The sequence below is a fragment of the Papaver somniferum genome, chromosome 6 (genome assembly GCF_003573695.1).
Source record: "Papaver somniferum cultivar HN1 chromosome 6, ASM357369v1, whole genome shotgun sequence".
Lineage (NCBI taxonomy): Eukaryota > Viridiplantae > Streptophyta > Magnoliopsida > Ranunculales > Papaveraceae > Papaver > Papaver somniferum.
Window position 1 is genome coordinate 3,635,310 of NC_039363.1, and position 72,089 is coordinate 3,707,398.

The window sequence follows — 72,089 nt, forward strand, 5'->3', positions numbered from 1 at the left end:
TATTTTTCTCTGTGCATGTTAAAAAGTTAAATACAATGATAACAAATCGAAATTACGGCCTTTCATTACAGTTAACTCATCGGTCAACATCTTCTCCACCTAATGTTCGCATACTAAGATTAATGACAATGCATATACTCATTGATACAATCAAGAGAGGGAAATTTTTTTATACTTGAACGAACTAAACAAAATGGTTTTTCTAGATAACTGGACAACCATTCAGATACTTTAGCTCCATCATCCAAGGCAGAACCATTCAGTTGTCATACCATACCATGATATCATCAATTACATCAAAAAGTTTGGTCAGAGAAACCTTAAGTTCTTTTATTCAGGGGTCCTTAATATTGCATCAGTTAGATTCAAAGTTAATTAAGAATATGAGGACATGAACTTGTGGTGCCGTAAATGACGCATTTGAAGTTGGTAATGATGGATGCATTTGAACAACTTAGAGATTAATGAGAACAGGTGAATGAAGGACTAAACTAAAAATCAATGAAGGTAAAAAAATACCCAAATACGGAGAATTTGTTGGTTCCCATCCTTCTTCGAATGCATCCGCTGGTAGATGTCCAACTAACAAAATCTAACATTGATTACTGCTTTAAGATCACCCACTCTGATTTAGAAAGACCACCCTACATATCTCAAAAGTAGATAGGATTGGTCCACATCTGGACAATGTTTTTGGTCCACTATTAGATGCGTCGGCGACCCTAAGGAAGTGTTGAGTCGAAAGATATCTCATTTAAGCAATTTTTCTTTTTTTGAAAAGAAGTTACATTATAAACTTAATTTGAATTTTACATAAAAGGTGTATTTTTTGAGATCTCCAATTTTCTAATCGGAGATAAAAGGATTATTTCATGAGATCTTCAAACTCTTTAGCGGAGACTCGATCGGCTGACCTCCAATTTGATAATCAAACTCCCGATCAATTGGGCTAATCCTTGATGGCTATGAGAACTCCAAACTCAAGATCAAAGAGATTCGATCTGCGAATCACAAATATAAAAGTCGTTACCCTGGGCAAACTGGGCTTGCCCCTATTAGACATTCACGCATCCGAGCATGTGAATTTTCATTATTAGATTTTTTTAGAACGATTTTTTAGGGTCTATGATTTTTTTGAGGGGACCATGATTTTATTAGGACATCTTCCCTATAGTGATAAGAGGTGTCCTAAAACGTTGAAATGACTAACCTACTCTTAACCTAATTTAATTTAAAACCAACCTAATAACCACCTATATATAACCACCACCACCGCCCACCATCGCCGATTACCACCACCACCAACTACCGATTACCACCACCACCGCCCACCACCGTCGATTACCACCACCACCACCTCCGATTATCACCATCACCAACCACCGATTATCACCACCAGCTCCTCCCACCACCACCGCCACCGCCTATTTAAGAAATGTAACAACATCAATGCAATCACAATTAAGTTCGGTATAATAATTTTATCGAGTATAAAAGACGCCAGTCGCGACCTAATTCTGCCATGGGACCATTCTTGAGGTATTTTCCAACAAACCCTTCACTTTAATTTGATTTTATTGCTTCAATCGAATAGAAATCATCAAAATAGGGTTTTAATAGGAGTTAAAGAGCCATGTTCGGTTAGGTCGATTTTCCAAAAAACCCTAGTTTACTAACCGAACTTCTTGAAAATGAAGAACACGAAGAACAATTCGGTTCTATTGGATTTAAAACTAAGTCACCAAACTCTCTTTTCGGTTGTTTCGCAAAAAAATTTAAAACTCCAAAGTAACCGAACTCCACCCTTAGAACCGAAAAAAAACAAATCCAGTCTAACCGAACTGTGTTGTTGTGGCCACTATGTTGAGTTCCAAAATAACCGAACTTATCCAATAGAGTTCGGTTTATTCGCAAAAACTTGTAAAACTACAAAGTAACCGAACTTAACCAATAGACGCTGGAACTTCACTTTTTTTTTTGTATGTTAAGTTCGGTAACTTCAAAATTTTATCGCAGAAACCGAACTCAAGATTCGGTTGGTTAACTGTTAGGTTCAAGTTTGCGAAAGAACCGAACTTTGTAAACGTATATACTCTTATATTACGTAAAGTTCGGTTAGATCAAAAGTGCATGCAGTTTGCGAACCAACCGAACTTTGTACACCAAAGTTCGGTTAGTTGAGAACCAACCGAACATAACGATGTAACTCCTAGAAATTCTATTATTTGAGAGTTTGTAACCTGCGTGTTTGGAACAAGTAACCGAACTACACTTTTAGATGAGTTCGTTTACTTGTTCATCTCACGGGGCAACCGAACTACAACTTCAGATGAGTTCGGTTACTTGTTCTTCATATTAAGTAACCGAACTGTTCAAAATCCAGTTCAAATCCGGATCATTTTGAAGATTAACAATTATTCTAGGAGAGGATGAAGATGAAGAATCAGATGAGTTTTCACCATTTGAATACTCAACTTAGTGAATTGGAAAAAAAATTATTTTTCATGTTTTTCTCCTTCATCTTCTCTAACTCTACTCTCTCAATAATTCTACTCAACTAATAATAAACTCATCTTTTAATTTAATCTCATTAATTGCTTTTAACTAAATCATTCACTAATTATAACCTAAAATTAATTAAGAAGGTAGATTAGGTATTAAATAAATAACTAGCTATGGGGTGACCTAAAATTACTTCTAATGCCTTTACCCAAAATAAAATCATGATCCCAAAAAAAACCATGGTCCCAAAAGATAGTTTTTTTTTTTAGCTCAAAGTCTCAGACTGTCAAAGTGAAAACTTCACACACTACAGGGGCCTACTCTCCAAGCATTTATAGGGCCCATGTTTTGTGTCTCACCCGTAACATATTGCGTTGCATTTTCCATGGTGAATGTAGAGTTTTTGATTTTGAAATTAAAGCAGAAAATTCTTGAATCTTGAAAGACTGGATACACATACATGATAAATCACTTATCAACAAATCAACTTGGATGGTAAATTGCATATTCTTTCAGTCCAATGTATATTCAAATAAAACTAAAATGTAAAACGTAAAAACTTCACTGATATAAATATTACTAATGATTTTCATACTGGTTGTATTATTTCTCATTCTATTTGAGCTGCTTGTGCGCTCTAATCTCCAACAAATAATATCTGAAACCACGATCTTAATGCCAGATATTATGTACTTGATGTATTTGGATATTCCGTGCTAAACAAGCTAAGGACTCAATATATTGATGAAGTTTAACATTATGCCTAAAGTTTGTATAAACTGATAGGTCACCGATTTTCTCGAAGCTCATATCTTTTAAATCGTAGGAAACAACCCAACTCTCTTTTGTTAGCAGCACAACCTTTGTAGACTCTTTTTTTTCTCCTCCCACGACAATGAATATGATGCTATATGGATGTAAACTCGCATCAACCTGACCTTTCATAATCCAACTAGAGTTATCAGCATCCTTCTGGAATATGCTGAAATGACTACCAATATCATGATTTGGCTCAGTACAATAGAAATGCCCCCCATACTCAGCAATGTCGACAGTCATTGTACCATCATATTTTTGAGCAGGACTTGGCATCGGCGTTACCCCCACTAACTCTCGATCAATATCAAAATAAAGCATAGACCCTTCTCGGTACCACCAGTGCAGTGAACCATTCCAAAAGATACCAGATTTCCTGCTTGGTATACTTTTAGATTGAGGGGTACAAGAATAAAATTCAGACAACTTCCAAGAGGATGTTTCAGAATCATAGACTTCAATTCGATATCGATAACAACTTTTCCTGGTAGTTGTCCAGAAAGCTACAACTTTATAATATGGGGATGTCAATGGATCAAACGCTAAACTAATGCTATAAATAAACATGTGATTATTGCTGAATAGTTGAGACTGAGGTAAGATTTTGTACTTGTTTGTGGAAGGATTGAAAATGTAGTAAGTAAAATCACGTAAGTTGTTGGTTAAACTTCAACATTAAGCCTAAGATAATCTCTAACAAGTTTGTTAGGATAAGAAAAGGCGATTGATGTAATCCTAAGGGAATTAGAAGTCATCTAGTTCTAAGAAAAGGAAAGACATGTAATAAGGTAATAGGACTAGGAAAAGGAATTCATAGTTCTATATATATATGATCACCAAAGTTGTGGTTGATCATATGAGCAAGATTAGAGCTTGTGTTTAGTTTTGAGAGATTTTCTAAACATCAATAAAGAGAGTTGTCTTTATATAATCTAAGATTGAACTTGCAGTTGTCGTTAATTGGTATCAGAGCTTGTTTCTGAGCCATGGAAAACGAAACCACCATTGTGGGTGCAAAATAGTTCACGCCACCATCAATACAAGTTCCAATCCTCAACGCCACAAACTACACATTATGGGCCATGAGAATGAAGGTACTGATGAAAATCTACAAAGTTTGGGAAACAATTGATCCTGGTACATTGGACCCAGACAAAAACAATGTTGCCATTGGATTACTCTTTCAAGCAATACCAGAATATCTTGTTCTACAAGTTGGTGAACAGGAAACTTCAAAAAAAAATTGGGATGCAATAAAGGCACGTAATCTCGGAGCTGATCGAGTTAAAGAAGCCCGTCTGCAAACCTTAATGTCTGAATTTGAAAGAGTGAAGATGAAAGAAACAGATACCATTGATACTCTTGCTGGAAAGATATCAGAGATAGCCTCAAAAGCTGCGTCACTTGGACAATCCATTGATGAAGATAAACTGGTAAAGAAGTTTCTCAATAGATTACCAAGATCAAAGTATATTCATATCATAGCTTCTCTCGAACAAGTCTTAGATTTAAAGAAGACTAGCTATGAAGATATAATTGGAAGATTGAAAGCATATGAAGAGAGAATCCTTGATGAAGAAAACAATGGAGAAACTCAAGGAAAACTCTTGTACACAAACTCTTACCAACAAATCTCTGCGACAAGAGGAAGAGGTCGTGGAAGAGGTGGTAGAGTAAACAGAGGCCGAGGAAGGGGAGGAATGTTTAACTCACAAGATAGAACAACAAGTCAGAATGATTAAAACCAAGGGAAAGAAAAGAAGGATAGATCAAACATTATTTGTTACAGATGTGATAAACCAGGACACTTCTCCTCTGTATGCCCTGAAAGAATACAAAAGATGGAAGAAGCATACAAGAATAAAACAAGGGAAGCAGATACAGCTATTTTCATGCACGAAGTTGTATTCTTAAACGAAGGGAAACTAATACCAAAGAACTACGAATCAAAGGATGGAGAAGAAGGAATCTGGTATTTAGATAACGGAGCCAGCAACCACATGACTGGCAAGAGACACTATTTCTCTGAACTCAACGAGAAAATCAAAGGAAAAGTGAAATTTGAAGATGGTTCTTATGTAGAGATTAAAGGGAAAGGATCAATCCTATTTCAAAGCAAGAACGGAGAACAGAAGCTCGTCACAAACATCTACTACATTCCGAACTTAAAGAGAAACATCCTGAGTCTGGGACAAGCTACAGAAGTTGGATGTGATGTTAGAATGCGACAAGACTATCTAACAGTTCATGATCCAAGTGGAAGACTTTTGGTTAGAGTCTCGCGATCACAGAATAGACTCTACAAGATAAGTTTCATGATTGGAAGGCCAATGTGCCTGAATATAAGACTGGAAAATCAGACATGGAAGTGGCACGCAAGGTTAGGACACATGAGTTTCAGAACCTTAAAAACTATGTATCAGAACAAGATGGTTCGAGGGATACCACAGATAAACGATGAATCAAGGATCTGTGAATCATGTTTAGTTAGGAAACAAACGCGTCAAGGTTTTCCAAAAGCAACAAAATTCAGAGCCTCAAAGCCATTAGAGCTTCTTCATGCTGATTTATGTGGTCCTATTACACCATAAACCCTTGCAAATAACAAATACATATTTGTTATTATAGATGACTTCTCAAGATATATGTGGTTTATTCTTATGAAAGAAAAGAGTGAAGCATTTGACAGAGTCAAAGCTTTCATAAATCTGATAGAAAAAGAGTTAAAAGAGGAGGTCAAAATGCTTAGAACAGACAGGGGAGGAGAATTAACATCAGTAGAGTTCAACAAATATTGTGAGTTAAATGGAATCAAAAGGAAACTCACAGCACCATATACACCACAACAAAACGGAGTGGCGGAGAGGAGAAACAGGACTTTAATGGAAATGACAAGAAGTTTATTAAAAGCTATGAAGGTACCTAATTATCTATAGGGAGAAGTTGTACGACACTCCATATACCTAATAAACAGGATACCTACGAAAGCTCTGAAAGACATGACTCCATATGAAAGTTTGCGAAAGATAAAACCAAACATAGATCATTTAAGAGTGTTTGGTTGCAAAGCATACGCAAAAGTTGATTCTGCAACTCTTAAGAAACTAGATGATCGATCTCAGACTATTGTGCATCTAGGAATTTAGACTGGATCCAAAGCTTACAGATTATTCAATCCAACAACGAAAAGAGTAATAGTGAGTCGAGATGTGGTATTCGATGAAAAAGCAAACTGGAACTGGAAAGAAACTAATGATGGACCAAGTAGGGATCCAGGAATGTTTCACATGAGGTGGGGTCAAGTAATTGATGAAGGCGAAGGACCCATAATCATCAATACCAATGGAAACAATGATGTTAATCAAGAAGAAGAAGAGAATAATAAAAACACTGAGAATAACGAATAAGTAGAAGAAGAAGAAGAAGAAGAAGAAGAAGAAGAAGAATAAGAAGAGGAAGAGATCGATGAAATAACTCAACCCATTCCACTGCGAAAATCAACAAGACAGATACAAAAGCCACAGTATCTGGAGGATTGTGTTCTTCAAGGTGCAGAAGAATGTGAGATTATGCTACTTTCTGTTAATGATGAACCAAGGAATTTTCAGGAAGCAAAGGTCTCGACTAAATGGACACAAGCATGTAGAGAAGAAATTATTTCAATCAACAGAAACAAGACTTGGTTTGTAGTTGATAAGCTGGTGGGGTAAAAGTGATTGGCCTCAAGTGGATCTTGAAGGTTAAAAGAAATGCTGATGGAACTATTAACAAATATAAGGCAAGACTTGTAGCTAAGGGATACGTTCAAGAATCAAACATAGACTTTGATGAAGTTTTCGCACCAGTTGCTAGACTAGAGACAATTCGTCTCTTAATAGAAGAAGCTGCATCAAACTCATGGGAAATTCACCACTTAGACGTTAAGACAACATTCTTACATGGTGAATTGCGAGAAGACGTGTATGTTGAACAACCAGAAGGTTTTGAAGTAAAAGGACAAGAGCATAAGGTTTATAAGTTATCAAAAGCTCTATATGGTCTAAGACAAGCTCCTCGAGCCTGGAATACAAAGTTAGATCAAATCTTAAGAGAAATCAGATTTGTTAAGTGCTCTAAAGAAACATCAGTATACAGAAGAGAAGAAAAGGGAACGCTTCTTGTGATTGCAGTCTATGTAGATGATCTATTTTTGACTGGCAATTCTCTTAAGGTGATCAATGAGTTCAAGAGAGAAATGTCATCAAAGATTGAGATGTCATACCTCGGAAAACTCACTTATTACCTTGGCATAGAAGTCCATCAAGGAGTAGATGTGATTTATATTAAACAAGAAGCTTATGCAAGGAGAATTCTGAAAGAAGCATGACTTGAAACTTGTAATCCAACTAAGATACAAATGGAGTTTGTACTTAAAGTTTCAAAGGCACAAGAAGAAGCTGAGATTAATCCAACGAGTTATAGAAGAAATGTTGGATGCCTAAGATACTTATTACACACAAGACCAGATTTGGCTTTCTCTGTGGGAGTAGCAAGCCGTTATATGCAGAGTCCATGCAAGTCTCATGGTGATGTAATAAAGCATATATTGAGATATCTAAGAGGAACAATCAGCTGTGGATTGAAGTATGGTCGAGGAGGATCAAAAGGAATTGTTGGGTATAGTGACAGCAGTCATAATATTGACCAAGATGATGGAAAAGGTACGACAGGTCATATCTTTTACCTAGGAGATGCACCTATCACATGGTGCTCATAGAAGCAAGACACAGTAGCTCTGTCATCATGCGAAGCTGAGTTTATGGCCGCAACAGAAGCAGCTAAACAATCAATATGGCTTCAAGAACTGTTGGGTGAAATCAAAGGAAGAGAACCTGAAAAAGTTCTCATCAAGATTGATAATAAGTCTGCAATTGCACTCACTAAAAATCCAGTGTTTCATGGGAAGACGAAACACATTCACAAAAGGTATCATTTCATACGAGAATGCATCGAGAAGGAGGTCATTAACGTAGAACACATACCTGGAACTGAGCAGAAGGCAGATATATTAACAAAGGCATTAGCTCGGATCAAGTTTGAAGAAATGAGACAACTGAGTGGAGTACAAGATATGTCACGAGTAAGGTTGAAGCTTAACGGGGAGAATGTTGGTTAAACTTCAACATTAAGCCTAAGATAATTTCTAACAAGTTGGTTAGGATAAGAAAAGGCAATTGATGTAATCTTAAGGGAATTAGAAGTCACCAAAGTTGTGGTTGATCATATGAGCAAGATTAGAGCTTGTGTTTAGTTTTGAGAGATTTTCTAAACATCAATAAAGAGAGTTGTCTTTATATAAGCTAAGATTGATCTTGCAGTTGCCGCTATAAGCTAAGTGAGCAACTTTTACATAAGAGTAAGCCATTGCAAGATTTCACAATCTTTATACCATATTTATCTTCTATAAAAGTGAGGGTTTCAAAAGGGACATAGCTATTGGTATTTCCATCGAGAGAGATGTAATAATATGTGGGAGTGAGTGAATCATCGCCACAGAAGAGTCTTGGGGTTGAAATTCTAGAATTCTGAATGAAATATTCGTGAACAAATAGGGGGTCGGTGATTATAGAAAACCACTGTTTGGATACAGATTTACAAACAAGTAGAGATTTCGATGGTAATTGAATTAGAATGAGCGTTAAGATATCAATATTACTATCTATAAGAGATGCTGATGCTGATGAATTATTACTAGAAATCTCACCTTTTCTTAGCTTTGTTAAAGAAGACATCTTTCCTTTAAAGCTAAGCAAGCCATTTAGAATGCGTGTCAAGATATCATCAAAAGTCTTACCTTTTCTTTTTTTCCCTTCTCTTCTTTGCTCTGGTGAAGAAGACATACTTTGGGAAATTCACGCACAATTCTGTATCTTCAGGAAACCCCTATTCATTGATTATGTAAATGAAAATCCTAAGCAAGAGAAATGAAGAGATTTGAGATTTATTCCATGGAGAAGTTCAATTTGTAAAGGTAACCCATATATTAATCTCAACCACGCATTTGTTGGACCACAATGCATATTTGGGTAGCAAAATAGATTTTTCAAACATTTAATGTCACATGGGTGGATTTTGGATTTATGAATAATCAACACAATTTTTGTGACCATACAAGGTTGGACTTCGTCGGGTATGGTCACCCACTCACCATACATATTTCGGAGAATTGGAAAAATGCCCCAAAACTGGTGCAATGTTGGAAATCTGCCCCAACATTTAAAAAATTGGAAAAATGCCCCATTTCGTTAGAAATCCAGTTAAGTCACATGTGTGAGCTTATACATGCGAAAAAAAGCCAAATATATCCTTCAGAATTCAGGGTTTGGGGTTCAAAATTCAGGATTCAAGGTTTAGAGTTCAAGGTTTAAGGTTCGGGTGGTGGTGGCGGCGGTTTAGTGGTGGTTCTGGTGGTGATGGTTGTCATACACATGTGACTTAACTGGGTTGGATGGAATTTTAACGGAATGGGGCATTTTTCCAACTATTTTTGACGTTGGGGCAGATTTCCAACATTGCACCCCATATTGGGGCATTTTCTCAATTTTCCCTACATATTTTCTTTTACCTTAGTAGATTTTGGATTACGGTCCGCGAGTTATAACCCCAAAGGTGTCGCTATCCATCCACAAAAAACTCATTAAAATAAAAGTAACACAAAAACTCCATCAAAACAAAATTAACACAAAAATCCTAAAAAAAATTGATGAAACCAACATAAAATTTGATGAAACAAAAATTTGAAAATTAGGGTTTTTGTATCAATTTTGTTTTGATAGGATTTTTGTATCGATTTTGTTTAAGTGGAGTTTTAATGGTTCCCAACATTTGAGTGGGATTTTTGTATCACAAGTTTGGTCACCTTAATTTTTTATCACTAGTTTTGCTTGGATTATGCAAACACTTATTTGCCCAAAGAAAAATTTAGGGTGACAAAAAAAATTGGTTCATGAGCCAAGTTACGGGGAATTTTGTTTCACAGTAGAATTTGGGTGAACGGTAAAATTGTATGTCCATATGATAAGATTTAGGCCACGGCAGTAGATTTGCTATGTTGTGCTAGGCGCTCGTGGAAAATTTTTATTGAAAAAGTACACATAGTGGGGCCTAGAGCTCTTTGTTTCCTAGGCGCCACTTGGGCGACTCGTGCGCCTAGGCCAGTGCTTAGGGCGCCTTTCACAACATAGTCTCAAGGAATTTCCAAACTGTGAATGCATAATTTTAAGTGGCACTATTTGGTGTTGCAGGAAACTAGTGGTAGTGGCAAAGTAAACTGTGAGACAGTTGACTCTCCCAAGAGCTCAGCAAAGCAGGCATTAAGGAGGTTAGGGAGAAGCGTACAGAGGCGAAAGTATTAACCGGAGACTCCCTCTCCTTGAAAATAAATTAGATTAGACAGAGATACATGCATGATAATTACCTGTCATCGAAGTAAATTAGATTCTAAGCCAAATTCCTTCAGATTCAAGGTACATTCAAATGAAAATAAAAAATAGAAAACAAAACTAGACGTACTCATAATATAGATTGAGATATTAGTATATTACCCAAGTGTCTTCATGATTTTCATTCCATTTATTCCTCGTTCTACTTGGCCTGCATGCTCCGACCAATAAATTCTAGAATGGCTCTCAAAGCAAGAGATGCTGCAGTTGATGTATCCTAGAATGGCTCTCAAAGCAAGAGATTCTGCAGTTGATGTATCCGGGCTAAACACAAGCTAAGGACTCGATATATTGATGAAATTTGACACCAGGCCGAAATTTTGAACATGTTGATAGGTCAAAATTTTTCTCAAAGCTCAAATCTTTTAGATCATAAGAGACAACCATACTCTCTTTTGTTAGGAGGACAATCTTTGTTGACTCTTTTTCTTCTCCTTTCTCCGTAATGAACAGAATTTTATCCAAGAAAGACAGAAATGTTGAACCAGAAGGAGACCTATATGGATTTAAACTCACATTGACTCGGCCTATCACATTCCAAATAGAGTTAGTAGCATCCCTTTCGAATATTCTGAAATGACAATGAGGATCTTTCTCACAAAGATAGAAATGGCCCCCATACACAGCAATGTCGAAAGCCTTTCTACTATTGTATTCTTGAGCAGGGTTTCGAAGTACCCTTATTAAACCTTGATTGATAACAAAGTAAACCAAAGACCGTCTTCGTGGCACCAGTTTTAAATAGTACCACATCGCCTAGGGAAACCTAGGATCCATGCTTAATAAGCCACGGGCAACCTGATGTAGTGCAAGATATGGCAGAATCCTACTTGGAAGGAAGGGATCGACGAAAGAATATCCGTTAGCCATGTATGAATATTTTCCTATTTGTTATTTTGTTAGGAAATAAGAGATATCTTGCAAGTATTGGCATGATATTATATTTAGTAGGATTTCCTCTTTATTAGCATTAATCATAAGAGATATTGACATATTCCATAAGGCCTATATATGGCCACGTCTGTAAGGAAGAAAGGGAAGATTTTGAACAAAAGAAAACTCTTCCTTTAAGAAGTTTTATACATTGTGTGATTTCTAGTACTAACATTCTACACCATTTGGTATTCAGAAACTGGGTATCGATCCTTCCAACATGGTTCGTGGTAGAGGTCAGGGTGGTCCTCGCGAAGCTATGGTTGATGAGGTGATGGATAGAACGAGATACGATGAACTATCACGCATGGTTGAGCAGCTCGCCGGTCAGGTAGCAACCCTGTTACAACGACATGAGCGCCGTCATCCTCCTACTGATGAGTCCAACTCATCTGATGAAGATGACGATAATGATACTTATAACCCTTTTGTTGGGCGTGAGTGTGAATCTAGGAGTTGGGAATCATCATTCCGCATCGAAATTCCTGAGTTTCATGGTAGCGGGTTGACACCAGAGGATTGTATCGACTGGTTTTCTACTGTGGAGGAAGTTCTGGAATTTAAGAGGGTTCCTGATGATCGAGTGGTTCCGCTTGTGGCTACACGCTTTCGGGGTAGGGCTGCTGTTTGGTGGCGTCAACTGAAAGCTTCCCGGATTCAAAAAGGTAAAACTCATATTTCTTCCTGGGCAAGGCTTGAAAAGTGTATGCGTTCAGCCTTTTTGCCATTTAACTATACCAGAGAACTGTATATTCGCTTACAAAATCTTCGTCAGGGTTTTCGATCCATTGATGAATATACGAAAGAGTTCTATGATTTGGTCACTCGGTCAGGTATTACAGACACCGATGATCAGCTTGTCTCCCGCTATATAGGTGGTCGGCGTGAGACTTTCCAGGACACACTAAATATGTTTGATTATTTTTCTGTGTCTGAGGTTCACCAACGAGCTCTGCGTTTGGAAAAACAATTATCCCGTAAGTCAATTAGAGCAGCTGTTGGCCGTCCTACTATTACTCCTTCACAGATTGCTTCCGCTCAACAGAATGTTAGTACGTCTCAAGGCCTGGTCCTAAATGCTACCGATGTGGTGATCCTGGTCACTTGGCAAACGATTGTCGTAAGGCTGGTCGACCTGGCAAAGCTTTACTTGTAGAGACTACTGCTGCTGATGCTGAGGAGACATCAACTGAGTTCGATGAAGTATTTCTGCCAGGGGACCAAGGTGACTGCTTGATGATTTCTCGACCATCGTTCCTGACGCCGAAGGTTGACACTGACGAGTCATGGCTCAGAAAGAACATCTTCCAGACAACGTGCACCATAGAAGGAAAAGTCTGTCGAATGATCATTGACTCAGGCAGCTGTGAGAACGTGGTGTCTGAAGAGCTGTGAGAAAAACTCAAGTTATCAACAGAGAAACATCCTAGTCCGTACTCTCTTCACTGGCTGAGTAAAGGTTCGGAGGTAACTATTTCCAAACGTTGTCTTGTGAAGTTTTCCATTGGTTCTGTATACGAGATGCTTTGTGGTGTGATGTCGTGGTTATGGATGCTTGTCATCTGCTATTGGGACGACCTTGGCAATACGACAGGGAGGTAATTCACGATGGTAAACTAAACACATATTCATTCTTGTTCAAATCGACTCGCATCACGTTAGTACCTGCCAAGGAGACTGTGCACAAACCACTCTCTAATCTGGCTTCCAATTTTCTGTCTTGGCGTACGTTTGAGACCGAGATGATAGATGAGGGTATTGTGTTCATCTTGTGTGGTCTTTCTCTTGCATCTGCGACGGCTGGGGTTCCGTCATGTATCCAGGGAGTATTATCGGACTTTGCAGACATTTTTCCTGTTGACCTTCCGGAGGGGTTGCCTCCATCTCGAGCTATTCAGCACCGGATAGACTTAGTACCAGGATCGGTTCTCCTAATCGAGCTCATTACCGTATGAGCCCAAGAGAACACGAGGAACTACAACGTCAGGTAGGGGAGTTATTAGCCAAGGGTCTCATCAGGGAGAGTCTTAGTCCTTGTGCAGTTCCGGCGTTGCTCATTCCTAAGAAGGACGGTTCATGGCGCATGTGTGTGGACAGTCGTGCTATTAATAAGATTACGGTGAAGTATCGTTTTCCCATCCCTCGTCTGGATGATATCCTGGACCAGCTTCATGGTGCTACGATTTTTAGCAAATTGGATTTGCGTAGTGGCTACCATCAGATTCGTATACGGCCTGGAGATGAGTGGAAGACCGCTTTTAAAACTAGGGAAGGACTTTATGAATGGTTGGTGATGCCGTTTGGTCTCTCCAATGCTCCAAGTACGTTTATGCGTGTCATGAATGAAGTATTAAAACCATTTTTGGGTAAGTTTGTGGTCGTTTATTTCGATGACATTTTGGTTTATAGTACTAACTTGGATATGCACTTGCGTCATATTCGTGAGGTCTTAGTAGTCTTACGCCAGCAAAATTTCTTTGCCGCTACAAAGAAGTGTGTCTTCGGTACAGATCGCATTTTGTTTCTTGGATACGTCATATCCAAGGATGGTATTTCCGTGGATAAATCGAAGGTTGATGCTGTGCGTCCTTGGCCTTGTCCGCAAACAATCCATGAGGCCAGGATTTTTCATGGGTTCGCGTCCTTTTATAGAAGGTTTATTCCCCACTTTAGCACTATTGCAGCAGCAATCATCGACTACATGAAGAATGGCAAGTTTGCTTGGACAGACGCAGCTACAGCAAGCTTCATCTTCCTGAAGGAGAAGCTTTGTTCTGCCCCTATATTGTCTTTACCAAATTTTTCTTTACCATTTGAGGTTCATACAGATGCCTCTAAGGTTGGTATAGGTGCAGTCCTCAGCCAAACCAGTAAACCGATCGCATTTTTTAGTGAGAAATTAAATGGAGCTAAGCGAAATTACAGCACGTATGAACTAGAGTTTTATGCCATCATCCAAACCCTAAAGCACTGGCGTCATTATTTGATTCATTCTGAATTTGTATTGTTTACTGACCATGATGCTCTCAAGCACATAGGCAATCAAGACAAGATGAATGCACGACAAGTTAAATGGGCTAATTATCTGCAGGATTTCACATTTGTCCTCAAACACAAGGCTGTCACTCAGAACCGTGTGGCTGATGGTCTTAGTCGTCGACGAAGTCTGCTAACGTCACTACGGACGGAGGTCTTAGGTTTGGAGTCGTTTGCTGATTTGTACAAGACTGACCCCTATTTTGGCTCAATTCTGGACGCTGTGCATGCTGGCAACAGTGCCCAGTTCACGCTGTTGGATGGTTTTGTCTTCAAGGGAACTCGGCTTTGCTCCTGACTGTAGCTGGCGTTTACGTATCATTCAAGAACTGCATAACGAGGGTCACTTTGGTCGTGACAAGACCTTCCAGTTGGTTTCAGCATCATACTTTTGGCCGCGCTTGTTTAAAGAGGTACAACGTTTCGTTTCTCATTGTCATATCTGTCAGGTATCTAAAGGTTCTTCGACAAATGCTGGTCTTTATATTCCATTACCAATTCCGTCTAAGCCTTGGACTGATATTAGTATGGACTTTGTTGTGGGTTTGCCTCGCACTCAACATGGAATGGATTCTGTTTTTGTCGTAGTTGACAGATTTTCCAAAATGGCGCACTTTATAGCTTGCAAAAAAACTACGGATGCGGTTCATGTGGCATTTTTGTTTTTCCAACACGTGTATCGTCTTCATGGTCTCCCAGAATCCATTGTATCGGACCGTGATTCTAAATTTCTTAGTCATTTCTGGCGGTGTCTTTGGAAATTATTGCGTACGGAGTTGAAATTCAGCAGTGCTTATCACCCTCAAACGGATGGGCAGACAGAGGTTGTTAACCGATCTCTTGGGAATATACTTCGCAGCCTCGTGGGTTCTCACACTAAACAATGGGACAGGCATTTGTTTCAAGCAGAATTTTCCTTCAACAGAGCCATTCATAAGAGCACCGGGTTTATCCCTTTCCAAGTGGTCTGTGGATTTAATCCACGTTCACCCCTTGATCTTGCGCCTGTGCCAGATTTACAACGCGTGCATGCCACTGCTGATGAGTTGGTGCATCACTTACAGCAGATACATGCCGATGCTGCTCAAAACTTGGTGGCGTCCTCTACGAAGTACAAAACGGCCGCCGATAAGCATCGTCGTCACATTGAATTTGAGGTAGGTGATTTCGTTTGGGCTGTACTTATTAAGGAACGTTTCTCTACGGGTATATACAACAAATTGGGTCCTCGCAAGATTGGTCCTTTTGAAATTATTGAGAAGATCAATCCTAATGCTTACCGTCTGCGACTTCCCAATCATATTCATACTGCTGATGTGTTCAATGTACGTCATCTCATTCCCTACCACGGTGACTTGTCTGATGATGATTTTTCTAACCTGCCTAATTCGAGGGCGAATTTCCTCTTTCCTGGGGAGAATGATGTAGTGCAAGATATGGCAGAATCCTACTTGGAAGGAAGGGATCGACGAAAGAATATCCGTTAGCCATGTATGAATATTTTCCTATTTGTTATTTTGTTAGGAAATAAGAGATATCTTGCAAGTATTGGCATGATATTATATTTAGTAGGATTTCCTCTTTATTAGCATTAATCATAAGAGATATTGACATATTCCATAAGGCCTATATATGGCCACGTCTGTAAGGAAGAAAGGGCAGATTTTGAACAAAAGAAAACTCTTCCTTTGAGAAGTTTTATACATTGTGTGATTTCTAGTACTAACATTCTACACCACAACCCTAACCTTGCAAGCCGGTTTTCGATGTTAGTTAGGCCCGGGGATTCCTAACATGGTATCAGAGCCAGGCCCCTCTCAGCCTACCCATGTCCATCCGTGTGTCCGTGGTTTCCGTATCACCCATCAATGTAGCCCAGTCAGCGGCTTTCGTATCATACCCGTCAGTGTAGCCCAGTCAGCGGCTATCATACCCATCAGTTCAGTGTAGCCCTAGTCGTTGAGGGGGGGTGTTAAATAATACCACATCACCTAGGGCAACCTAGAATCCATGCTTAATAAGCCATGGACAACCCTAACCTTGCAAGCCGGTTTTCGAGGTTAGTTAGGCCCGGGGATTTCTAACACGACGAACCATTCCAGAAAATGCCAGAACTCCATGGTATACCATCATGTAGGGAAGTACATGACAACCTTCAAGATGATGTTTCAGAATTGTAGATTTCAGTTCTATACTTATAACCAAAATTTTCGTCCAAAATTTTCCAGAAAGCAATAACTTTGTAATAAGGGGACTTGAATGGATCAAACGCTAAACTAAAGCTTTTATCAAAATTCGGACACAAACTCAAAGTTTGAAACTGAATTATGGTTTTGTATTTTTTTGTGAAGGGATTGAAAATGTAATAAGTAAAATCACAATTCTCGAGTGAGCAACTTTTACATAAGAGTAAACCATTATAAGATTGCACAATCTTTGTACCAATTTTTTTCTCTGTAAAAGTAAGGGTTTGAAAAAGGACAACCCTATTGGAGTTTCCATCAAGAGAGATGTATCCATACGTGGGTTTTCTCCGAGCATGAAAATCATCGCCCCAAAAGAGTCCTTGGATTAAAAATTTAGGGTTTTTAAGTAAATGTTTGTGCACAAATTTGGGGTCAGTGATTATAGATAACCACTGTTTTGACACAGATTCGAATACAGGTAGAGATTTTGATGGTTTCCAAGTTAAGATGAGTATTAAGAGTATTACTACCTATAATAGATGTTGATGATGAATAATTACTTTTACACAAAATTGGTTAAAAAGATCAAAATTAACAATGGACAAAAATGTAAAAATAATCGGGATGTAACAGTTTCATTTTGCCCATTTTAAAATACTTTTTGGCGTCCATTGCATCCATAATAATTTTTACTCGTTCATTTAAACCATGTTTTAAAAATATTTGGACAAATGACATATTTTCCCTTACTTTTATGAAAGTCATTACTTACTCAAGAAGACATCTCTAAAACCTCGAGAAATTCAACCTCAGTTGTGTAAACCCTAAACTCTCGATTAGAATTTTCGCTAATTGAATGAAGCGCTATATCAATGGTCCAAATATGCTGCAAACTCCAATTTAACCAATGGACCGGACCAGGGATGGGCCTAGCAAGGGGCTAGCCCGGACTATAGCCCGTCCCTATCTTTGGTTAAATAAAATTTTTATACAAGAAATTTTTTGAAAATTATCATTTAGCCCACCTCTATTCATAATTAATCCTTGTATCTGTAGCTTAAATAATTTTTAGCCGAATATTTTGCTTAAAACATAAAACTTTGTTCATTACATCCATTGTTTTCCCATTTTTTAGCTATAAGCTATAAATTCTTATCTCCGTCACTTTTCGTGATTAAAATTTGCGGATTTTTATCTTAAACTTGTCTATTTATCTAGTACTGTATAGGTAGATTTTCGTTCATCACTAATATGTAACTCCTTCTACAAAAGTTGCCGCGGCCTTCGACCCCAATGACAACCATTGATATTCTAGCCCTATCCTAGGCTAATTTCTGAGTCCGTCCCTGGACCGGACTGCCATAACTCGTTTCCGTTTCCTATTTCTAGGAATGTGATCACGTACTGCTCCATAACTGTTAGAGTGTATATAGCCGAGGTTAGTTAATTATCGTGCAGAGAAAGACCAGGTAACCGTGCAGTCAAGAAAACGTGCAACACCTACTAGAAAATAGGCCCAAGTCATCTTCAAGATTTAGTTTACTTAGTCAAGATAAAGTTTTATCAGTTACTGTTTAAACTATATTCCGATAAATAAGAATCATTTATTATGTAAATGGAAAATTTTCCAGTATCTCATGTGAAGTTTTTTGTTTCATCAAACCATCATGAAGTTTTTACAGGTAATTCAGATAACCTTATCCTTATTACTTCTTGTTGTTCCATTATTAGGTGTTGAATCTTCCTCTTCATCTTCTTCCACGGATAATTATTTGGTCAGAAACATAACTAGAGGTTCATCTGTTTCTTTAAATAATAATAGTACTCCTTATTGGCTTTCTCCCTCGGGTAACATTGCTTTTGGCTTCTACCAGTTACCGTGGTATCCAAGCGGATATGTAGTTGGTATATGGTTTGTTAAATCGTTAGAACAAACAATTGTTTGGACTGCTAACCCTAATGATTTTCCATTGCACGAACCATCTTCAATTTTATTCACTCACGAAGGAAAATTAGTACTGCGTACAGACAATAAAGATAAACTCTTGCTACACGATGTACCGGAACCAGCATCATACGCAAAGATGCAAGATGATGGAAACTGTGTTATATGGTTTAGATTCTCAAATTGTTTGGGAAAGTTTTGATTATCCTACCAATACAATTCTCGGCGGTCAAAAGTTAAGACCTGGAATTGATCTTATCTCCGGTATTTACAGGTTATCAGTTACACAGGCTGATGGTTTTATTGGTATATATAAAAAGATGGATTTTTCTGCACGTGCTGGATCTGAAACTCTAAATGCAGATAGTGTATCGACAGTGTCGCGTGGGAGAGATTCACTAAGTAGGCCAGTAATCCTAAGTTTAGACATTGCCGGTAAATTATACCTTTCAAGTTTTGATGATGAAGTAGTCAAAGTTTTTTACCAAGACAAGCGAGGGCAACAAGTTAAGGAGGAGGGGGATTATATATACAGAGCAACGTTGAATTCAATAGGGCGTTTGAATTTGCACAAGGAAAGAATTGATAGAAACGAATCATCCTCTTCAATTCTATGGTCATCATCTCATAAGACCGCTATTACGGAGAATCATGTAGCACCTCGTGATGCACATCAAAACCGATTTGTTATGGGCATGGGAATTGGGGTTTTTGTTTTAGTCGGAGTCTTCTTTCTGTAGCTACATGATAGATGCACAGTTAAAAAGGATGAAACTGCAGGGATGTATTTTAACCTTTTTCTAGGAAGGAATAGGCTGTGACTTTTTCTTTTATGTTCTTTTAAGCTCTTTGGAGTTTGGAACTTGGATGGAGGGATGTATTCCTTTGCTAGTTGCTGTTAAGGCTTAGTCTAAGATTCTGAGTCTTTAGTTTAGTTTGTTTCTTTTGGGGCACTTGTTTAGTGCTTTCATCCCTGTATTTCTTTTTTCCTTTTTCCAATAATATTTTAACCTTTTCATTCAAAAAAAGAAAGGATGAAACTGCAGGAAGTTCATTAGAATTAGCAGGAAGAAATTAAGGATGATTTGTTTTATCAGGATAAGCCAAGTTCTTCTGCTCCTTCCTCATTGCATATGATCAGGTTAGTTAGCTTAAATATTGTTTTTACTAATCTCTTAAACCCATGCTTTCATTGTTAAGATTTCGCGTAGCTGTTTCATGTCATGAGTTTTGCGTTGTAAAAATATTTTTGCAATATAGAAATGGGAAGACCATCAAGAATTATATGAATGAAATGTTGTACATACCGGTCATCCGTTGGCGGTTGGTTTACGCGATATTCATCCCGTCGATCATGTAGATCATCATTTTCCTGACTATTTTCTACAGTATCATCCAAACGTGATTGTCGTCTGGTGTCTTTTCGGCTAGATTGACCGTGTATTGATGTATTTGATCTCGACCTTGAGCGACTCATATTTCTCAATCTCTGCTCCCGTAATCTTATATTCTCTTCTTTTAACTCATTATTCTGGCGCACAAAATTCGTGCGTTCTTCCTCCTCTCGCCTTCTTTCTTCAGCCAACCTCTGTCGAATTTCGGCGATTGTCATATCTTCATCATCTCCTCCTACGAATCCTCCTTTTCCAGTCCTTTATTCATTTTCTTCTGTTGATTTTGTTTTTGAAGTATGAACACTTACTCTATCATAGTCGATAGCGATATTTAGTACAGGTTCCTGTTAAGCTTGACTATGATCTTGTTGTTGAGGATTATTTCTTTCTCCCATCCTAGATGACTCCGCAATTTCACTCCTTCTTCCAGCGATTCTCTTACTTCTTCTCACCATTTTTGTTTTCTTGTTTCGATATAAAAGAGAACTTCTTTGTAACGAAATAAAAATTTGAGCAATGACGATGAACTTTCTGAGATTATCCTATTGAATTGTTAGATTTAATCCTTTAAACATGCACCACCACCGTATATCATTCCGAGCTGATTTCTAGCGCCAAAATGTAGTTGAAGAAAATCCTACAACCACACCCTTAATGAAATCTTAATAATAATTCAAGTAATCATTCTAAAATTTATACATTCATTCATAAAATCTTCAGTATAGTTACAAGATTTGAGATAGACTCTTAACTTGGAAAACAAACAATCTTTCTCCCTCCTCAATTATCCGTCTAAACTCTCCAAAAGATCCCTTCTCAACAGGTCGCTCGGTCCCCTTATATAAGGGTTTACATAGTGGATGACAGCTAATAAAACCTTTATTTTCGGATCTGGCGTGCGTCACTAACGCACGCTTACCTTGACTCTTCTCACACGTACTCGGTAACTTCACACGATCATCACACTTTACTCGTGGCTCTTCTGGCGTCATCTTAAATATATTGTATGCGATAACTTTCGCTCTTTCATCGAACCATTACCTCGATATTTAGTGTCTACAAGAAATATCATAAAATTGGTTAAAAAGACCAAAATCAATAATTCCCGGGTGAAAAGGACATTTAGATTTTGATACTGTTTAAATGGACAAAAATGTAAAAATAGTCAGGATGTAACCGGTTTCATCCTACCCATTTTTAAATACTTTTTCTTATTTTTAATTTACATCGGATGCATCCAGTTTCATCCTTACTATTTTTTAAGTTTAAGTAAGGATGAATCCAGTTTTATCCTTACTATTTTTTTGGTGTCCATTTCACCCATAATAAGTTTTTAGTCGTCCATTTGAACAATATTTTAAAAATATTTGGACAATTGACCCATTTTCCCAAGAAATATTGGGTTTCACTAGGCAACCGATACAAGGTAAAGAATACACTACATATATTTGCATCCGAACAGTTAAACAAGAGTAAATTTTGTCAACTCTCTAATTTCACACACAAGCTTCTTCATGGTACTGCACCTAACCGTCTATACAGATCCGAACCAGCAAAGTGCAAAGTGGGAAAAGATAGATGATAGATGAGATTTCTTTCAACTTTAAACGGAGATCGAATCTCTTTTACCCTCATCTCCGTAGTAATAAGCTCGTGGTAATTAAAGGCTCCCTTGAAGAAATGTAACTAGGAAAAAAAATTAACAATCATAATACTACTCATAATATAGTCTGAGATATTACCCAAATGTCTTCATGATTTTCGTAATGAAGAAGAGATTTGGGGTTCATAATTTATTCCGTGGAGAAGAAGTTTAGTTGGTAACGGCATTTTTTGGACCACAATGCACATTTTGGGTGACCAAATAGATTTTTGACCAAGCATATCACATGAGTAAATTTCTATCATGCTACAAATTATCGATCATGAAACACGGATCAAGATAAAAAAAAAAAATTACCATATTAGATTCAGTATTATGCTACAAATTATGGGGCGCGGGATGAATTTAGAGTCATAAAACAGAATTTGGGACACAAGACAAGTTGAGGGAGAGATTTTGTGTCACTTTTTAAAATTCGGGTGTAGGCTGTGTGTGTCTATGAATGATTTTGGTGGCACCTATATCAAAGGTTTGGCCATGTCAAATTTTGATTCTAGATTTCACCTGGCAATGTTCACAAGGTATCCAGTGCACATGTTTGCATCCTAATAGACAAGAGTAGAAATCATTTTTTGGACCACAATGCATATTTTGGGCACACACAAGCTAGCTGCTTCTGCATGGCACTGCACCTAACCGTCTCTGAAGGTTGGTAGTTGAGAAATTTGAGAACTTTTTAAATGTCTGAGAGAGAGAATTCTAACACTTCAGCGTCCGACTCCCATCTCTCTATGTCTCTCGATTTCTTCAGTCGCTTCATTTCTTAATCAGAACCCTCTCTTCAATTGTCTTTCATGGACACTACCAAATTCCCGGCTTCTTGTTTCTGCTTAAATAACCATACACAGCCTTCATCTTTAAATCATATGAATGAAACTCTAGTTAAAAAACATGGTTCTTTCGCTCTCAAAAGAAGATTCATCGATTCGATTTTCGGCTTTTTTATTAAGAGGCTGTACTCTCCTAGTAAGTAATATATCCTTCTTCTCGTCTTTCTGTAAAATTTCTTTACTTGGTTGGTGTTTGGAACTGAATTCTACTGATTTTCTTCTTGTTGTTGATTTGTATTGCAGAAAAGATTGATGGTGGGAAACAAACTGAAGAGGAAGGAAAAGTTTGTTCTTGGTTATATGCCTTGGCACAATCTGGTCCCAATTTGGTATTTGAATACGTCCGATCCACAGAAAGAGGTTCGATCATTCATTTCCTAATTAGTTTGAATTTTATGATACCTGGTTTGAGCATGTCTTAATGTATTCTAGGCTTAAGTTTTAAGGAAGCTGAGAAAAGGCTAGCAGAAACTGGTCCAAATGTTCCTCTTTCGCATTCTTTCCCAAGTTGGATGCAACTTCTTTGGAATGCATTCTTTCATCCTTTCAATATCATCTTGATTGTGTTGGCAATTCTCTCCTTCACTTCGAGTGATTACCCCAATGGTATCATTATGTTGGTACTGGTTTTCGTCAGTGTAGCTCTTCGATTCTACCAGGTAAACTATCTATCCAAACTTGATCTGTTGGTCCTAGTAATCACTGTGACAATGCTTTACAATATGAAGAAAACGGCTAATTGATACACTTGGTGTTTATCTGTCAGGAATACAACAGTTCGAAAGCAGCGATGAAGTTAGTAGAACTCTTGAAATGCCCTGTTAAAGTGCAGAGATGTGCAGGCAGCGTCATTCAAACTGAATTAACAGTTCAAATTGATCAGAGAGATGTTGTGCCAGGTGATATTGTCATTTTTGGTCCAGGAGATTTGTTCCCTGGTGATGTTAGGTTAATAACTTCAAAAGATCTAATTGTCAGGTAGGATGAGTTCTTTCATGCCATGGCCTAATTTTTTTTCAGTCAAAGTTACTGACCAGTTCAAGATTCAGGGTTCATGGTTGTTTCTTTTTTTTCTACTTCAAAAAAATAAAAAGGTTACTGATCGGTAACTACTATCTTATTTCCTGAACAGCCAATCCTCATTAACAGGGGAGTCAGGGACAACAAAGAAAACAGCAAATATTCGAGAAGATCGAACGACTCCTTTGCTAGAGTTAAGAAACATTTGTTTCATGGTACGCAAATGTATATATAGTTCATTTCTTCCACTATATCGTGTGTATCGTTTGTCTAATTTTGGTACTTGACGGTGCCGATAAAACATATTTCAGGGAACTAGTGTTGTATCCGGTAGTGGTACTGCTTTAGTGGTTTTAACTGGCGCAAAGACTTACATGAGTACCATGTTCTCGACCATTGGGAAGAATAAACCACCTGACACATTTGAGAAAAGCGTTCGAAATATTTCTTATTGGCTCATTGCGGTTATGCTACTTGTAGTCCCCATAATCGTCCTCACGGATTATTATGTGTCTAGAAACTTGAGCAGAGCTATTCTCTTTGGGGTTTCAGTCGCAGTTGCTCTTACTCCACAGATGCTTCCACTCATAGTGAACATTAATCTTGCAAAGGGAGCCCTCGCAATGGCTAAGGATAGATGCATAGTAAAAAGCTTGACAGCCATACAGAATATGGGAGCCATGTAAGTCCTCTATTACATATACTCACTAGCTACAGCTACTGTACTGCAACCGTTTTCTGGAATTTGGGTAATCTTCTCATTGTTATGTTTCAGGGATATACTGTGTATTGACAAAACAGGTACTCTCACTGTGGATCAACTTATAATGGTTCATCACCTGGATAGCAGGGGCCTACCTAAAGAGAGAGTCTTGAGATTTGCATTCTTAAATTCTTACTTCAAAACCGAACTCAAAAATCCTGTAGATGAAGCAATTCTAGCTCATGTCTATTCAAATGGGTACAGATTCGAACAATCAAAGTGGGAAAAGATAGATGAGATTCCTTTCGACTTTACAAGAAGACGAGTCTCTGTTATCATTGAAGCAGATTCAGAAATAAGAGATAGAAGTTACCCTCATTTTAGTACTGATAAGCTCGTGGTCACTAAAGGTGCACTTGAAGAAGTATTACAGGTTTGCAGTTTCTGTGACCATGCTGATAGTGGTTCAACTATAACTCTCTCTGTAGAAGATCAGCAAAAGATCATGCATATGGGAGATGAACTAAGCAATGATGGACTAAGGGTTCTTGGAGTAGCTACACGGAGACTAACAACGGTACGTTCCAAACAATAATGCAGGACATTCCCAAATAACAAATATCTCAAAGAATTTCTAAGCTTAAACAAATTATGTTCTGCGGATTTTTATCTTAAGTGGTGCTCATGTGGTGTTGCAGGAATCTACCGATACTGGCCTAGTAAACAGAGAGAAAATGGAATCAAACATGGTTTTCCTTGGCATCCTAACCTTCTATGACCCTCCCAAGAATTCGGCGAAGGAAGCATTACGGAGGTTGGCAGAGAAGGGTGTAGAAGCCAAAGTATTAACTGGAGACTCACTCTCCTTAGCTATAAGAGTCTGCAAAGAGGTAGGAATTAGAACTACGTATGCATCCACAGGACCAGACCTCGAACTCTTAGACCCTTCAACCTTTCATGAGACAGTTCAGAGGGCTACGGTTTTCGCTCGACTGACCCCAACGCAGAAACTCCGCGTGGTTCAGTCTCTGCAGACAGCTGGAGATCATGTTGTAGGGTTCTTGGGAGACGGAGTAAATGACTCGCTTGCAATGGATGCTGCAGATGTTGGGATATCAGTTGATTCAGGTGTATCTGTGGCTAAAGACCTTGCTGACATTATACTACTGGAGAAAGACTTAAACGTTTTAGTTTCCGGTGTAGAGCGAGGAAGAATTACTTATGGGAACACAATGAAGTACATAAAGTTATCGGTGGTGGCAAATGTGGGCAGTGTTGTGTCACTTCTAATTGCAGTTGTACTCCTGGGATACGAGCCCTTGACAGCAAGGCAACTCGTTGTTCAGAATTTTTTATACAACGTCGGTCAGATTCCCATTCCTTGGGACACGGTAGAAGAAGACTATGCAAAGTTCCCTCAGCGGTGGTCATCAAAAAGCATACCTATGTTCATGCTATGGAACGGACCAGTGTGCTCCATGTTTGATATAGGGTGTCTTGTGTTTTTTTGGTGCTACTACGAAGTATACCATCCCTCCTCCGGAGATAAGCTCTACCATTCTGGATGGTTTGTTGAAGGGCTACTCATGCAAACCCTTATAATCCATATGATCCGAACAGAGAAAATTCCGTTCATCCAGGAAGTAGCGTCATGGCCTGTGATCTGCTCCACTCTTTTGATATCTGCTGTAGGGATTGCACTGCCATTTACACCTATAGGGAAAGTAATGGGAATGACTGACCTGCCATTGTCCTATTTTGGTTTCCTAGTTGTGCTTTTTCTTGGTTATTTCTTTCTCAGTCAGGTGGTCAAGAGAGTCTACATTAGAACTTATAAAGAATGGCTCTAAGTGATTTCTATGTACATTATTCACTACTCAACATTTTAGAATGTATACAGGCATCTGAAATTCGTGTGATGTTTTTGTTTATTTCATCTTCTCCGATGCAACATATTCTTATTTGTAACTGACACAACTCAGGACCAAATGAGTTTTTTTTCTTATAAAGAGGTTTCCATAAACTGACACAAAACTTATTCTTATTTATACTCAATGACTACATGAATTTTTTCTTATAAAGAGGTTTCCGTAAATTACAATCATTGTGCAAGTAGCAATATCTACTAGCCAATAGGAATAACCGCAATTGCTTAGGATGAGTTACGAGCACCAAATGAGTCAATACTTCCCAGGCAAACCTAAGCCGAGTTGCACAAATGTAACATGGATTTAACTGGTAGTACTACAAAATAATGTAATTGTTCGTACCTTATAACTGCAGGATTTTGTTCTTGATGTTCCACCCGAGATCCCAATGATCATGAACATTCTTGAGTGACCAATATGCCCATCCAAAAGAAGCTGAACCATAAACATCTAACTGTGCTCCACCAAAGTCTTGATAATTCTCCTGAGAACCGCCTCTAAAGCTCCATTCATTCACCCACTCCCCTGTATCCAGTTAGCAGTTCTTCATTTTTCTATGAACAACAAGCTATATCTCTTGTTTTAACATACACAGGAAACAAGTTCGTACATAAGAACTTCCAAATAAACACAATTTAATGGAAACAAGCCTTACCAATAAAAACCAATGGACCATCTCGATTAGCAATGTTTAGGGAATCTACTTGAGCTTTCCTGCTCTCTTTGATGAATTGAATATTCTCTGCGGGGCTCATCGTATCAAATTTTGATTGATAGAAATTGTAGAAATGTACATCCACCACTACGTTTGATAAACCCATGTTCGCAATAGCATGATAAAGCTCTGATGGGTCTGCGCCAATCAACTGACACATTATTACATAAGCTGTAGCTGAATAATTCCTGACAATATTGTATCCCTTTGAGTAGTAATCCAGTAAGGTATTGAGCGGAACTTCAGGAGCTTTTGGTTCATTCAAAAGTTGAATCCCCAATAAAGCAGGACTGCTTCCATATCTGCAAATGAAGTATGACGTGCTCGTTAGGAGCAAATGGAAACACGAAATTCAACTTGATTCCAGAGAGTCCAGGGGAAGTCGTATATGCAATTATTGATACCTAATGGGCAAAAATTGGGGAGCAACGACAATTATTGTTAAGAGTGGTTATATCTAAAGATAAATGTATTTTACTTGGAAGCTATGAATTCTATCGCATCAAGGCTTTGCTGGATGTGTTCATTAGATGTTGGCCAGCCCACAGAACCATCTCGACCTGCACTGTGATCCCATCCATTTTGGGAACCATTAACTGCATGAAGGTCGATTATGCATTTAATGTTATACTCCCTGCAAGAAATGTTACGAAGGAAATTAAGCGTCACCAATGTTAGAAAAAACAGGAACCATGATAACAGGAAAATTTGGAAGCGAGACCCACTGTGCCCATTTGAATGCATTATCAAGAGCTGCCAAACTTCCCCCAACGTAAGGAGCCGGTGGGTTGGGATCTTGGGCAATCCACCACCCAACAGGAATCCTCACGGTGTTTATACCGTTTCTGCTAAGAAACTGAAAGTCTGCTTGTGTAATATAGCTGCCCCTATGTTCCTACAGTTCAATTAAAAGGCCATTAATATTTCCCCCAGGGGCATGAACCAAACACAAATTCTATCACAGCAAGGCTAACATCTATACTTATGTCATAACTTTTGGCGATGCAAGCAGTTATTATTAGCATTGATTAATTACTATGCTTATGGGACTTCAAGTGTTATGGGAATGGGATACTTACATCCAGTACTTGTTTCGCCTTTTCATATCCATACCCATTTGCGAGCTGGTACTCCCCACGCATATTTTCACCATCAAAAGTCATTTCAAATGTGGCTGGATATTTTTCCCACCCTGGGTTGCCTACATAGTCTGCTCTGAGCTCATTTCCGGAAGACACCTAAAATAGACATAAATTTCAGATAAGAATCACAACCCAAATGTGAACTAAGACTTTTAAATGGCTGAGCAGAGTGTCATACAACTCATACCTGCAAATACGTACCACTAGATAGTTTAATATGAACTCTATCATTACTACTCCTTACAATAGAAAACGTTTCAGTCAAAGACGGGTAATTAGATGTTGTGGAGACAATGGCCCCTTCTCCGCGGCAAGATAGAAATTGTCCATTGTAAGTGCGAAACTGAAATTCCGATTGAGACACTCTCCACAACTGCAACAAAGAGTAACTGCATAAACAGTCCCCAACTCATTTCAAGCATAACAAAATCTTGGTTAGGTATCTCTGTGGCTGTCTTACTCTGAAGGTTTCCCAAGCACTAGCTTTCTCCCTGTCTACAGTGACAATGCCGGAACCCCCTCCCTCCTCTGCACATACATACTTATTTCTGCTCAGAGATTTGAACCTAACCTTTGCTCCATCCTACATCATAAATTCCAATGGAGAACTAGCTATTAACCACCAAAATTACAAGAATTAAAAGTTCAAATTCTCACAAAATCACCGCCATAAATGAAGAATACTTACAAGCATATCTCCTTCAGGAATACCCTGAAATAATGAAGGTTTCATCCATCCTTCAATAACCAACCAATTGCCCAAATTCACACCTTTTACTTTCTGGCCGTTCAATCTATCCACTCCCGAACCTGTAATCGAAGAATCAGACTCCGCAAACAACAAAATCTCATCAACAATTGAAAGCTCAAAAAGAAAAATGACCAAATTTAGATACTACCCAGGATGCAAAATTACCTAAAAGGGAGATCTTTGTCTTGAGTTGATCAAGTTCGATTTTTAATTTTGAAGAAGAATCAACTTCAGGTACAACCAAGGATCCAAAATTACCTAAAAGACAGATCTTTTCCTTAAGTTGATCAAGTTCGATTCTCAATGATGATGATGATGAAGAAGAAGAATCAATGTCGGGTGCAACCCAGGATCCAAAATGATTGGAAAGAGACAACTTTGCCTTAAGTTGATCAAGTTCGATTCTCAATGAAGACGAATCAACATCAGATACATTTACTTGATCATCAGTATTAATTCCCACCATCCGCCCCTAATTCGTATGGTAAAAAATCAGTGCAGCTGGTTTTAGCAAAACGGTCTGTATTATAATAATCAAGTGAAGATGAAGACTACTGATCAAAAAAGAAAAAAAGAAAAAAGTGAAGATGAGGGGAGACCGGGGAGACTGGAGAGACCGAGAGAGTGACCACACGGGGACCAAAGAAGACCATTTAGTTTGAATTTTTTATTCCCACCCGGTTGAAGTGGCTATCACGTGTAGTAAATCATTGGGATTCTATTAGGCCTATTCTAACACGCATGCCAAAAAAAAAAATATGGTGTTTGGTATATGAGGTGGCTTGGCAAGCCGATAAGCGGTAGACTTTCTAGCGAGCTATATTGACTAGGTCGCTAGTGTTATAATCAACATCGCCAGCGTGTTACATTCTAACGCCTATAAATATCGCATATTCACAATTCCACCTTCACAATTCTCTTCTCAGCTCTTCTGTTTCCCTTTTCAACTATTATTTCCTTAATAATCACTTCTAAACAAGGGGTAATTTGCGTTACCTTCCCTGTAAAGATCGGTATTTGCGTTACCTCCCCTATATAAATAAAATCAGCAAAACCTCCTCTCGTCAATAATTCTGTATATTCCAAGTTAGCTGACTCAGTACTAACTTACACATGGTTTTTATTTTTTGGGGGTAATTTGCGTTACCTCCCCTGTAAAGATTGGTAATTTGCAATACCTCCCCTACAAGAAACCACGTGTAAGTTAGTGCCGAGTCAGCTAACTTGGATTAAACGGAATTTTTGACGAGGGGAGGTTTTGCTAATTTTATTTCTCTAGGGGAGGTAATGCAAATTACCAATCTTTACGGGGGAGGTAACGCAAATTAACCCTCTAAAAAAATATGGAGAGAAAAAAGAGAAACATAAAAGTCAAAGGAAGTACTAATACCCCAGCCAGTGGAATAAGTTTTGTTGTGGATACAAATTATGAGTTTAGAAATGTTAGACAAGTAGCTGGTGAAGGTATGTTCTCTAATCACGTATTTGACCATGAGGAGCGAGTTAATTCGGTAAATCTAAGAGGTGGATGGACTGAGTTAAATACGATATATGAATTACTTCCCCATGTTGTTCAAGAGAGAGTTGGAAGATATCCTTGGAGATATCTATATCATATTCAACCCAGAAATCACAGGACTCGAGGACTTCAAGTTATATTTGAAAGATGATGGAAGACTACAAACACGTTCTTTTTCAAGGACTTTGATATGCAACCGTAAAATTTGGGTCGAGTTGATTTCCCAGTTTTAGGTAGGATGCCACTTGCCGATGAATATTTTCCTTCCCAACCTCCACCAGAAACGGGCGACGCATTTGCATATCCTTCTCAAAGTTCATCTTCAACTATGTCACCATTTTCTTTGGAGGTACAAACTATATCCGTCACATATGGAGAGATTTTTACTACCGATATATTACCAGTTAATTAGTGGGAAGTATATTTATTAATTTGTTGAGCCTATGATAGCCCATGCAAATTTTGGCGTCGCTGTCGAGGAGCAGTTGCTAATTGGTTTGTTATTTGTTTACCTTGTTTTTATTTTTGTTTTTAGATTTTCTCTTTCTTGTGAGTCGTCATGTTTCCTTATGGAAATAACATGTAAGGACACAAGATCAATCATATAATAGTGGTAATCAATATGGTTTTCAATCTCATTCATATGACAACTACCAACCATCCTATGGGTATAATCAAAACCAATCTTTTGGCTATGATCAATATCCCACAGAACCTTATGGATACTCTCGTGCATATCAACAACCTTACGACGGGTATGTAAGTGAGAAAACACAAGGATGGGGGATAGTTGTGCTTCTAATGGTAATTCTTCTAGTCTTGCAGATCTAATACACCAATTTATGGATAAGTTGGATCGAGATAATCAACAATGAAAGAGTTTCGTCAAATGATGGACGAGATCAACAAAAAGACTGAAAAATCACACCGATAAATTCAAAGGAATTTAGAGAAAATATACGAACAAGTTGCTCAATTCAGGGAGAAGAAGTTTGGCCTCAAAACATATTAATTCTGAAATTCCTATGGAAGTCAACAAATATTTTGAAGATGAGCTGGAAAGCTCATGTAACACTGATGAAGTTATTCCAACTCCGGATCATAATAATGATCATTCTCCTAGAAGATATCGAAGACAATGCCAAGATTTTCATGTATAGTTGGTGCACGGGAACATACAATTTGCGATATACCTAGTTCCTCTAATAATTTTTTTTAAAAACACATCCGTTAGTTCAAGTAGGGCTGTCAACGGATGAATATCCATCGGATATTTGGAAATCCGATATCCAATTGTTTAAACGTTATCGGATATCCGATAATATCCTATAGGATATCAAAATAAGATATCGATTCTGATATGCTAAGTAATCGGATATCCGATAATATCCGGTTCTGACAAAAAAAACTTAAAAAACTGTAAAACATGTTCATAACTAAAATTTGTCAGATATTTATCTGATAATATCCGAAATGAGTATCCGAAATAGCTCTAAATTAGAATAAATTACAAATAAGTTTTTCCAGACTCTAGGATCTCATGATTCGGATCCCACCTATGAAGAAACGCAACCAATGAAAATATTTTATTTAGACCCTTTCTTAAAACCTGAACCTGAACCACAATTATATATAAATATCTTAATCAGGAAACTACATAAGGGCATGCTTTCCTTGTTCACTTTCTTGGGTTATTGTAGTTTTTTTTTGGTCAGTTCTTTTTGGTTTTGAAGATCCACAGTTATTTCGACTGTTACTTTTTGATTCTATGAGGTGACTAATTCCTTCCGATGTCTGGATGAAGACTTTAAACTTATCACTTCTTGGAAGGTAACCCAATATCTTGTGACACGGTAATATCTTTCCTTATCTCTTTTGCTTCTATTGGTAACAGTTTCTCCTTGTTCATGCTTTTAATTGCATCTTTAGAACATTGAGGACAATGTTTGATGAGTGCTAAAAAGTGCATATTTCTATATATTTTTCTTGGCATTTAACTCATCTTCTGTGCATTAATTCTACATTTTATCCCATATTCTGTATTTTCATTGTTTTCAAGAATAAATATTTTTATTAATTAATTTTGCATTTTTAGGTAATAAATAAAGTTTGGATGAATTGCGGAGCGGAAAAGAGCAAAGAAACGGTCAAGACTCCCGCAGGAAGGCAGCAAAGAATGATGTTTGCAAGAGCCGGATAAACTAGAAGTGGGCTTGAAGAGGAAGAATTGTTCTTAAAGAAGATATGGGCTTGGCATACCCAAGGCCCCAAACCCTTACCCAAATCCATTTCCAATATCCATACCCATTTCCATGAGAACCGTCAGATAGGATCCATCACATCATCCTACGGTCGGCTCATCATCGTGCATCAAACTCTGAAGTTCCTGTGAAACATCATAGTACCTAACCCCATCTGGAACCGTTATCTTCGTTGTATCTCGCAATCCAACGGTCGCTACAAGCTGTTTCCCTTCTTGTCGTTCGATTCGTTTCAGATGTGGTCATCCAACGCTCTCGTCTTGTTGGACATCAAGATTGCTGATCCCGCCCAACACCGGAGCACACCCAACACATATAACCCAAAAAACCTAACCCTAAATCGCTCATTCTCTTCTCCTCTTCTCTTTATTCTCTTCTCCCGCCTCTGCAGACACCATGTCTGCCGTACCACCACCTTCTCCACCATGTCCGCCACCACCTACTCTGCCACAACCAAACCACCAACTCCACCTGCTCGAACATCATCACCCCCTCTTTCTAGCCCCCTATTTGATTGATATTTCTTTTCACCTTTCTCTGAAACCCTAGAAGAAAAATCAATCGATTAGGCGAGTCTAGAGTAGCAATTGACACATGGGAATGGAGCAAAGGACCAAGGGGAAGAATGGGTCGAAGACAAACTCGTCAAATCACATCAATATGGGTAAGAATTACCAAACCCTAAATTTTCTAATTTGGGGGAATTTATTAAAGAACCCTAATGTTCTGTTAGGGAGAGCATTAGAGAAGATATGGGTCTGTTTTGTACTGTCAAATTAGGTAGAAATAATTTACCTAATTTCTGTTTAAATTGGGGATATTTTTGGGGAAGAACCCTAATTTTGTAATTTGGGGGAAAACCCAAATTGGGTCTGTGGGTATAAATTGAGACTGTGGGTATGTTTTAAGGGGAAGGCCTGGATTAGCCAGAGCACCACCAAGAGGCCTGGATTAGCCAGAGCACCACCAAGAGGCCTGGAATAGCCAGGACCTCAACTGTTAATGTTGTTTCAATTTCAGTTCAATTTCAGTTCAACGTTTTAAACAATTTCAATTCCATTGTCATTTAATTTCATTATGTTCTAACTCCATTTGCTAGGGGTTAGATGATACTCTTGAATTGTAAGCTAGGATAGTCCTTGTTCATGTCACTGTTCTTGTAGTGCTGAAACTAAGTAGGAATGATAATTAGCTAGTTGAGTGAATGCACCTGTGATCAGCTGTGCTGTAAGAAGACAGCTGATTTTAGGCCCAAAACCCTTACCCAAATCCATTTCCAATATCCATACCAATTTTCATGAGAACCGTCAGATAGGATCCATCACATCATCCTACGGTCGGCTCATCATCGTGCATCAAACTCTGAAGTTCCTGTGAAACATCATAGTACCTAACCCCATCTGGAACCGTTAGCTTCGTTGTATCTCGCAATCCAACGGTCGCTACAAGATGTTTCCCTTCTTGTCGTTCGATTCGTTTCAGATGTGGTCATCCAACGCTCTCGTCTTGCTGGACATCAAGATTGCTGATCCCGCCCAACACCGGAGCACACCCAACACATATAACCCAAAAAACCTAACCCTAAATCGCTCATTCTCTTCTCCCCTTCTCTTTATTCTCTTCTCCCGCCTCTGCAGACACCATGTCTGCCGTACCACCACCTTCTCCACCATGTCCGCCACCACCTACTCTGCCACAACCAAACCACCAACTCCACCTGCTCGAACATCATCACCCCCTCTTTATAGCCCCTTATTTGATTGATATTTCTTCTCACCTTTCTCTGAAACCCTAGAAGAAAAATCAATCGATTAGGCGAGTCTAGAGTAGCAATTGACACATGGGAATGGAGCAAAGGACCAAGGGGAAGAATGGGTCGAAGACAAACTTGTCAAATCACATCAATATGGGTAAGAATTACCAAACCCTAAATTTTCTGATTTGGGGGAATTTATTAAAGAACCCTAATGTTCTGTTAGGGAGAGCATTAGAGAAGATATGGGTCTGTTTTGTACTGTCAAATTAGGTAGAAATAATTTACCTAATTTCTGTTTAAATTGGGGATATTTTTGGGGAAGAACCCTAATTTTGTAATTTGGGGGAAAACCCAAATTGGGTCTGTGGGTATAAATTGAGACTGTGGGTATGTTTTAAGGGGAAGGCCTGGATTAGCCAGAGCACCACCAAGAGGCCTGGATTAGCCAGAGCACCACCAAGAGGCCTGGAATAGCCAGGACCTCAACTGTCAATTTCAGTTCAATTTCAGTTCAATGTTTTAAACAATTTCAATTCCATTGTCATTTAATTTCATTATGTTCTAACTCCATTTACTAGGGGTTAGATGATACTCTTGAATTGTAAGCTAGGATAGTCCTTGTTCATGTCACTGTTCTTGTAGTGCTGAAACTAAGTAGGAATGAAAATAAGCTAGTTGAGTGAATGCACCTGTGATCAGCTTTGTTGTAAGAAGACAACTGATTCTAGGGGTGTAAGAGTGAGAGTAGCTAAGGATTCAGTCCATTTGAAGGGCTATGCTTAATTGAAGTAGGGAAGTTAGTAAACTTAGTGATCAAATGCACCTGTGATTGAGTGTGCTGTAAGAAGACACTCAATGCTAGGGGTGAACTAGAGAACTTAGGGGATTAACCTTCCACTAATGCGGATTTCTAGATGACTGGTTGAGCAAACAAGCCTGTGATCAGCTGTACTGTGAGAAGACAGTTGATGTAGGGGTAAGTTAGTAAGATTAGTTAAGTAAATCATCAACAATCTTCCCTGAGATGAAACAAGAACATGATTGATTAGGATCTGCCTTAGTTTAGGATCAAGAAGTGAATTCAAAAGCCCTAGCATGTTCCTGTTTACTTCCTTTATATTCTACTGTTTTTCAGTTCAGTCACTGCCATCATCTCATGTGTGTTTTAACACAACCAAGACTCTTTGTTACAACTCAGTTTTAGTGAAACCTTAAGATTCAACTACACACACCTTGTCCCTGTGGATCGACTCGCACTTGCACATTAGCTACATCGACGCCGTGCACTTGCGGTATTAGTTTGTGACTCTTTTAGAGAGCCACCAAGTTTTTGGCGCCATTGCCGGGGACTTGGTTGTGTTGTGTTGAATTTTTCTTGGTTGTTTTTGCATGTTAGTTCATTTGCATCATTGCATACTCTTTTGCATATTTTTTCATTCTAGCATACTCATCATGCATTGCATTCTTGCATTTTAGTGTAACTTGTTGTTTTAGTAGCTGCTGTGTAGTGCAGCTGAACTTCTTAGCTTCTAGCAAGAAACTAATCTTCTCCTTGAGCTGTCCAGGTACCTTGTTGTGCTGCTGTTCAAAGGCTGCTGTGCTGTGCAACTTGCCTTGAGCTGCTACAGCTGATGTTGTTGAGCTGAGCCTGTGTTGCTGGTCCCCTGCTGCTGCTGCTGTCTTTCCTTCCCTTGCTGTCCTGTTGCCGCTGCTGTGAGCCAGGCCAAGCTTGTTGCTGCTGAGAACCAAGCCCAACTGGGCTGTGCAAATGAAATTTCTGAGCAGCTGGGCTGTGCTAAGAGTGTAAGCCTAAACCCAACAACTGTGTGTTTTTTTTTAGACACTGGGCTTATCCATTTTGTTGGGTTTGTAATAAGTTTGTGTTTTTGAAATCTGGGCTTAAACCCAGCTGAACTGGTAACCATCTGTGGGATTATCTAACTTGTTTATGGGCTTGTAGTTTTAACAGAACTGAACCTTAGGCCCTATTGAACAAATACTGGGCTCAGTTCCTAACAAACTCTGGACCTTAACTAACTGGGCCAAAACGAACTTAAAACCCTCAAACGCTGGGCCTGTTTTTCAAAAAAACCAGCTGGGCTTCGTCCAAATTTCTCAGCTGGGCCGTGCAAATTCCCACAAACCAACAGTGAGCCTTACTCACGAGCGGTGGGCTTCTTCTTCAAAACTCACAGCTGGGCTTTACACGCGAGCAGTGGGCCTATTTTTCAAAAACGTCATCTGGGCTTCTTCTTCAAAACTCACAGCTGGGCCTCTCCAAAAGCACTAAAAGATCTACCCATTATCTGGGCTTTTTCCCGAATAGAAACCAAGGTTTCTTCATCCCATTTAAACCAAAAGTTTTTTCTTTAACCCATTAAAAACCAAAAGGCTTTGCTCCCTTTAAAAACCAAAATTTTTCCTCATCCCATAAAAAACCAAATTTCTTTTCCAAAATTCCCAAGAAACACAAAGCTCTTTGCTCCCTTTAAAAAACCAAAAGTTTCCAAATGTCTCCCGCCAAAACCAAACTTTTCCCTAAAAGTCCAATCCCATTAAAAACCAAATTTTCTTGTATAGAATCTAGTAGATAGTTTCTTAGTTAAATCTTTTGTTTCTTTTGTACATATTTTGCTAATCCAATGTGACTCTTAACTGAAATATGTTGGATTTTTGCCTTGAATAACGGAGTTCTAATCTTGCTTTCGCCGAAATCGGGTATTCTCTTTCCTTTTTCTCTACTCAGCATAATCCTCTCCATATGTTGTATTATAATTCTTTACATCTTTTGAAACATTGAGTACAATGTTTAGTTTAGGTTTGGGGGTATAGAGTAGATACCACGATAACATGTTATAATTGAAAACAGAACTCCCTCTTTTTGAAAAAATTAAAAATTCAAAAATAAAAAATTTAAAAAATAAAAAAATCATAAAAATGGAGCTCATTTACCTTGAAATGTTGACTCTTGTGGATGTATGTAAACATAAGGATTCTTAGTCTAGATATTTAGGCACCCTGATTCTAGCACAATTCACATAGTGATAAGAAACTTGCACGCGCACGATCTACCAATACATGTATAGCCTCGATCTTCAAGGTGTTTGATAGGAAGTTAGATTTCCAATCACTTTAGAATACTGAATGAGACTTGACTAGCTTGTTCTTTGGTTGGCTGGGATAGAAGTTGGAGGATATGTTAAGAAAAGCAACCATAGAATTTGACCGGATGCATTCGATAAGGGCCACCTCTTGCTAAGAGTCATGTAATAATGTTTTTCTTTTTTGTTCATGTATCAAAAGTGTCACTATGTTGTAAAGATCAAAGTTTTTTCTTCAAAAAAAAAAAAAAAAAATCAGAAAAATCAAAAAAGAAAAAAAAAAGAGAAAAAAAAATATTCAATCAAGTATTTATTTATTCCATGTTTTGTCATGTTAAAGACAATATTCTCTCTTGTTCCAAAAATAAAAGAGAGTAATCAATGTAAATAAGAGTCATGTAAAGAGTCATCTTTTTGTTAATAGTCTTGTAATAAGCAAGGAGGGTGCAGCCATCGATGTATAACGCGAGTAAACTGAAATATCACCAACTCATTGGGTGAACATTCACGATTCTCGTAAAGCCGGACAGCTAGCTTGGCTTAGAATTCGGTTCTTAGCCTAAAAACTATCTCTTGGTGATTAGTAGTCATAATTTCAGGTCATTCTAGAAACATGTGTAGATACACTTTACACTCTTATCACATGTCTTTATTTGTTGTCAGTGCTAGGATTGTGCCTTTGATAGCTAGATTGACATCTCCATTTTGCTGTGAGCTTCTACTGTCTTGCACATGTCACATTTGATGGAATCTGAGCTTATATTTTGGCCTAGAACTTTGTAGGTACGTTCTAAGAAAACCTTCACGAGACTTCACTCGTCCACTAGGGACACTTAGTGGTTTAAAAGGCTTAGTGCATACGCTAAATGCATTCGAGAGACCAGCGACAGTGGTATAAGTAGGATTTCCTTAGCTTTGTTTTACTTGAGGACAAGTAAAATTCAGGTTTGGGGGTATTTGATGAGTGCTAAAAAGTGCATATTTCTATATATTTTTCTTGGCATTTAACTCATCTTCTGTGCATTAATTCTACATTTTATCCCATATTCTGTATTTTCATTGTTTTCAAGAATAAATATTTTTATTAATTAATTTTGCATTTTTAGGTAATAAATAAAGTTTGGATGAATTGCGGAGCGGAAAAGAGCAAAGAAAAGGTCAAGACTCCCGCAGGAAGGCAGCAAAGAATGATGTTTGCAAGAGCCGGATAAACTAGAAGTGGGCTTGAAGAGGAAGAATTGTTATTAAAGAAGATATGGGCTTGGCATACCCAAGGCCCAAAACCCTTACCCAAATCCATTTCCAATATCCATACCCATTTCCATGAGAACCGTCAGATAGGATCCATCACATCATCCTACGGTCGGCTCATCATCGTGCATCAAACTCTGAAGTTCCTGTCAAACATCATAGTACCTAACCCCATCTGGAACCGTTAGCTTCGTTGTATCTCGCAATCCAACGGTCGCTACAAGCTGTTTCCCTTCTTGTCGTTCGATTCGTTTCAGATGTGGTCATCCAACGCTCTCGTCTTGCTGGACATCAAGATTGCTGATCCCGCCCAACACCGGAGCACATCCAACACATATGACCCAAAAAACCTAACCCTAAATCGCTCATTCTCTTCTCCCCTTCTCTTTATTCTCTTCTCCCGCCTCTGCAGACACCATGTCTGCCGTACCACCACCTTCTCCACCATGTCCGCCACCACCTACTCTGCCACAACCAAACCACCAACTCCACCTGCTCGAACATCATCACCCCCTCTTTATAGCCCCCTATTTGATTGATATTTCTTCTCACCTTTCTCTGAAACCCTAGAAAAAAATCAATCGATTAGGCGAGTCTAGAGTAGCAATTGACACATGGGAATGGAGCAAAGGACCAAGGGGAAGAATGGGTCGAAGACAAACTCGTCAAATCACATCAATATGTGTAAGAATTACCAAACCCTAAATTTTCTGATTTGGGGGAATTTATTAAAGAACCCTAATGTTCTGTTAGGGAGAGCATTAGATAAGATATGGGTCTGTTTTGTACTGTCAAATTAGGTAGAAATAATTTACCTAATTTCTGTTTAAATTGGGGATATTTTTGGGGAAGAACCCTAATTTTGTAATTTGGGGGAAAACCCAAATTGGGTCTGTGGGTATAAATTGAGACTGTGGGTATGTTTTAAGGGGAAGGCCTGGATTAGCCAGAGCACCACCAAGAGGCCTGGATTAGCCAGAGCACCACCAAGAGGCCTGGAATAGCCAGGACCTCAACTGTTAATGTTGTTTCAATTTCAGTTCAATTTCAGTTCAATGTTTTAAACAATTTCAATTCCATTGTCATTTAATTTCATTATGTTCTAACTCCATTTGCTAGGGGTTAGATGATACTCTTGAATTGTAAGCTAGGATAATCCTTGTTCATGTCACTGTTCTTGTAGTGCTGAAACTAAGTAGGAATGAAAATAAGCTAGTTGAGTGAATGCACCTGTGATCAGCTGTGCTGTAAGAAGACAGCTGATTCTAGGGGTGTAAGAGTGAGAGTGTCTAAGGATTCAGTCCATTTGAAGGGTTATGCTTAATTGAAGTAGGGAAGTTAGTAAACTTAGTGATCAAATGCACCTGTGATTGAGTGTGCTGTAAGAAGACACTCAATGCTAGGGGTGAACTAGAGAACTTAGGGGATTAACCTTCCACTAATGCGGATTGTTAGATGACTGGTTGAGCAAACAAGCCTGTGATCAGCTGTACTGTGAGCAGACAGTTGATGCTAGGGGTAGGTTAGTAAGATTAGTTAAGTAAATCATCCACAATCTTCCCTGAGATGAAACAAGAACATGATTGATTAGGATCTGCCTTAGTTTAGGATCAAGAAGTGAATTCAAAAGCCCTAGCATGTTCCTGTTTACTTGCTTTATATTCTACTGTTTTTCAGTTCAGTCACTGCCATCATCTCATGTGTGTTTTAACACAACCAAGACTCTTTGTTACAACTCAGTTTTAGTGAAACCTTAAGCTTCAACTACACACACCTTGTCCCTGTGGATCGACTCGCACTTGCACATTAGCTACATCGACGCCGTGCACTTGCGGTATTAGTTTGTGACTCTTTTAGAGAGCCACCAATGTTAGATTTAAGTTTGGGGGTATGGGAGAAACTTTTTAGTCGCATTTTTTTGAAACTTCTAGCGTCACATAGTATCCGGTTAGCTAAGTTTACATACTGTTTCTCACCGAAAAGATAGAAATTGGAATGCTAGAGATAACAATCTTTTGAGACATTAGAGAAAAAGACATTGAGATCTTTGAAATTCAGGAGAGAACTTGTTCCTTTTAGAGGGTAACCGTGATGGACCTAACCATCCATGATGGAAAGGAAAGTAGATCAGAAGGAAATGCCAGAAAAACAAAGCAACCTCACAATGTAGTCTTAGTTACTGGATTACGACTCTCTCTCAGTAGAAACTTATCATCATCAACAAGCGGGCGACATCAAAATCTATGAAGAAAGTTGAAGACGTTTAACGTTTAGAAGCAACAATAGAAAAGAATAATTCAAAAATCAAAGTTGAAGACTTAGTTAAAAAAATTTATAAGAGCAAATGATATAAGTTGTTGAAGTTCATGATACCAAGACATCACAAGTTGCGAAGATCCAAGTTCTAAAGTCCTTCTCTCATGGCCATTTAAATTTTGAGCGTTTTAAAAAAAAAATGAAAAAATCATCGTTACGTTTTGTTCAATAAGGCCATAGGAAAGTAGAAATCTATAAGAAATTTTCAAGCATGAAATTAAGGAGGAAAGTTAAATTGTCAAGGTTCTACGAGGTTCAAGAGTTTATCATCAACAGTTGAAGCCGAAGAAGACGTTGTTTCTACTGAGTACTATGGGAGAGTCGAAGAGAGGTGCATATTGGTTGCTTTATTAGTCCGCTTTCCATCTGACATAAGATCTTTCTAGCACTGGTTCAACTCATCACACGTAATTAGTCCAGCTGTGTAGCAGATGTCCCTCTCATCTTTATCTCTCTCCTAATCTTATCTAGATGTAAAGCGGATGCATCTTACAATGTTTATCTAGTTGTGTAGCGGATATCTCTTTATCTAGCAGTGTTGCGGATGTGTCTCCCCTTCTCTTTAGTCAGCTTTAGAGCTGGCACCTTTAATTTTTCTGACATTCTACTTACTTGGAGATAGGTTGAGAATATGTATGTCCTCATAGATCTTTGGATACTTGTGACCAATTAGGAGTAAAGGTTTTGTGGGTACACCTATGGTAAACCCTCCGGAGACAACACTCCGCCGCTAGGGCCACCTAGCGGTTTAACGGCTTGCTGCACGTGCTAAGTGTAGTCTTTTTATCTTTTCAAAAATAAATTTTGCTCGAGGACTAGCAAATATTAAGTTTTGGGGTATTTGATAGACGCATTTATGTATCTATTTTTTTCTCAATGTTCTGTATTGTTAGACTCGATTAAATACTTATTATGTTATTTTATATTTTTGTAGATGTTTTTGGAAAAATAAGCTCTTGCGGCGAAATTGACTCGAAAAGTGGTGTTTTACACCCCAGGATAGAGTACTAAAGACACCCCAGAAATGCGCCGGAAGAACCCAGAAAAAATGTTGGAAACACCCCAGAAAAATTACTTAAGACACCCCAAAGGACATGTGTTATTTAGACTCCAACAACGGATAAGGGGCGACCACTGGATAAGGGTTGCTTTCTTCTCAAATTCAAATTTATTTTTTGGCGGGAAAATGAAGAACATCAACTGTGTAATTTTCGATCGAAGTTTGAAGGAGATTCTGTTGGAGTTATTGTGGAAGATATCGTTGGAGATATACACAAAGATTCTGTGATGATTTTTGGTAAGATGTTGTGTGATTTATTTATGCAAATGGATTTGGATGAAGTTATAGCGGCATGACAGGATTGGTAAGGTGCATAATTCCGAAGAAGGAAATATATATTCACGATTTTTATAAAAGAGGGAAGAAATATCTCTGGGTTTATGGTTGGGTTTCTGGTTGGGTTTTATATGGAACTTAAGTGCAGTTAAGAGAGGATATTCTCCTAGGATGCATATATTTATCATATCAACAGAGTTTGGGAAGTTTACAAGACAGTTAACGCATGAAGAGAAAGAATAAGGAAATAAATCCCATGTAATGGCAGTGGAGAATAATGAATTGAAGAAAAGGATATTTTGCTTTAAACCGAGAAGATTTGTACGCTGTGGAGTATAAATAGTCTTCTGGGGTCGAGAGTTTGGGGTCGATAGGAGAGCTCAGGAGCGAGAAATAACTGTTGCAATTTTTCTGTTCACTTGTTTTACTCCCTTTTAATCAACTTTTGAGATTTATACATGTATTTTGAGATCATGATTAATATGAGGAGCTAAACTCCAACATTGGGGCGATGGAGGAAGCCAGTTTTTCGATAATTATGTGGTAATATCAATTTAATTATTTTTCTGCAATTCATGTATGATTATTTGCACTAAGTAAAATTGATTAAATGATTTTTATTTATTAGTTGTATTTTCTCTTGATGGTGTATGCTTAGTCTAGAACTTTTGATGCATCATGCTCGGATTAACAATTGATGTTTTGAAAATCAAATATAGGCAACAAATTAGAATCAGAATTAATTTTGTTGGACCTTTAATGTCTTGAATTGCATGATAAAATATTAATATCAAATCCCATAAATATTGACCATTGATGGAATCCTAGCCTCAATTCTCTCCATAATTTTCACAACATATCACCATTTATTTGATTTATCTTCTTTATTCTTAAAATTTAAAATTTAAAAGCACAACCTTCACAAGTCTTAAACAACCCCTTTATCACTTTCTACAACAACTTTGAAAAACCATCAAGTGGGCTCAAGCACAAGGAGTGAAAAATATGTGCATCATAGTCCAGAATAAACGAGTTAAATCCAACAGCTTTGAAATGGTTTGCGAGTGTAGTGGAAAGTATGAGAGCCATTGGAAAAAGGGTAGTGAGACGAAAAACCACAAGGAAGAAGGGAGTATATAATACGAAGAAGTGCGAATGCCCTTTTAAGCTTCAATTTAAATGTAACGACGATACGAAAATGTGGTATATGGCTAAAGTTGTCTCAGGTTTTCATACTCATCATATTCCGAAGAGTTTGATCAACCATCCTTATTCGGCAAGGCTCAACCCCTTAGAAAAGGAGTTTGTACACGTGTTGAGTAAAAGACGCACAAGACCTATTGATATTCTTAGTGGCGTGAAGGTGTTAAACCCCCAAAACTCATCATCATTTTCAACTATCTATAACGAAAGAGAAAAATTTAGAAAAGAGTCATGGAAAGAGAGAGTGCTTATGCAACAATTATTGTTTTTGTTTGAGGAGGCAAAGTACTCTATCGCCTATGATACGAATGAAGAAAAGGAAGTGGAATATCTTTTCATCGCCACTCCGGAATGTGTACAATTGGCAATATGCTTTCATCAAATTCTGTTTATGGATTGCACGTATAAAACTAACAGGTACAACATGCCGATATTGAACTTTGTTGGCCAAACATCTACCAAGTCGACATTTACCGTTGTGTTTTGTTTCTTGAAAGACGAGACGAAGGAAAGTTATTTGTGGGCATTGCAAAAGATGAAGTTATTTGTTCGTAGATCAACTTGGACCTTTTGAGGAGGCAAAAGAACGGGGTGCCGACCAAATTACTATTGTAAGGCAAAAGTGTTTGATTGAACTACGTGGTTTCCCCGATTTCTACAAGCCAATGATGAGATCCGAAAGAAATGACATGGAGCCGATGCTAAACGATGAGTTCAAAGCATTTGAACGACGTTTAATGGGCAACACTACATTGACAAGTGAATATTAGATGAGAATGCCAATATGTGGCCATCTACTCGCCAACGCACTCCATTGCGTTATTCATTCCATCTCCTATGCACATAGTGTTACTTAGGTACCAACAAGACGTATTTTTACCGAAGAAGAATCTCCAAAGATAGTCATCATGGGGTTCGTGATGATGACCCATTATATCGGCCTCCAATTAAAAGATGGATTCCCATTACCTCCATTAAGGAGGGTAAACGGATGTGACGGAGAAATACCAATGGGTTGGTGTCACAGGTTCGAGGAAAGATTTCATTTGCGGGAGGCATTACAGTTGTCGAGGGATGGACCGTTGTGTGTACTAATGAGTTCCGATGAGGATGACTATGAGTAAATGTCGTGTGAAGGTATATGATAATAATGTTTTTTGTAGGGTGGTGATTAAAATGATAATATGATCACAATATGGTGTGAACCTATGTATTTTGAATCACTCATTATATATATACATGTGTGTTTGTAATGATGATATGATAAAAATGTGTTATTTAGAGGTATTTATGGCCAGGTCATATGCTGACATGACCTAGCCGTAATGACCCAACTGAGTTATTCTTCTGCAACTCGGATGGTAAACCTAACCGAAAAGTCAGTAACGGCTAGGAATCCTAACCGTATTTCTGGGTCCTGTCAGTTTTACGGCTGATAATCCTGGCCGTAACTCTTCCTAGAATTTCACCTTCATGTTATACTTAGTTTCGGGTGAGAAACCAAATCGTAAAACCAAATACGGCCAAGATTCCTACCCGTAAGTATGGGTACTGTCGGTTTTACGGATCGTAATCCTAGACGTAACTCTTAATGGAATATCAGTTTCAGATTAAACTTTGTTACGGCTGAGAAACCAAACCGTAAAACCAAATACGGCCAGGATTTCTCGCCGTTAATATGGGTACTGTCAGTTTCACGGATGGAAATCCTAGCCGTTAATATAACTAACGGCTGGAAATCCTAGCCGTAATTAGTATCATATTATACTCAAAATACTAGTATCCATTCATTCAAATTTAAGTCTGCATAATGAAAAGTAAGTCTGAAAAGTAAATCACCCAAATCCATAACCTAAAACATGATAAAAGTCTGACTTAAACAAGTACATAACCTACAATCATCCACTACAACCAACAATCGAAGGAACTTCCTCGGAAGATGATGAAGAACTATCGGGAGTTTGGGAAAGACTGATCCAATCATCCTTGTCGTTAGTATAGAGATCATCCTTCGCTGGATTATGTAACTCCTGAATCCTCCTAATCAGTGTTTTTTGTTCGTCGCAATCCAAATATAGAACCTCCTCAATGTTACGGATCAGTCCCCTGGCAATCCACTTAGCTCTTTTGACCTATTTTCACATCATTCAATTAATACTGGTACATAATTTGAGCAACGTATATAAAAAAAAATAAAAATGAATCATATACTTAGCCTACGTACCATCATCGTAGCAATATCACACATTGGTAGTTCCCGGAGTTATTTCTCCTTTTCAGAGTTCCTCCTAAAAATTATGAAAAACATATCAGAAGATACGACCAATTTACAAGGAGTGATACAATTACGATTTGGAAATAACATATAACCCATCCGTAAATAGAATTTCGGCTTAGAAATATGCGGACGACCTAACCGTAAACACAGTATCGGTTTAGAAATATGCGGACCACCTCTCCATAAACACAATTTCGGCTAGAAAATAAAAATAACGGCTAGGAAAATTTATTTACGGTTAAGAAACTCCCAGCCGAAACAATTATCACTCAATTTTACTCTGCAACTACAGGACATCTTACAGCTGGAAAAGACCCATCCAGATATGTATTTCACGGTTGGGTTATCAAATTTTTCGAACTGCATTACACATTAATGGCTGGGATTTCTTGACGTCCCAACCGTTATATACAATTACGGCCAGGACGATATGATTTCTCAGCCGTAAATGCTTCAGAAAACCTTTTCTGGAAACCCTAAAACCATCAATCGAACCTATTTTTTCAATCTCATGGTAAAATAAATGGTGAGTTTTTCGATTCTTACCTAGTAGGATTCATTTGTGGAGGATTCGCAGGTGTTTGAACAAATTGGTTCACCACATCTCTATTAAAAGGAACATCAATAACTTTCCTTGTTTCAGAATCAGGTTCAATCGGCCGGATCTTGTCACTTTTGATCTTGCTGCCATCTTGAGCTTCTTCAGAAATCAGTGGAGAAGAAAGGGAGATATTGTTAGGTTTTGGAGAGTGTTTTTGAGAGGTTTAGGAGAGTGTTTTTGAGAAGCGGAAGAGAAAATGAAAATGAAATGGTTTTGATTTTTGGGGTTTGAATTAGGAATAGGTTTTAATTATATAAGATTTGTTTTTAAAATTGATTTATTAAGAAAGGGTAAATCTGACTTTTTAACACTTGATATCTCCCCCTATCCATTTCTTGGCTACCCAAAGCAATTTAGCCCCAAAAAGTCAAAGAGGAGCAGCCCCAATAATAGGATTCCAGAGAAACCTGTTGATTCATCTCTTCTTCTTTTTTTCATCCATAACGTATCACTTTTTCTGTAATTGATTTTGCTCATTTTATATGTCTCGTATTTTACTACATACCACTCTGAAAGTCGCATATATATCTGTTTGCATGGAGTATTGCCAAATTTATCAGAAACAAGTTCACCTTAAAATCATCACAACCATGTCTGAGTTAATTGACAAGTCTAGTATGATATCTTCGGCCATCTTCTTGGCTTTACCATATGGATTTATTGGAATCTACACTATCAACAAATTGATATCAGAATAGAAAAAAGAAATTATCGAATAAATTAACGTCTTCACCCCATGTGCTGCCATTGCCTCTAGTACTACTACTACGGTGTTCGATGTTATGTTTGATAATACCTGCACAGAACAGTTATCTCCAGGTTTAGTTCACTCCGGCAATGCCAGTCTATCTAAGCTAGAAAACATTCAAGATAGCACTTTCGGGTCGATATACTTTGAATGTTGGAAAACCAAAGAGCTTACCTAAGAGGTTCAAGAATGCTTTCTCCCACATATGCAACAGCCGCGAAATGCATTCTCCCGGAAGATTTTATTTACCTGAACCACTTGTTAAGGAATAGACTCCAACATTCACATTTTACACATACATACGGGCCAAAAAACTATCTCAGACTGGAAGATTAAAGGATACAGCTATTGGATCGCCCAAATCATGAATTGCAGCTATCCAGGTTCGGGGAATTGCTCCTGAAGAACCTTAACAGCACCAAAGTTTCCCCAAGAGAGATTATCCTGTAAAATGGAGACCGAAAACAAGTGAATTCCAAGCCATTATTAAAACCATCAACATGGCTGACACATAGTAGATGCCCATAAAGTTTGTGACTATCTAAATGTGACATACCACTATTGTACACGGTACGCGTCCTTGAGAAGTCGGAGAGCAGCATGCGAACCAATAAACCCACATCCTCCTGTTACTAGAACATGAGTTACTCCTGGTTCATGGCGAGAGAACTGGAGAAGAGGTCGTAGGGAGAAGAAGTGTTAGCAAGGACAGAACACATCTAAGAACAAAACGAGGAACAAACAAAATAGAAATGTAGACAAGTCCCATCACAACAGGGCAGGAAATACAAGAAGAGTTCATTTATTCTTCAGAAACTTACCGGGGTTGGGTTGGTAAAACCAGATGAGTTCTTCAGAATATACATACACAGAACAGTTAACACGGCAGCCAACAAAATCTTTCCAGCAAAGTTTCTCTTCTTTTTCGCTTCTGGGTAATCCATGCCTACAAAACCAGTCAAGAATATTTAATAATGCGCCACAGAAGTCCTTCCTTACGAAAGAACAAGGAACATACTCCCTCACAACTGAATGAGAAGACGAACTGACAACAAATCCAAATCCAGCTTAATGTCCTGTGGGGCTTAACCACTTCCAAACAATTGAAAATTCTAGAGACTGAATATGTTTGTTCATTTCCTATTTACAAGTTGCAACATACACACTAACTATTATTTAGTGTTGTGATGAACACTTGAGCTGCATTTCTGATCCAAGAACCATATCTCTAACTTAATACGTAAATAAGAAAAACATGCATGCATCTCTTCTTTCTTTTTTTTGATACTTATCCGCCATAACCGTTACATGATTTCGAGACAACTCCAGCTCCAACAACTTCACAACAAACCATATTTAGATCACTACAAGTATACAAATGCGACAACACTTGAAGATGATTGAGCAAAAAGTAAAAGCGGGTCACCTGAGAATGAACGAGGTCCAGGTCTGTTTAAACCATTCATTGTCCAAACCCTCTATTAGCAAACAACAATTCCAAAGATCCCTTCTCCTTTTTCAATCTCCGGATACAGTTTGATCTGTCATCAAATTATTATTATTATTATCAACGTGCTGTCCTCCTCCATCCACACAACTTCACTGTCACTGGAAGCTCCTCCTCCTTCCCAAACTTTACATAACACTTGGTAGTTGCTTTGTGGCCCGAACGTGAAACCCCTCGCCCCACCCACCTGATTCAAACAGAACAAGTGAACAAATGAAGTAGGTACGTGAACAGCAATATGTCTGTGCCTAAGATTTGGCTTAGGAATAGAGGTAATTTTCCATACCGTAGCTGCACCTTTGCCAGTGCCTTCAATCAATTAGATCAGTAACATCAATGTAGTCTCTTATGCAGGTTCCATCAGCTGTGCTATAATCCGTACCTTCGACATACATGTATATAAACAAGAATAATTACGACAAGTGCATTTGTATGTAAATGTCTAACACATTTGGAGAGCAAGGAAGAGGAAATACAACAAAAGTTTTCGTTTAGAGACAAATAAGAGCAGTCTATCGATCAATGAACATACCCTTCAGGCCAGGTATGATTCCCAAGGCAAGCCCCTGAAATCCGAAGTAGTTCAGGTCTGGGAGCTTCCCCCAACAGGATCAGATCCAATCACATTGAAATATCTGAAATGTTGCCATGGATGGTGAGAGATTAACATACACCACTCTTGATACAATTTTGAAAAAAAAAAAAATCTGTTTGCATAGTATAGCCAAATTGATCAGAAATAACCAAACCTTAAAATCATCACACGCATGTCTGAGTTATTTGCAAATTGCCCAACTGTACTTTGCATGGTCTGTCACAGTTCTTACCTTACAGCCCTGGATGTGCTATTTATGATCACTAGCCATATCCATCCATTTGGTTATGGAGAATGCAATCTTAGCTTGTCATGTCACGTCGGTGTCATCCAATATCATCATCATTATATGCAAGTACAATGTGCCTAACTATTGAAAATTCAATAATTTTCGCAATCATGTGAATTCGTCCATCTGACCATGACCAGGCAATACCTTACTAAAGTCATCTAAAGTTCATGATCATATTACGAGTCATCTACAGTGGTAACTTCGTCATAAGTACAAAAACCAAAGAGCTTACCTAAGAGGTTCAAGAATGCTTTCTCCCACATATGCGACAGCCGCGAAATGCATCGAATGCATTCTCCCGGAAGATTTTATTTACCTGAACCAATTATTATAGACTCCAACATTCACATTTTACGCATACGCATTGGCCAAAAAACTATCTAAGACTGGAAGATTAAGGATACAGCTTTCGGATCACCCAAATCAGCATAGTATATGAATTGCAGCCATCCAGGTTCGGGGAATTTCTCCTGAAGAACCTTAACAGCACCAAAGTTTCCCCAAGAGAGATTATCCTGTAAAATGGAGATAGAATACAAGTGAATTCCAAGCTATAATAAACCATCAACATGCATGACACTTAGTAGACGCCTACAGAGCTTGTGAGTATCTACATGTGACATACCACTATTGTAACACGATATGAGTCTTTTAGAAGTCGGAGAGCAGCAGGTGTGAACCAATAAAGCCAGCTCCTCCTGTTACCAGAACATGAGTTACCCTGTTTCATGGCGAGAGAACTGGAGAAGTCAACGGGAGAAGAAGTGTGAATCAGAATGGAACATAGAAAAGTATACAACAAGAAACAAACAAACAAAAAGGTAGACAAGTCCCATAACAACAAGGGAGAAAATACAAGTAGAGATCATTTTTATTGGTCAAAAACTTACCGGGCTTGGGGTAGTAAAACTAGATGACTTCTTAAGAATGTATATACACAGAACAGTTAACATGGCAGCCAACAAAATCTTTCCAGCAAAATTTCTCATCTTTTTTGTTTCTGGGTAATCGATGCCTGCAACATCAGTCAAATATTTTAGTGATGCATCATAGAAGTCATTAGTTACGAAAGAACAAGGGAAGGGACATATTCTGTCACAACTTAATGACAATGATTCCAAAACCATCCCGAATATAATGTCCTGTGCGGCTTAACCACTTACAGAAAATTGAAAAAAATCTAATGACTCGATTTGCCAACGTGTTTGTTCATATCCTATTTGCACGTTGCAACACACATAGTAGCTATTATTTAGTGCCGCGATGAGCACTTTAGCTGCGTTTCTGACCCAAGAACCACACCTTTCACAGCCTCTAAGTTCTAATTTAGTAGATGTATGACAAATAAGAAAAACATGCATGCATCTCCTTTTCTCTAATACTTATGCGCCACTACCGTTAAATGATTTTGAGACACATTTACATCTACAAACTTGTCCGCGACACTATTCCAGCTCCAACAACTTAACAACAAAACTATATTTAGATAACTACAAGTATACAAATGCGGCAAAAAAACATGGTAATTGTCTACTAGCTCATCACCTGAAGATGATTAGAGCAAAAATAAAGGCTCACCTGAGAATGACCAAGGTCTAGGTCTGGTTAAAACATTCATAGCCCTAATCCCATGTTACCAATCAACAAATTCCGAAGATCCCTCCTCCTTTTTCAATCTCTCAATTTAGTGTGATCTGTTTACCAACAACAAAAAAAATCAAACTTGTCAAGATCAATGAACAATTTACAGACACAAATTTCTCAAATAAGCAAACAAAAATCAATTTTTCAAAAATAATAAAAGAAACCCAGTACTACAAATTCATCCAATTTCATTAATACAAAAAGAACCAGCATGAAACCCATAAATAACCAAAACCCTAAAAGAAATCAAAATCCAAAACGCCCTATAACTCCAAAAGAAGAAGAATAAGAAAAAAGATGTAAAAGTTGCCTGAAAGAAGGACAAGTGCTTGCATTCTCCAGACCACCCAAAGCCTTTAAATTTTGATCAGACCCAAAATCAGAATACCCCCCAAAGCTATGAAATTGAAACCCAATTTAAAAGGTTTTTTTTTTCTTCAAATGTAAGAGAATGTGGTGTTGGACCTAATAATGAATCAAAAATGTCAACTATTGTTTACAATGTAAAGCTACCTTTGAGATGATGAAATGTAAAACGTAAGAAGATGATGAAGAGTTAAAAAGTCTATAGGGATAGAGACTAGTTGGAAGGAAGAATTAGTCTGAACAAGATGAAGGACCTTCTGTCTCTGTCAATGGAGCCTAGTCTTCGGTGGCTTGAAGTTGAAATTGAAACTCGGACAAGAGAACAAGGAAGAGAGAGTTGTTGGATTCTCTCTTCTGTGTTTATGTAGGCGGCTGCGACGATGAAGTGTATTATGTAAAAGGCTCTCTTCTATTCACCTCTTTGTCGGTTTAGGAGAACACCATTTGAACCTGGCTTGATGGGGTATACCCAGATTAATTTGGGTACCTAATGGGACAAAATCTGGGTCATTTTAAAGTAAAAGAGGTCACCTCTTAACCATATATTTTCAAAATGGCTAATATGTCCTTGTTTAATTAACACTAAAAAAATCGGATTAACTTAATTAATTGAGTTTACATTAAAATTTTGAAAATGGAAATTCAGTAGATTAAACCTTTGATCCGTCTTATGAGTTCGATTTCGATCAAAAAATTTGGTTTTCGAAAATGTGATAGGTCGGCAAGGTTGACATTTAAATAAGGTGTCAGTTATATCTAGACGGCATGGTCTACGTTTGAATAAGTAGCCGATCAAGTTTAGCCGGCATGGTCCTTGGATGAAGAAAACGCCGACCATTTTTTGGCCGGAAGGGTCTTTGAATGAAGAATATGTCGACCATCTTGGGCCAGCAATCTAACGGTCGGCATATAAATATTTCCTACCATGCCGGCTATAATATAGTCGGCATGAACATAATTTATAAAAATGTCGGCGGACATGTAGCCGGCATTTTAAGGATTTCTAACCCTGCTGACCTGTACTGATACCAAATAGAAAACAGAATAATGGGAAGTTGTAATTCACTTTATTCATGCAATTTTGGTTACTACATTGATTGAAACATAAAACCTAACTCCTTGTCGACGGAAAAACGAATGCACTTATATAGCATGTGCATCAAGCCTTTGAACCCCTAGGCGACCCTAGTGGACGAGTTATAGTCTCGTGAGGGTTTACATAGAGATCTACCCACAAAACCTATACTAAAACAATCAATCTTCGTTGGAGGAATCTCATTCATCTCAGGCATGCATGAGGTCCGGGGCATACTCCGAGATTTTGGAGACCATGAATTCATAGCTTGCATCGAATGCGAATGCTTCCCCCTTTTCCTCCAAGTAGCGCGCTTTGACGACTTCATGCTACAAAAACAAAACACAAACTTACTTTGTTAGTGGTGTTTAGTAGGACGATCAAACAACATAGATCACGTAAAATAAACCACAAAAATACTTAAAAATTGTTCAACGGAGTAGCCAAAGTGGATAGCCAAAAGAGCAAGTATCGCTTTTTCTATGATTTGGTGCCTATCATGAATTTGTAGAACACTTCTTCCATTTGGATTACCAAACTCTTGCCTATATTTGTTGTGTACCATAGCCCAAAAGGTTACGGCATCCACCCTTACGGAGGATTGCCTTCTAACTCTAGTTTCCACGTACCAAGCTTTGGTGATTGCCAAATCTTCATTTGAATCAAATGATGTCATTGTTGTTTGTAGAGCTATTGGGTGAGTTAGATGGAGTATATGATGGTATGAGATTTGGAGAGTATATGCAAATAGTTGTGTGTTTTTTTGTAGAGAGAAGTAGTGTATTTATAGGATGCTGCCCAAATTTGGCCGTTATAGTGCCCAAAGTACAAGTCAATCAATGAAATTGTACTTGCAAAAAAAATTGAATTTTGAATTCGCCGGCGAGATTTTTTTTCCTCAATATGCCGACTACATATGGCCGGCAGGGTGGGAAGTTTCTTACCAAGCCGACCTTATGACTTTTAGGCATCATGAAAGCACTTTCTTCTGTGTATCCGCCAACAATGTATTTTGACATTTGCCTGTCGGCTATGATATGGTCGGCAAGGTTTAAATTTTCTTACCATGCCGATCTTATGACTTTTAGGCATCAGGAGTTCATGCAATTTTCTCTTAAACCGTCGGAACGGTATTTGTTCACTAGCTTGCCGGCTATGATGTGGTCGCAAGGAACATAATTTATAACCATGTCGGCCTTATGATGATTTTAGGCATCAGGAAAAGGTATTTTCTGCAACAAATGACCGGCATGTTCTATAACATAATACACTGTCGGTTGTATAACAACCGGCTTGGTGATGATATGATTAGCTTGCCGATCCTGGTATGCAAGCATTTTCTGCTGTCAGGGCCGACAGTCTGACACTTCAAAACCTTGTCGGCCCTGGTTTGGTCGGCAGTGTAACTTAAAAATAGCATGTCGGCATAAGTATTGAAACTTTATGCAACTAAAAAAACCATTCATTCAACAACTAGAAATCCAACACTTGTTGCCCAAAATATGAAAACATGTCTCATAAATCTTAAAAAAACATTTGTCCAACCATTAACCTTAATATTTGTCCAACATAACATAAAGAAATGAACTAGAAATGCATTCATTCACCACCACGACCACGGCCATGGCCCCGTTTAGGAACACCACCACTACTACCTTCACCACCATGACCACTACGAACCCTCTTTTTGTCAGCATTCCTATTGGCTTGTGCTTCTCTCCTAGATTTTTCTTTCATCTTTACTTCAGCATCAGCTTTCTTGAACAATGCATAGGCATCGTCATTGTCAATATTGCAAGCATAGTCAATGTGCCTGATTTTCTCTTCAATCAACAAAGGCTCTCCTATGTTTTTCACACAACACATAGGTCTTCAACTGCTCCTTCTATTTTCAATTAAACAACAAATAATTAATAGAATGATTCGATAGTGTGATCTTAAAATAATAAGAACAACTCTAAAATACTTATAAACGACTTAAGACTTGTTGCCGGGTCTTTCGATGCCATCTTCCTCTTACGAGCCAATTCTTCAGCAGTCATTTCCCTAATCACAGTAGGACGAGCCCAACCCAAGTACCACGACATGTATCTCTCACTAGCTTCATGACCGGTGCTCACCTCGAACAAAAGACTCACATCGATGTTACGGCAACGTATATCGTCCCAATGTTCTTGAGTTGGTGTTGGATCGTAAGAGACGTTAATAGTTTTTTGGGACGTGGTGCAGTCATCCCGGTTCACAGTAAAGAATGGCTTATCTTCATCGAAATGAGGTTCTTCTTGGATGTAACCCAATTGTCGCATTACCCGATGTGGATCATACATTGAATATCCTTGGGTGCACAATAAAAAGGGTCCATAGTATAATGTAACTTCATCTCTCCTTTGGATTAAACCTTGATTTCTAGCATCCCGATACAGATCAAATATCACCTCCTCCGCAGTCAATTTTTCGATGGCCATTCGGATTTTGATAAGATTTTGCGGCATTTCCTTATCCTGAGTACCCTTAAAACTGTACCTTTCCGTTATTGGCTTATCAAGAACATCATTCACATCCACTTTGATGTAGGAGTTGGCTTTCACCAAAGTAGGGAAATGCTCATATATCCAAACATATGCAACAAAAAAAAAAGGTTTCGTAAGAATCTTATCTTACGAGAATTTTACAAAATTTTGCAAATATAAATGATTTAGACGATACAATTACCTGGAAGAGACATATGTTTCCGTTAACTTGCGCAGTGAGTGCCCTAGAACCCTTTATCAATTCATTGTTCAAGAAGGCGACCACCAAAGTACCCCAAGAATACTCACGCATCTTATCTAAAGGATCCAATAGTTGCATTTAACTTGCATCGACCAAGCTTCCAGAACTGTCGGGAAAGATACATTTTCCCAGGTTATATAGCATATAAGCTGACACAGTAGCATTGATTCGCACCGGGTTCAAGAGGAAGGAAGGACCCTTTCTCTGTCTCTGTCAATGGAGTATAATCTTCGGTGGCTTGAAGTTGAAACTGAGACTCGGACAAGAAAACAAGAAAAAAAGAGTTGTTGGATTCTCTCTTCTGTGTTTATGTAGGCGGCTTTGACGATGAAGTGTATTATGTAAACGGCTCTCTTCTATTCACCTCTTTTTCGGTTTAGGAGAACACTATTTGAAAAGGGATGTTTGTTTTTAAACTTTATTATTGGGACTTCAAAAGGTGAGTTTTTGGAGGTTTAACGGGGTCATGAAATAACAACCCATTTGACCCCTTAACTATCCATCTTTGTAAAGTCTAATTTACCCTTAATTTGATTAGTGCTAATTAAATTGATTAAACTAACTAATGAGTCTTAGTGGATCGACTAGACTAATCAAAACATTAATTTTTTGTAAATCAAAATCTGATTTTTTTGAGTTTTGAAGAAGGAAAAATGGTATTTTTGGTGAAATTTTTTTTGAAATTTTTTGAAGAAAAATGACGAAGCCCTTTGTCACAAAACTCAAGACAACCTTATAATCAACTCCTAACATCAATTTAATCGAATCAAATCCGTCAAAAATTAGAGGTTATTCTGGAATTTTTAAATTTTGCGGCAGGGTAAATGTATCTACCCAGCCAAAAGTCGACCAAACGGTTGGGATATTAGGAACTCCTAGCCGTGAACAAATAAAACCGGTTGGGAAGTTAAGATCTTCTAGCCGTCATCCTTCCCAGAATAACCTGAGTCTGAATTACTGCTGGGTTTACATAATTTTTCCGTCCGTAAGTTCAATTTGAAAGTTGAAAAAAAAATTGAATCAACATGAATTCTTAATACGATTGAAAATTACTTATATTTTCATTAACTAGACCATAATAAAACTAATTACATGCTTAATATATCCCCATTACAAAGTTGGTTTTAATAACATTCCTTCCGATGTATCAAGAAATCTTTGATGATGGTCATTTGAGCTTCGAAGTTGAAATTATAACATTTTCATTTTCTCAATTCCTTGTTAGCTTGAGTTACGACTTCTTCATCAGTTTCACCTCTAAGTCGAATTGCTTGCATATACGAAGTAAAGTCATATACTCTTCCACTTTTTTGCGTATGTTTGAGAATCGAAGATACAATTCAATCCCATCGCGGTTGTTAGTGTTACCTGTTTCACTACAAAAAAATTTAAAAATCTTTTTCCAATAAAATTGACTTGGTACACCACCATTCCTTCGTTATTCTCCCTTCTTTGGATAGCATAACACAAAATTTTGGCAAGGAAATAAGTCTTCATCCAAAGTAAAGTCAGGTTTATCCTTTGAGTACATTGCATTGAGTTTGTAGGAGTTTTAGTAGAGATTATAGTGTAGAAGGTGTGATTTTGATTTGGAATCGGTAGTTATATGAAGATGAAGTTATTTCAAGTTTAAATAAGTGGGTGAACATCTAAAACCTTCTATAGATCAGTCCTCAAACGGAACTATTTTTCAAAATTAAAAAAACTAGCCGATTTAGTGTAGTACAAAAATAAACTATAAGGAGTTACGGATAGGAAACAGCTGGGAAACCAAGCCGTAATTCTATATAAACTACAAATTTTATGGTGTGCTATATTTATGGCTTGGATTCCCATCTGTAAATCTGATTTATTACTATCTGTCAGAATTACGGCTCGACATTACTAGCCTCGGAAGAGAATTACAGCCTGGATATGTAGCCGTAACCAGGAGCCCTTTTTTTTTGGTTACCAGAGTACTATACGGCTAGGAAAGTCCCAACCTTAGTAGAGTATGGATGGGTTTCCAAACCATTGCTACAATAACGGCTAGGAAATAGCTAGATCGACCAAGACGTAAATGAATTTACTGTTTTCAGTCTTAACTATAAACATGACCCATTGTTGTTCAGGGAGTCCAGACCCGACAACGACTAGGTTTTTCCCAACCGTGAACTCATTACGGATGGGTTTCCAAACCTTTTTTTAACGGCTTGGAATTTCTAACCGTTTTCTTGTTTACGGCTATGACAATTTATTTTACAACAATAATAAGCATTTTCGGCTAGGTTTTTCGAAGCATCAACCTAGCTGAAAGTGCACCAAAAATTCGATTATGTTGCTTTTTTCCTCATTTACATTGAAAGACTAACATTAATTCATAAATGCAAAGTTATAAAAATCCATCCATCCAAATACTTAATTAAACAGCGAAAATAGGAAATAGAAAAAGTCTTAGATAATAGGAAATCCATGAAGTAAAATCCTAAAATGCGAGTAAAAAGTCATTTACTTGATTCCTCCCCCTCCTCTGAAGAGGTTCGCAAAAACGAATCCAAATCGTCCTTTTTTTCCTGTTCAACAATTTGTTCTACAACTCTAGCCATTTTACCTCCTTTCCCCCCTGCCATCTTGAGTTGGAGTCCTTTTACCTCCACCACGTCCACCTCGAGCACTTGTTTCAGCACGACCTTCTTTTTTACCTCCACCGCTCACCGGGGGAGTATCCGAGTCGTCTCTAGAAGAAGAATATATAGCCCTCTTACGTCTCCTTGATCGGTCATCTTCATAAGCATATAAAACTTCTCTTTCAAAGATTATTATGCCTTTGCCTCGATTCCTAAGTACTTTTTGTTCAGGGACCGTTAACTCCTCAACCGAATTAATCATACGGGGCATGTCCTTCACCGTCCAATTAACTCGTTCAACCTATTTTTTAATATCAAATACACTTATTCATATCTAATCAACAAAAAAAATATTTATAAACATAATTAGTAGTATACATTCCAGCATCTTCTCCAATTCATTTTCTTCATTCATGTCTTCAGCTGATCTCTCACTTTCTTTCGTTGCCTTCTTCAAATATCTTTACGCCTCCTGATCCATATTTTTCACATAAGAATGAGCTCACTCTTGATACCGTCCTATGTAATTCGCATCCGCTTTGGAAAATTTTCTGGAAAATACCAATTTGGCGGAGCGTTCTATGAGGATCCAAAATGACGAACCCGGTTGAATGAAACAAAGGTCCCATATAGGTTGCCACATTATAAAATTCTCTATCACCAACTTCCTCATATGCATCCTCATTAAGTTTCAAATATGGATCAAACATCACATCATCAATTGTCAAAGCATCCAATTTTCTCCTCATTTAGACCATTTCATTCTCTTTAGCCTTGTGTTGGGTCCATCCAAATGGGTATCTTCCTCATGTAGGTTTCTCTAGCGGCCATTTTGTATCCCTAGAAAGCCTTAAGGATTTAAAATGGTCATAAACTCACGATTACAGAACAAAAAATAATCAATTATACATACAAACCAATACATAAAAGTAAAATAAACCAACATTTGCTATATTAACACAGAAAGATACCTGGATAAAAGCAACACATCCCGTAATTTCTGTTTCGTTCCACCTTGTAACTTTGTAAAGACTTTCCATCACGCTGGAAAGGAGGATTGTGGACCAAGAGTACCTAGGTACCTGGTTTGTTTTCGGATCGAGACTGAGAGTCTTTAACCACTGCAAATAACAAGCATATACCTTATTTCCTGAGAAATCGGGAAAACATACGGTTCCAAGAGCGTGTAACAAGTAAGTTATAGCCATATGTCTAGCTCTTTCTGTGTCCATCACTATCTCTCCATTACTGGTCTTATGGTCAGAATCTTTAAACTGCTCATTCAGACGAACCAGGTTAATCTTCTTTGACATATTAATTGTTTCACGACGTTCACCCGGTTGTTTAAATCCCCTTTTAGCACCGGGCGGGGCTCCATAACTTATCTCAAACTCATCTTCCGCTTTATTTTTGCTCCATCCAAGACAGTCTTTAGCCAAGACATAAAGTTCATCATAAGGAAGAAAATTGTTGAAACCCTCGTACACAGCCTTTCCTTCCAAAGAAAAACCGGTGATTTTCTTTGCATCATCCGGAGTCATAGTCATCTCGCCGAATGAGACTAGAAAAGTTATGGTTTTGGGCCAGAATCTTTCTCTAAAACCGTAAACTTTCACAACATCATACGATTTCTGTAACGCCTCGATTCCAGACCATAAACTCGAAGCTTTTACCAAAGCTACCACATCTGGATTCCCACCCTCCAACGACCAAAACCTTGCTTGTTGATACTTTAGTTTAGGGCCTTACTGGGAAACTAAAAATAATATAAAATTACGGTTATTACAATTAAATATTCATAATAAAATGAAAATAACATATATTAAATTTAATTTATTACCTTTGCAGCACAGACGCACCCCAATGTCTCCCATTCTTCTTGGGAGGTAAAAACACCATAGCATCAATGATTTGTCTTGCACTATCCTTTGGTGGATACTTCTTCTTTTCATCTGTCTTGTCCTTCTCAACCACGTATTTACCTTTATCAAGAGCAGCACCACTAGAAGTGCCAACTCCAGTTCCTCCAGTAGCAACTCTACCTTCATTTCCTCCAGCAACTCAACCTTTATTTCCTCCATTAACAACTCCACCTTCATTTCCTCCAAAAAATCCACCTCTATTTCCTCCAGTAACAACAAGTACACCTTCACTTACTCTATCAACTTCAACTTCACTTGCATTCCTTGCGTTTGCACCCAATTGTTTTTTGTGATGAGGTTGAAGAGTGTGATCACTATGAGGTGTTACTTATATTGATCTTTTCTTCCTCTTGTCTTTTATGTTCAAAGACAGACAAGATCAAAAACCAAAAGATGATAAGTAAAACGGCTAGCAAAACTGCATAGTGACAGACGAATTTTTTTTTACAGATGGGATATTTATTAACCGATCAAGATGTAAATTAATAACGTCTAGGAAAAATGGAAAGTCTCATCCGCATCAAAAATAACGGATAAGATTTTGATTTATCGACCAAGATGTAAAAACAATAACGGTTGGGAAACATTTTTTCGCATTACGTACTCATATTACGGATAGGAAAACCAAATAACCCAACCGTAAATAACTTGTTGCGGATGGGATTTATCAGTCTTGTACGCATCGACAACGTTACGGTTGGGAGTTCTAAAACATCGCAACCGTAACAAACATAAACAGCTGGGAGTTCTTAGATCTCCAAACCGTGATACATATACACGACTGAGAAACCAATAGATCTCGTGGCTGGAAATTCAAGAACTCCCAGACGTAAACACTTTCTGAAACTGTTTTTTCAGACCTTAAAATTTGGAAACCAACTGAATAATCAAGAAAACGCTTAAATAAAGAGTGGGTATTTCAATTCATACCTTATTGTTGTCATCTCAAGAGTTTGGGAGGCTGGTGCATCTCCTTCATTCAATTCCTATTCATCTTCACTTTCTACTTCATTTGTTGAAATTGGTTTCTCTGCTTTCGGAGGAGGTTGATTCGACGAATCCTGGCCTATTTTTTCCTTGTCTTTCATGGTTTTGTAGAAAGAGTTTAATCGAGGACGATTTTTTTTTGAATCGACGATTAATCATTTGATAAACAAAAAAATGAAGAAGAAAAAGAAAAAAGAAAAAGAAGAGAGGCAGATAAGAAAAAGGGGAAGGAATATGAGGGGTGGGGGCTCAAATTCTTTTTTTTTGTTTTAGTGATTTTAGTTTTTTTCTTTTAATACATTTCAGTTATTTTTTCTTTTTGAATTAGATTAATTAGTTAATGGAAGTGTAGAAGTGTAATAAGATGATTGAGGGTATTTTTGAACTTTTATATAAATCTGATCTCCCCCTATACCACTTAGTATCCACTTAGTATTTTAATTCCCCAAAGTCCGACCTCCTTAAAGCCCCAATAATAGGGTTCTAGTTTTTAGGTGACTCAACACTGGATCTTACTTGGCATTTGATTCGTTCCGGCTAACTAGTTGATCGGTGTGTTTGTTTTTAGCTAACTCGACATCTAAATCTTACTCGGACTTTGACTCGGCACGAGTCATATTCCAGACCGCTTGTGTTTTCTATTTGAGTCAAATTTAACTCGCGACGTGAAGCAGACCTATCTCATGACTCAGACCTTTTTGAATCAGGGAGTAAAATGACCCTGCCAGACCTCTTGCATTTTTATTTAAGTCAAATTTAACTCGCGACGTGAATCAGAACCAACTCATGACTTAGACCTTTTTGAGTTAGGGAATAAAATGCCCATGACTCCTGGAACCAAGACACTGACTCACATTTTTTTGAATAAGAAACATATTGAGTTAGATCCAAATAAGTCTGGTGATTTCGCCAAATCCGTACGAGTCAAATCCAAAAAATATACATGTATATACATGCGGGAAGTGTTTCTATTTTTCGAATTTGCATACACAAGTAAGGTTAAAGGAAGGAAATCACCTCTAGATCCTAACTTCATTTTAACCTACACTATGTTGGTTTTGGTGTGAATTTGACTCAGACATCTGAAACTAACTCGATGTCCGACTCAAACTGAAGAAGATTTCACATAGTCCACTTTCTCATATTATTATTGTATGACTCGCTCGGAAGTCTGACTTAGAAGTGTATTTGAATTGAGTACAATTTTTTTAGATTACTAGTTTGGCACTTGTCTGATTAGGTCAGAGAGAAAAAAGCTGTAAACCAATTATTTAAAAAAAATTCAGTCATATGTGACGAGACATGTTAATATGTAACGAGTCAAATTCAAATAAGTTAGCTGAATAAAAAAAAACCTAATTTTTCTTTTTGTACAAAAACAGATATTCTGAAGTAAAAAGTGAATATCAAATATGATGTTTATGTAGAGGTATATGCAAAGGATTAGAACGGGCTACTTTGTGGGTGGTGGTTAAAGAGGAATTGAATAAAATATATATTACCTGTCATGATTTGAGATTCAAGCTCTTGAGCATTTTAACTTTTATATGGTAGAAAATGGGAAAAAAATATATACTAGTACAGGCAGTTTACACATCATTTAAGAAGTTACTTTTCAATTTTAAAAGTCAAAAACTCATTAACTAAATTGAATACACAATTTTAAAATGATGTATAGAAGGAAAAATAATAACTTTTTGTGAAATAAATTGTTTTCGCTTTTGAATTTCAGGATTAAGTATTGCTTTTGGTTTGGGATGGCAATGGGAAGGGTGTGGGTCAAGAACTGGAGAATCCGTAGGGAGAAAAAGTGTAAGCAAGCAAAGAACATATCTAAGAACAAAACCAGGAACAAACAAAATAGAAATGTAGACAAGCAGAGACGAAGGGATGCACGGACAAATGGAGTCCGTCGATCCCACTTAATTCTGAAATCCCACAAATATAGGCTTATAACTTTTATAATTTACATGTTTAGTGGGGCAAATATGCTTTATAAAATAGAAAATTTATTTTTAATGGTCAAAATTATATAACTCATGTATAATCAATATAAATACACCAAATATAACGTAAAAACAAATAAACGATCTAGATTACCATCTAATTTAACTAAAATATTTTATGATTTGACTTTCACTTAGTTAATATAAAAAATTTATTAAAAATGCCAAACAAGAAAATCGGGCGGCCTTCGGTTACATACCAACCGGTATATACAAATTTTTACTACATAAATTTTCCCCCACTTGAAAGAATGTCTGGCTCCGTCACTGTAGACAAGTCCCGTCACAACAAGAAAGGAAATACAAGAAGAGTTCATCTATTCTTCGGAAACTTACCGGGGTTGGGCTAGTAAAACCATATGAGTTCTTCAGAATATATATACACAGAACAGTTAACATGGCAGCCAACAAAATCTTGCCAGCAAAGTTTCTCCTCTTTTTCGCTTCTGGTAATCCATGCCTACAAAACCAGTCAAGAATATTTAATAATGCGCCACAGAAGTCCTTACTTACGAAAGAACAAGGAACATACTCCCTCACAACTGAATGGGAAGACAAACTGACAACAATTTAAAATCCAGCTTAATGTCCTGTGGAGCTTACCCACTTACAAACAATTGGAAATTCTAGAGTGAATATGTTTGTTCATTTCCTATTTACAAGTTGCAACATACACACTAACTATTATTTAGCGCGGCGATGAACACTTCAACTGCAGTTCTGATCCAAGAACCATATCTCTAACTTAATATGTGAATAAGAAAAACATGCATGCATCTCTTTCTTTTTTATGCTTATCTGCCATTACCATTACATGATTTTGAAACAACTCCAGCTCCAACAACTTCACAACAAACCATCTTTAGATCACTACAAGTATACAAATGCGATAACACTTGAAGATGATTGAGCAAAAAGTAAAAGCGGGTCACCTGAGAATGACCGAGGTCCAGTTATGTTTAAACCATTCATTGTCCAAACCCACTATTAGCAATAACAATTCCAAAGATCCCTCATCCTTTTCCAATCTCCGAATATAGTTTGATCTGTCATCAACACATCAAAATTCAAACTTGTTAGATCAATGACAAAAAAAAAATTACGGACTCAAATTTTTCAAAACCCAGCAAACAAAAATCAACTTTTCGAGAAAAATAAAAGAAATCCAGCACTACAACTTCATTCGATATGATTATCAAAATAAAATTTCAAAAACAAACAGAAACCCTAAAAAAAGAAAATCCAAATATCCTTTTACTCCAAAAGAAAGAAGAAGGAAGCAAAAATGTAAAATTTTATCTGAAAAAAACACAGATGCTTGCATTATCCAGCCTAGCTAAATTGGGGATTATGGGGATTTATGGGGGACTATGACTTAAAAAAACAAAAAGTGTCATTAAGAAGTAATCTCTAAAAACCCCTTCTCCAACTATTTTAGTTAATGGCTAATTTTTCCTTGATACTTACCGTTAATTTAGTTGATTAGTAGAAATAAAATTGTGTTAGATGTCAAATTAACTTTTTAATGAATCATCTAAACATGAAAAAATTTAAAAATTTGATTTTTTTTTAAGAACACCAACCAATTGGTCTATATTGACATTAATATTAATCGATTGTAGCTTAAAAATCATATAAAAGTTTTTGAAAATTTGCTTTTACCTAGAATCGGTTTATATAGAAAATAAATCGACTATCCAGAATCGGTTTATATGAACATAAACATAAACCGATTATAGTAAATTTTTTTCTTTTTGATTGGGGAATTATGTGTTGTTAAACATCAAATACAACTTACATTTATTCTACTATACTCGAGTTAAAAATGAGTATGATTTAATACTCGTTTTCAAGTTGGGTGAAAAATCATCCGCTTTTTCAGTTCGTGTATAACACTGTTTTCACTTGTAATCGAACTAAAATCGAGTATGATTTCATACTCATTTTGTGATCGAGTATTAATTATCAGAAAAAAAAAATGGGTTAATCAGAATAGGTTTATGTGGTCTTTGACATAATCTGATTCTAGCAGAAAAAATATACAAAAGACTTGATATTTCACATAATCGGTTTATATGTGAGGCAGATAAAAAACTATTCTTGATTTCTCTGCAAATCCAAACTTGGACTCAGAACCGGTTTATGTATGTGCACACCAAAAATCGATTCCTGGTAACATCAATTACAAACGGTTTATTCTAGTGCACACATAAATCGATTCTTGGTTGATTTTTCGGAAAATTAGTTGAAGAGATTTCAGAGATTCATGGTTAAATCGTTGTTGAGTTTCTCTATAGGAACGGATTAAAGGTAGTTAACTCAATTACACGAATTTGTTTTTCGCTGATTTTTTTTCTTCAAAAACCTAAAAATAAGAATTGAGTTGTTGTTTGTGATTAGGTTTTAGTTTTTTTTTTTTTTTTTGATGAATTGAATTTTAATTTTGAACTCTATTATTGGGGTTGTTTAGGGGAGAGGGGTCTTAGTGGGTCATGAAATAGTGGTTTTGATAACCCCTTATCCTCCATTATACATAATACCCAATACACCCTTGATTTGATTAGTGATAATTATGGTGATTAAGTAAATTAATCACGATTAGCAAATGGATTATACTAATTTTGTGATTAATTTTTTGAGAATCAAAACTTTTTTTTTCTTTTTGTTTTTGATTTAGAAGAAGAAGGATGATTTTGATGAATTTTTTTGAAAACTTTGAAGAAAAACTGATGAAGCCTATCCTGAAACTAGTCTAGATAACCTTGTAAGCAACCCCATTAGAAATTTTGATTGATTCAAATCCGTTAGGAACCGGAAAAAAATTTGAGTTTTTTAGAGATTACAACTGGGAAAATGTTGTCGTCCCAGCGGTTATACCTCTTTACGGTTCGTAAAAAAGCACTTCAGGCTGAAATAGACATCACTACACCAAATCAAGGATTTGCTTATAGGAAAAATGTGTTACCAAAAAATAGGAGCTAATTTCCCTTACTAAAATAAATGGTTATGGATATGGTGTAATATAATTATGAGAATTTTGCCTAACTCTTCTAATCCATTAGGGAAATTAAATAGTCTAACACTTTAAGTCCATTATAATATTTATCCTAACTATTGACATTTTACACTTCATATTTACTTTGTAATCCAAATATTATGTTACAACCATTGCTAACTCTTTCTATTACTATTAAAATAACTAATAAACAAATGACATGTGTCTTTTGGTTCCAGAATTTTGTAACACTATTTCTGTTAGAAAATTTGGTAGTTCTGATACCTAACAAATGGCACTTTCCCGGTCTGACAGGTTCCGGTCGCCGGACTTGACAATTCCCGGGCGACGACCTGACAGTTTCCGGTCGCCAGACCCGAAAGTTTACGGTCGCCGGACCTGACAGTTTCCGGTTGCCAGACCTGACGATATTCAGTAACTATAAAATTACTTTTTAAGCTACAACTCATCCACCAAAAATTGAATTCATAAAACTAAAAGGACCGAACACAGGAAATATATATTATGAACCATGATCATTATATAAAAGGAGCAGACTCCACATGAAAGTAGTTAAGCAAAACATCACAAATTTACAGACTGAAAATGAGATAGGTACTCAAGAAGTTTTCAGTTCATAAAAAGTGTGCTCCTCAAAATAAAAAGCAGGATATGTTTACACTGCACAAAAAGTAGTTATTGAAGAAGTTTTCATTCATGGCAGACTCCATAAATTCCATACGAAACACGAGCCAAATTACTGATTCATTTGCAACATACTCTCTCAGATAACAGCGATCACCTTGAGGACTGTCAGGTACAACATAGTTACCATCCTCGATGGTTTCAAGACATACCTTTCTCTCTTCTAGCTGCACTAAAAGTCCCTCACAATGTTCTCCATCTATGCCATATACAACATGACCTGTAGCAACAACTTCCCTTTTTCTGTTGTAAAGGAGCACAACTTGATTTCCATAGGGATATTCAACACCACCAGTACCTGGGTTTGTGCTGGAAGAATGTTGGTTTTGTTGCTGTCTTGCCATAACTTGCAGCACAACCTATAATAGACAAAACAGTTAAGAACACAAATTAGATTTTCCATTTGGGAATAATAACTACAATCTATAAACATTTAAGAATTTATATCAAGAGGATGTCCCAAGGAAAAAAGAAAAAGGTGATTCAAAGCATCCATGAGAACAGACAATTTGAAATGCTAGTGTTCGATATGTACCACTAGTATAACTACAAGCTAGTATTGACATTCAAGCATTTATATCAAAAGGATGTCTCAAGGAAAAAGAAAGGTACACCACTATATGTATCTTCAAAGCATCCACGAAAACATACAATTAGAAATTCTAGTGTTTGATATGTACCATCCATAAGTTATCATGCATCTATCCTTTGAAATATAATCGCAACTAACTAATGAACTATCCTAGTTTATTGATATTTTAGGAGCATTAAGATATAATAATAAACAAAAAAAGAACTTGTAAATCAAAGCTTACATTGGTGATTAGTTCAGTATGCTTTGGCAGTAGAGCCTCATCCATATGATCAGTCATTGGTGCAATACTGATTGGGAACCGCATTCGCAACACTCGCGTATAAGGCTTGCTTCTTCGAGACAAGTGGAGAATAACCCAACAAACCAGCTCTGCATTTTTCAGGTCCAAAGACTTCAGCAATCTCATCATTCTCAAAGTCTGAAGCGGATGCCAATCCTGCATTGATTAGGTCCTGCCTCCTAGATCTAGCGGCCTTTACTTGCTCCTTTTAACATACATTGAACAACATGTATTAATTTCAGAAGTAAATAGGTAAAATACAATCTTCATTCAACCTGACCAACTATACTCACATATTTTTCAACAGCCGAAGGATTTACTATTCCATCTTTCCCAACATGACCATTCATCCAAGCAAGTCCTCGTGCAGCCTCAGCTACCAAACCTTCCTTTTTAGCCTGTGCATAACATTATATGGATAAGTATAAACAGTTAACATTAAACTAGTGTCAGAATGCAATACGATGTACTTACGAGCTTGTGGATTTTATTTGCATACAACTCTTGACCACATGGATAAGTATGAACAATTAACATTAAACTAGTGTCAGAATACAATATGATGTACTTACGAGCTTGTGGATTTTATTTGCATACGATTCTCGACCACATGTGTGATGTATGGTCCTTTTCTTTTGATTTTCTGCATATTTGGTGTGCTTTTCCTTAACACCAGGTTTGCTCTCATTCTCGACAAAAAATTTCCAACATGTTTAAATGTCCTGAACTTTTATGGAAGAGACCCCATAACAATATACTTGGCCAAATGATTTGGCACAGTGAACTCAAATTCTTGCTAAAATAAACAAGTTTCAAGTCAGCAAATCAACAGGATTATCAAGCATTCATTCTTAAATGTAACTCAAAATAACCAGAATAGAAGAGAGAAAAAAAAGTATGGATTACATACCAACAACTTATACCTCACATCTTCCTTGTAGTTCTCTGGAACCTTCCTCCAATCCACATATTTGACTGGACAATAGACGCGGACAAGTTTGCCAGCCCGAGTAGCTAACTTGTCTTCATTGTCACCTACAGGTACCCCATACATGTTCACCGTTACCATCAACCGTAGACCTTATCAGTACCAGAAAATATAAGTAAATGAAGGAAAATAAAACAGAAGATTGAAACTTAAACACAAGCATACCAATACCATGAGACAGTCTAAACATAAAAACATATACATAAAAACAGATACATAACTTGCTGCAGAACAAGAAAACTTTGATAAGTTTACAATAGGACTTGCTGCAGAACAACAAATAATGAAGAGGTCAAAAGATTAAAACCCATTTTCAAAAGCAAAACAAGAACCCAAAATCAAACAGAATGACATAACCAATTTTCCTCAAACACTACCACTAAACATAGTAGATCCATAGGTTCACAAAATTAGCTCAAATCATACAAAAAATAAACAGAAAAATCAACCAATGTTACATACGAAAAAGAAAACAAACCAATCAATTCTACAGAGAGAAGGAGAATCAGAGGTAAATCCAAAGATTCTTCAACATGAACTTCCAAAACTCGCCCCCAAAAAACTGAAATAGAAGTAGAGAACAATCTAATAAAAAGATAACAAACCCAAAACCATTCAAATTAACTGAAATAGAAAGAGATTCAGAGGTAAACCCAAAGATTCTTCAACATGAACTTCCAAAACTCACCCCCAAAAAACTGAAATAGAAGTAGAGAACAATCTAATAAAAAGATAACAAACCCAAAACCATTCAAATTAACTGAAATAGAAGGAGATTCAGAGGTAAATCCAAAGATTCTTCAACATGAACTTCCAAAACTCACCCCCAAAAAACTGAAATAGAAGTAGAGAACAATCTAATAAAAAGATAACAAACCCCAAACCATTCAAATTAACTGAAACCCTAAAATCTTAATATCAAAACCCCAAAACCATTTTTCAATCAAACAGAAAACCTAAAATATTAGTACCAGAAATTGATAATATGAAACATTGAAACTGATATTAGAAATTGATAATATGAAATTAATATTAAACTGAAAATGAAAATGATAATATGAAAATCTTCTTCTCACAAAATTAATAAATCTAAACTGAAACCGAAACCCTAACATCAAAATATTCATATCAGAACTTGATGATATGAAATTGAGACAAAAACAAAATCACGAAATTACCTTAAGAGAGGCAGCGACGGTGAGAACTGATGTGAAAGATAGACAGACTTCAGAGAAATAAACCCTAAGTTTCTAGGAAAAAATAAAATCAAGTCTTGCGACAAGATTATATAGAAAAGAAAAAATAGATTTGAAACCATTCTAAAATTTAGAGTGATTTGGCGGAAGATTTAGGGGGGGAAACAAAAATTGGTGAATTTTTGGAGCGGGAGAAGAAGAAAGTAGGGGAAATTTTGGGATTTCATTGTTTCTCACGAACTTGATAAGTTTGGTGAATGAAAATAAACAGGTGTGGTCATAACTAGAGCCACGTTAACAATTGATAACCGTTTATTTTTCTTACCCCTAATCAATGGTCAATAGTCCTCTTATGTGCTCATACGGATTCAATGAAATGAAGTGTTAAATATCAAGTGTTTTTTCATACGGATTGCACAATCAACGGTTCAAAATTAGACACAAGTTTTGAGATCAAATTTTTATATTATTAAATCGGAAGATTAGTCACTAATCGGTTTCTAAGACACGAATCCGAATTTGTTATAACTTCGGATATTTCGTCAGGTAAAAACACAAGCTCGTGTCTTAAGGACGTCGACATTATCAAATTGAGATTCACTTGTATAAACCAGATAATAGGTTTCAGATATTAAGGTCAATCTAAATGGATGTTTGAGAATCAATTTTTGAAACGAGATTGAGGAAATGGAAACAAATGCACGAAATCATAGGATTTCGAGTCACTAATCAATTTCCGATACACAAATTCGATCTTGTTTTAAACTCCGTATATTTCGTTGGATAACAACACAAACTTGTGTCTTCAGAACGTTATCAGATTGAGATACACTTATCTAAACCAAATAGTAGGTTTTAAAGAACAAGGCCAATCTAAATGGATGTTTGGGAATCCATTTTTAAAACGAGATTGAAGAAATGAAAGTAAGCGCGCATAATCGGAAGATTTCGAGTCACTAATAATTTTCTAAGACACGAATCCGACTTTGTTATAACTTCAGATATTTCGTCAGGTAAAAACACAAGTTTGTGTCTTAAGGACGTCGACATTATCAAATTGAGATTCACTTGTCTAAACCAGATAATAAGTTTCAGATAATAAGGTCAATCTAAATGGATGTTTGGGAATCCATTTTTGAAACGAGATTGAGGAAATGGAAACAAGTGCACGGAATCAGAGGATTTCGAGTCACTTATCAATTTCTGACACACGAATTCGATCTTGGTTTAAATAACAAGGTCAATCTAAATGGATGTTTGGGAATCCATTTTTGAAACGAGATTGAGGAAATGGAAACAAGTGCACGGAATCGGAGGATTTCGAGTCACTTATCAATTTCTGATACACGAATTCGATCTTCATTTAAATAACAAGGTCAATCTAAATGGATGTTTGGGAATCCATTTTTGAAACGAGATTGAGGAAATGGAAACAAGTGCACGGAATCGGAGGATTTCGAGTCACTTATCAATTTCTGATACACGAATTCGATCTTCGTTTAAATAACAAGGTCAATCTAAATGGATGTTTGGGAATCCATTTTTGAAACGAGATTGAGGAAGTGGAAGCAAGTGCACATAAACAAGATTGTAGTATTAATATTATGTAAAGAGATTGTAGGATTTCGAGTCACTAATCAATAACTAAAACAAAAAGAGACTGTAGTATTAATATTATGATATAGCAGGAATGTAAAGTAGAATGTCAGAATTGCTACTGCCACTCCATGACCATACATCCATAGCCCGATCTTTCGGTTACTTAGGTAGTGTTCTGTACTTTAGTTAAGTCGCGACAAAATTTCATGCTCCTAATGGACTCACCAGCTCCTGCACGAAGACATAAAAGGAAGCTCCATTAGAGTTTAGTTAAGATAAACTGCATTCTCTTAACATTAAACGGATGCTTATTCAAAGGTAAACTGCATTCTCTTAAAATTTTCTTAACAAGCCAATCACTAATCTCTATATGCCTTGGCAGTTTCAAAACCAAACCAGTTACAGATCACTAACCAAGATTGCCAAAATCAAAGAAGATTGGGGTATAAAAATATGTCATCAAAATGCATTTACTGAACTCTGTTTGGTTACAGTTGGTTCAATCCAAAGGTTACCTGTTTGATGCAAATGCTTCTAGGCTCTT

The 72,089-nt window shown here is 37.4% G+C and overlaps 3 protein-coding genes and 1 long non-coding RNA gene across 11 annotated transcripts in view; 1 reads left to right on the forward strand and 3 right to left on the reverse strand.

Annotated features, from left to right (window-relative positions):
* Nucleotides 1–22,680: 22,680 nt before the first annotated feature.
* Nucleotides 22,681–26,440, forward strand: LOC113286709 (magnesium-transporting ATPase, P-type 1-like). Its single transcript, XM_026535305.1, has 8 exons — nucleotides 22,681–22,922; nucleotides 23,030–23,146; nucleotides 23,219–23,445; nucleotides 23,553–23,764; nucleotides 23,919–24,021; nucleotides 24,118–24,488; nucleotides 24,582–25,086; nucleotides 25,208–26,440. The coding sequence occupies exons 1-8, from the start codon at nucleotides 22,751–22,753 to the stop codon at nucleotides 26,357–26,359; spliced, it is 2,859 nt and encodes a 952-aa protein (XP_026391090.1). The 5' UTR covers nucleotides 22,681–22,750; the 3' UTR covers nucleotides 26,360–26,440.
* Nucleotides 26,441–26,533: 93 nt separating this feature from the next.
* Nucleotides 26,534–29,610, reverse strand: LOC113286710 (glucan 1,3-beta-glucosidase A-like). 2 transcript variants are annotated; one of them, XM_026535306.1, is made up of 9 exons: nucleotides 29,211–29,610; nucleotides 28,983–29,104; nucleotides 28,755–28,877; nucleotides 28,482–28,667; nucleotides 28,232–28,390; nucleotides 27,878–28,047; nucleotides 27,631–27,786; nucleotides 27,093–27,454; nucleotides 26,534–26,962 (listed from the first exon to the last, which is right to left on the reverse strand). In XM_026535306.1, exons 1-9 carry the CDS (start codon nucleotides 29,509–29,511, stop codon nucleotides 26,781–26,783), a joined length of 1,761 nt encoding a protein of 586 aa, XP_026391091.1. In that variant the 5' UTR covers nucleotides 29,512–29,610; the 3' UTR covers nucleotides 26,534–26,780. The 2 variants fall into 2 exon arrangements, with proteins under 2 accessions (XP_026391091.1, XP_026391092.1); XM_026535307.1 differs by having other exon boundaries at nucleotides 28,983–29,123; nucleotides 29,211–29,338.
* A 15,998-nt stretch (nucleotides 29,611–45,608) lies between these two features.
* LOC113286712 lies at nucleotides 45,609–52,186 on the reverse strand. Of its 5 annotated transcripts, XR_003329433.1 has the most exons (17): nucleotides 52,074–52,186; nucleotides 51,388–51,503; nucleotides 50,700–50,824; nucleotides 50,435–50,549; nucleotides 50,214–50,324; nucleotides 50,042–50,125; nucleotides 49,672–49,932; nucleotides 49,455–49,557; nucleotides 49,209–49,304; nucleotides 48,842–49,109; nucleotides 48,237–48,361; nucleotides 47,972–48,084; nucleotides 47,759–47,859; nucleotides 47,590–47,664; nucleotides 46,613–47,463; nucleotides 46,013–46,076; nucleotides 45,609–45,920 (listed from the first exon to the last, which is right to left on the reverse strand). It is a non-coding gene; the product is annotated as an uncharacterized LOC113286712 (long non-coding RNA). The 5 variants fall into 5 exon arrangements; XR_003329436.1 differs by lacking the exon at nucleotides 50,042–50,125 and having other exon boundaries at nucleotides 49,672–49,780; XR_003329432.1 differs by having other exon boundaries at nucleotides 50,042–50,324.
* Nucleotides 52,187–71,519: 19,333 nt separating this feature from the next.
* Nucleotides 71,520–72,089, reverse strand: part of LOC113286713 — a 3,353-nt gene continuing 2,783 nt past the window's right edge. For all 3 annotated transcript variants that reach the window (XR_003329437.1, XR_003329438.1, XM_026535308.1), the window contains 2 exons: nucleotides 72,061–72,089; nucleotides 71,520–71,776 (listed from right to left, as the gene is read on the reverse strand). The exon at nucleotides 72,061–72,089 is cut by the window's right edge and continues 642 nt beyond it. The gene's annotated coding sequence lies outside the window, so the exon portion shown is untranslated. The remainder of the gene's footprint in view (nucleotides 71,777–72,060) is intronic.

Excerpts from the sequence above, each read along its gene's own strand:
- LOC113286709 (XM_026535305.1), top strand. The coding sequence starts at position 22,751 with ATGGACACTACCAAATTCCCGGCTTCTTGTTTCTGCTTAAATAACCAT. Across the intron at positions 22,923-23,029 it reads TAAGAGGCTGTACTCTCCTA|AAAAGATTGATGGTGGGAAA; the intron begins GTAAGTAATATA and ends TTTGTATTGCAG. Across the intron at positions 23,147-23,218 it reads CGTCCGATCCACAGAAAGAG|GCTTAAGTTTTAAGGAAGCT; the intron begins GTTCGATCATTC and ends AATGTATTCTAG.
- LOC113286710 (XM_026535306.1), bottom strand. The coding sequence starts at position 29,511 with ATGGTGGGAATTAATACTGATGATCAAGTAAATGTATCTGATGTTGAT. Across the intron at positions 28,391-28,481 it reads CTAGTGGTACGTATTTGCAG|GTGTCTTCCGGAAATGAGCT; the intron begins GTATGAGTTGTA and ends TGTCTATTTTAG. Across the intron at positions 27,455-27,630 it reads ATAGAATTCATAGCTTCCAA|ATATGGAAGCAGTCCTGCTT; the intron begins GTAAAATACATT and ends CTTCATTTGCAG.